Genomic DNA, 72,089 nt, shown 5'->3' with positions numbered 1-72,089 from the left:
TAGTCGACGTGAACGTAACCTACGCCCAGCCCCATTCACGGACGACTTACGCAAACAACGTAAAATACTACGCTGTTCGTATGTTTCCGACGTCCATACCTAACATGACTTGCCCCTGCTTTATGAGGGGTAACTTCATGCCGGTCCGACGCCGCTCGTATCTAGGCAACTGTGAGGCGTATCTGATTCTATGAATCAGGCACCGAGTTGCGACGGCCTGCATTCGGAGTTACGACGGCGTATCTGGGGATACGCCGTCGTAACGTCTTTCTGAATCCGGGCCAAAGTTTTTCCAACTTCATCATTAAAAAAGATGTTGCCCACACACCATCGTTTTTACAAAATGATGAAAAAAGCGCGGTGACGTACAACACGTACGACGTAACTCTGAAGGGGAAGTTCTAATCGCCTTTGGACTTCTTTTAGCTGATTCCTTGTTAGTAAAAGACGATTCACGCTTTTTTGTCTGTTACAGCGTGATGAATGTGCTTACTCCATTATGAATGGTAGTTTTACCAGAACGAGCGCTCCCGTCTCATAAGTCGCTTCTGGGCATGCGCGGGTTTAAAACGTCATTTTAGCCCACACACGATAATTTTTTACATCACGAAAAACGACATTTTAAAGAAGCCGAAAAACGATGTGAAGCTCACACACGATGATTTTAAATGATGTTTTTAAAAATTTTGTTTTTTTTCATGCCGAAAAACGACCGTGTGTGCGCGGCATAAAACTGCCTGAACGCAGTTTTACAAGGGAAAACAATTGACAATGTTTTGAGTGGTGGGTTTAGCTGGAATTCTGCTTTATGACCCTTTATGGGAAGCCAGCATCTAGGTGACTTCCAGGAACGAGTGAATGAGACGTGTCAATATTGTTAGGCTTGTGAGACATTTCAGAACAACCTGCTGGGAGTCTTGGTGCCCAAAGCCGGTGGCACAAATCACTATTTGCAATGCAGTGTTTGCAGAGGACAGACTTATTAGTACAAAGAATTTGTAGTACAACTTATAGTGGTCACCCTCTTGTTGAGAGATCAGCATACTTTGACCTTTCTTCAGATTCTTCAGATTCCTGGATGACCCCAACTGAAGCCAGATCTATTGTGTCACTAATAGGGACAATTCTGGGAGGGTCATTTAAAGTGGATATGCAGTCAGATCAGCTGCTGAAGGCTGGGGAATTATCTTCTCTCCCAAGGGACCTTAGGAAATAACCGATGAAAAGTCTAATACAGTGAAACCTTGGTTTGAGAGTAACTTGGTTTGAGAGCGTTTTGCAAGACAAGTAAAATGTTAATATTAAATTTTGCCTTGATATACAATCGATGTCTTGATATAAGAGTAGCGTCATGTCACAATTGAGTATAAAAGAGAAGAGAGGAGCCTCTAAGTGTAGAAATATGGTTACATTTAATGAAGTGTAGCGCCTGGTTACTTTCCAGAACCGGTGCTAGGTTAAATTTAGAAGAGGTCTGAGAACTAGGTAACTCTGACCATGTTAATTTGTTCAAATTTAGGCCTCTGTCTGAGCTTTGGCTGTGCTGTGGGCTCATTCTGTCGTTTCTGGGGTGCTGATCACACCCCAGGTCGGCAGGTGGCAGCAGTGGAGTCAAGGATCAAGTGCTCTTACCCAGCAGCCTATCAGGGGGAGTTGGCCTCGCTGTGCATGCTGGGGGAGGGTATTCATGAGACAGACGCCATTGCTCTGGGTCTTCTTCGAGCGTGGCGCCCACCTTCAGGGTAGCCATGCCATGACACCCCGGCGAAATGGCCTTCCGGGCCGGGGTGTGCGTGCCACGCGGTGTTCCTGATTTCGGGACCACGTTGGACCGGAGCATCTGAGCTGTGGCTGGGCCCCAGTGATGGACTGGGTCCCCAAATCTAAAGAGGTCCCAAGCATTAGTCCTGATTGGAGAAGCTGTTTGGTGGAAAGTCTGCCTGAGGAGCGCCAAGAGAGGCTGGTGATCCAAAAGAGTTTCGACCATCCACCGGGGATCGAGGTAACCGGGTGCTGAGAGGTTGGACGTTGGTCACCTATCAGTCGGTAATCTGACTACTAATATCTGAAGGCGATACAGGTGTCGTGCCTGCTAAGGAGGATCATCTCCGCTGTTTCAACTATAGGGAGGGTCTGTGGCAGAGACTTTTTCCCCAAGTTCCGAGTGACATTCTGGATGCCAGGCTGGTGAGAGAGGTCTGTCCGGGTAAGCTAAACCCCTTCCGGCTGGAGTGGTGATAAAGAAAGTGTTGTTGGAAGCAGGACTGTTTCCCTATTACTCACACCTGAATCTGCTATTTCTATTCCTACTAAATCTCTACTGTGACAGGAAGTCAGGTAAATCTGTGGGTGTTGTCACAGACGGGACATACATTTCTGTCTTGTTTAAACAATACACCAATTGTTATTAGGTGTCGGCTGCAAAAGTAGCCAGAAAAGGTCTAAGGCCGTTGGAAAACTTCAGCTGTTCAGAATGAGGCAATTAAGACCTCTATAAGTAATCCAGAGGATTACCACTGAAATGCTGCATCCTGAGGCTTTGTGAGTAAGGAGAGCAGTGTACTGAAAGTCTTCTGAGGAGGTGAGAAGGTGATTGATTTTTCTGTGTGATAAAAATCAAAAGACTATTGTTTTTCTGCTGTATGACCAGCAGCGTCTGCCCAGCACTAGGCTGTGCCAGACTCCATAGATAGGTTCCTATGTGGTGAAGATAGACGCCCCAGGTGGCCAGGGTTTATTTTATGTTTGATTTTGTTTATGCTGTTTGGATGCTTGCACTTGTTTCCAGCAAGATGGAAGAATAAACCAAAATCTTTGTTTTCAACCGTCTTCGACTCCCTGTCTGTATAAATTCAGTGTGTGGTGAACCCATCCAGGGGGTCACACACCCCGCTACCGAGCTAACCCCTTACACTACTCTTCACCAAGTTTTATTGTTTTTACCCGGCTGGGTAATAAAGAGCACAGAAAAAGACATGTGGACATTCCGTTACTACACCTTTCACCAAATACCTCAAGACGGCGGAGGAACACGAGGTAACATGCCACCCAAAACAAACCAGCAGCTCCTCCGGGGGTAGTGCCACAGAAGGTACAACATTTAGCAACTTATTGCTACACTTTTGTCGTGTACACATGATCGGATTTCTAGTGGAATAGAATCCGATGGATTTTTTTGGCAGAAATCCGATGAAGCTGACTTTCATACACACTATCAGACTAAATTCCCGACCGTGCCAAAATGCGGTGACGTAAAATACTATGAGGAGCCAAAAAAATGAAGTTCAATGCTTCTGAGCATGCCTTGACTTCATTCTGAGCATGCATGGATTTTACTCCGATGGAGTTCCACACAGACGATCGGAATTTACAATCGTTTTTTTATCCATCGGAAAAATTTAAAACATGTTCTATTTTTTTACACCGATGGAAAAAAGACCGATAGGGCCCACACACGATCGGTTTGTCCGATGAAAAAAGTCCATCCGACTGTTTTCATTGGATAAACCGATCTTGTGTACACGGCATTACACGGCTCTTCTCTCTTTTATACCCTGTAAAAAAAATGCTTTGGATTACAAGCATGTTTCTGGAACAAATTATGCTTGCAAACCAAGGTTTTACTGTATTGTAATACTAGCAAACATCTGACAACGTTACTACAGGTTCACTTTACAGAATAACTTCATCCAAGTGTTTAAATAAATCAGTTCAGGCTGCAATACTCACCTGTAAGCCAGAGCCATTCCCTACAGCACCTCTTCTTCACCAAGAGATGTCCTCAGTCATCCAGTGCCCCTTCCTCCACAGAGCACTAGTGATGTCATCAAGTCGCCAGCGCTGCTCTCTGAATCAGTAAGGACCACTGATTCAGGTGAACAGGCAAAGAGAAAGAAGTCTGATGAGATAAGGGTATGAATATACCATAGTTTGCCAACGCTATAACGTTCACGTAAACAGATCAATATATGGTTATTGGGATTTCTTTTTTACCAAAAAATATGTAGCAGAATACTTATTGGCCTAAATTTATGAAGAAATTCGATTTTTTTTTTTCAATTGTTTTATTGAATATGTTTTATAGCAACATCTCCAAAATACCAACCTAATCATTCTTCTCAAGACCCCCTGCTCTCTAGCTCCCTTGTCACCTTTTCCCATGCTCGCCTCCAGGACTTTTCCAGAGCCTCCCCAATCCTATGGAACTCCCTACCCCAATCTGTCCGATTATCTCCTACTCAACCCTATTGAGCGTGGCAATGCCAAGGTGGCTACCTTGGGAAACGAGAAAAAAATCAACCCACTCCAAAAAAACAAAAGCCCACAGCACCTGGTATTCCCAGGCAGTCTCCCATCCGGGTACTAACCAGGCCCGACCCTGCTTAGCCTCCGAGATCAAGTGCTTTCTTGGTGATGTGGCCGTAGGTGGTCGCTGTTGGTGCCCTCAGTCCACTTGAGCTTGGCAATGCCAAGCTCCCTGATCCCTGAAAAAAATTCTCTTTAGTCTAACAACTGTATTTTAATTTTCTGCATCTGATCACCCCCCGCACCTTTTTTTTCCACTTGACCCTCCCTTCTAGATTGTAAGCTCTAAAGAGCAGGGCCCTCTGATCCCTCCTGTATTGAATTGTATTGTCTGCCCTCGTGTTGTAAAGAGCTGCGCAAACTGTTGGCGCTAAATAAATTCTGTATAATAATAAAAAGGTTCAGGAGGGCAGTATTTTCAATATGAAGCTAAGCTCAAGAACACAGGGACATGACCTCAATTAACCACTTGCTTACAGGGCACTTAAACCCCCATCCTGCCCAGACCAATTTTCAGCTTTCGGCGCTCTCACTCTTTGAATGACAATTGCGTGGTCATACAACACTGTACCCAATGACATTTTTATCATTTTTTTGTAAAAAAAAAAGTGAAAAAGACAGATTAAAAAAATAAAAAATAAATACAAAACCATTTTATATTTTGTTATAACATTTTGCAAACGGGTAATTTTTCTCCTTCATTGATATACGCTGATGAGGCTGCACTGATGGGCACCGATAGGCTGCACTGTTGGAGCACCGATGGGCGGCACATGTGGGCACCGATAAGGCAGCACTGGTGGGCACTAAGAGGCGGCATTGGTGGGCACTGAGAGGTGACTGAGAGGTGGCACTGAAGGGCATTCAGAATTGGCACTAATAGGTGGCACTGATAGGTGACAGTGATGGGCACTGATAGGTAGCAGTGATTGGCACTGATGGGTGGCAGTGATGGGCACTGATCAGCACAGGAAGGTGAGACTGATATGTGGCACTGATGAGGCACTGACTGGCAGCATTGGTGGGCATTGATAGGTGGCAGTGATGGGCACTGATAGGTGGTACTGATTGGCACAGACAGGTGGCACTGGTGGTCACTGTGGGCACTGGCAGGGGGCATTGGTGTGCACTAATGAGGCTGATGTGCCTCTTCCACTGGGGACCGATGTCCCCTATGCAGGAGCTGGTCATCGGCTTTTTTTCTCCTCACGCTGTCAGCGCGAGGAGAAAAAAAAACGATTACCAAGCATTGTTTACATCACGTGATCAGCTGTCATTGGCTGACAGCTGATCACGTGGTAAGAGGCCGGGACCGGCCCCTTACTAGGATCTGTGATCACCCGAGTCTCAGTGACTCGGTGATCACAGCGTGCGCCTGGCAATTGGGGTCCATGCTTTAGCCGTCATTTGGTATTTGGTATTCGATCACCTCTGCGGTTTTTAGTTTTTGCGCTATAAACAAAAATAGAGTGACAATTTTGAAAAAAATATATATTTTTTACATTTTACCATAATAAATATCCCCAAAAACATATATAAAAAAAAAATTATTTTTCAAAAAAAAAATCGCAGTAAGCGTTTATTGATTGGTTTGCGCAAAAGTTATAGCGTTTACAAAATAGGGGGTAGTTTTATGGCATTTTTATTAATATATTTTTTTACTAGTAATGGCGGCGACCAGCGTTTTTTTTTTTCGGTACTGCGACATTATGGCGGACACTTCGGACACTTTTGACACATTTTTGGGACCATTGGCATTTTTATAGCGATCAGTGCTATAAAAATGCATTGATTACTATAAAAATGCCACTGGCAGTGAAGGGGTTAACACTAGGGGGCAGGGAAGGGGTTGAGTATGTTCCCTGGGTGTGTTCTAACTGTAGGGGGGGTGGACTCACTAGGAGAAATGACCGATCTTCTGTTCATACATTGTATGAACAGAAGATCAGCATTTCCCTCCCTGACAGGACCGGGAGCTGTGTGTTTACACACACAGCTCCCGGGTTCTGGCTCTGTAACGAGTGATCGCGGGTGCCCGGCGGTGATCGCGACCGCCGGCACGCGCGCGGGAGTCAGGAGTGAGTGGGGGGCGCCCTCGCCCCTAGTGGCCGCTTTGCGAGGCGACGTAGAGCTACGGGCTCTCGCGCAGAAGAGAGACGACCTGCTGCCGTAGAACTGCGGCGGCTGGTCGGCATGTAGTTAAGGCAGGTGTCCCATATTTATATATTCGTTTGCCTTTGATGACTTGGTTTCATTTTCAGTTTTTTTTCTAGGTAACTTAATTAGCATGTTTTGTAGTCATCACTTTTGTGAATTGCCTGTAAATGTTCTACAGTTTCCTGAGTTGGCTTACACCAGTGTCTCAGCACATAAGTGTCTGTCACGAAACTCACTTTAGTTAAAAAATAAATGGCAGAAGGGTTATATATCTCTGACTAAGTGTCTGAATTTTCATAACACGCTTCCTGTCTATTCACAGCAATTTCCTGCATATTGTGCATTACATGAGTCTTAAAAAATGTCTTCTAAAACAGGAAGTGATGTCATGGCTCACCACAATGGGGTCTGCTTTGAGACAGGTCCTCCTCACATATTCTGCATTTTTTTCTTAGCTGTTATTTGTGTGTTTGAATGTACAGTATCCGTTTGAAAATATTTCAGTTTTTACTTACTTTACTCTTCGATAGGAATGATAAAATAATTCTTAAAATTTAAAAGCTGAATTTTAAGTACAGTAAAACCTTGGTTTGAGAGTAACTTGGTTTGAGAGCATTTTGCAAGACAAGCTAATTTTTTTAAATACATTTTGACTTGAAATACAAGCGATGTCTTGATAAGAGTAGCGTCATGTCACAACTGAGTATAAAAGAGAAGAGAGGCGCCTCTATGTGTAGCAATATGGTTACATTTTTAATGAAGGTACAACATTTAGAAACTCACATGGTTGATGATTAAAAGAGTCACATCTAAGTATGCAGACATCCGGGGTAAAGCTTATCACATTGCTATAATCTTTTTATATGGACTATGAACTTAACGACTTATGAATAAATGGTTGTGGAACGAATCATTTGAGTTTCCATTATTTCTTATGGGAAAATTTGCTTTGATATACAAGTGCTTTGGATTACAAGCATGCTTCCAGAACGAATTATGCTTGCAATCCAAGGTTTTACTTGTATAGCTTTTTTTTGCATTGGTCCAGTTTTGGTTACATTAGTCCAGCATTTTTCTCATGTAATGCAAAATGTTCTCTGATTGGATGAAGTGAAGATTGTGACATTACCTCCCAGGCCAGCCTTATCACCTTGTTCAGTCAGAGGATGCTTTGCATTCATTGAGAAAAATCCAAAGCATTCTGTGAATGGCGTGGAACCATGACTACTACGGAGGTTATCCGCTTTCACAGGCACCCCAAAGGTATGGCATATGTATACTTACATTGGTCCAAGCAGGACCAGTACGAAACTCTGCACTTCGCCCACAAGAAAATAAAAAATAAAAATTGTTGAGCTGTAAATATAGCTGTAGTGAGGATTCATTAGGCCAGTGATAGTATAGAATAGTGAATAGATTTATGGTATTTTTATTATTATTATTATTTTTACTAGTAATGGCGGTGATCAGCGATTTTTAGCCGGACTGCGACATTGCGGCGGACAGATCGAACACTTTTGACACTTTTTTGGGACCATTGACATTTATACAGCGATCAGTGCTAAAAATAGCCACTGATTACTGTATAAATGTCACTGGCAGGGAAGGGGGTTAACACTAGGGGGCCATCAAGGGGTTAAATGTGTTCCCTATGAGTGTTTCTAACCGTGGGAGGGATGGTCTTACTGGGACATGACAGAGGTCACTGTTCCCGACCACTGGGAACAGTGGATCCCTGTCGTGTCACCTGTCAGAACGAAGAAATTACCTGTTTACATAGGCATCTCCCCGTTCTGCCTGTGTACAAGGCAATCGCGTGCCGCCGGGGGACATAGAGTCCTCCCAACCCGCGGGCACGCGCATGCAGCCGAAGTGAGCGCCCACCCGCAACTGAGTCTGCGCAAGCCGCCGTACACCTACGGCGATTCGCGCAGAAGAGCCATTGTTTGACGGCGGCGTTCCTAAAGCGGTTAGTCATCAACAGTATACACACGGCCGGTTTTCCCGACCAAAGCTGTCATGACAGTTTTCCTATCAGGAAAAAAGGCTGTGTGTACGCGGGAAAACCAAGCGTGTGTACGAGGCATCAGAGGCACCTCTCTTCTCTTTTAGAGACAGTTGTGACATGATGCTACTTGTTTATCAAGTCAAAATTTTCTTTTAAAAGGTTTTACAGTATTTCTGTATGCAATTTGTATAAGAGTATTGTAAAAACTGTTGCTCTGAAAAGTCTGTACACTACCCCTGTGCGATTGCAGTTGTGCCTCCTGTGGACTTTTTTTGCATAGATTGCATTAAGGTGACATTTTTTTTTACTTTACAACTCCTTTAAGGCAGTTTATATTTTTATGACTTGGAGGAAGATCAGGTAACATTTTGGTGCCACTCATATCGAAATCCAGGTATTTCCAAAGTCTTTACAACTGTTTACTTTCAACTGTAATTAGCAACTACCAGTATTTCTCTTGTCTGAAGAATTTATGCCCACACATCCCTAGTTGCCTAACTAGATTTACCTGTAAGCTGCCAACTGCTACATGAAAAAAATCTAACATTGTTTCCGAAACACGTCCCCTCATGATTGCCGAGAAATCACACTATATAGTTTTTTTTCCCTGAAGGGGTTATCAAGCCTTAAAGTGGTTGTAAACCCTTATGCCGCGTACACACGATTATTTTTCGGCATGAAAAAAACATCCTTTTTGAAAAACGTCATTTTAAATGATCGTGTGTGGGCTTCACATCACTTTTCAGGTCCTGAAAAACGACAATTTTTTTTTCCGAACATGCTGCATTTTTTAACGTCGTTTTAATCTATGACATTTTTCGGGGGGGAAAAAATTATCGTGTGTGGGCTAAAATGATGTTTTAAACCTGCGCATGCTCAGAAGCAAGTTATGAGATGGGAGCGCTCGTTCTGGTAAAACTACCGTTCATAATGGAGTAAGCACATTCATCACGCTGTAACAGACAGAAAAGCGAAAATCGTCTTTTACTAACAAGGAATCAGCTAAAAGCAGCCCAAAGGCAATAGAACTTCCCCTTTAGAGTGCCGTCGTATGTGTTGTACGTCACCACGCTTTGTTCATAATTTTTTTAAAACGATGGTGTGTGGGCAACATCGTTTTTAATGATGCAGTTGGAAAAACGTTTTTTTTTTCATGCCGAAAAATGATCGTGTGTACACAGCATCACAGACCACTTTAACCTACAGGTTATGCCTACAGGTATGCCTAGATTAAGGCATACCTGTAGGTCCAAGAAATACCTCCTTAACCTACGGTTAAGGAGATATTTCCAAGAAAGGCAGCACCGAAAACGGCGTGCAGGCCCACTGAGCGTGCCGCTACTAACAGCATCATGCTGTTAGTGGCGGCTACCACGCGCTTCCGCGGAAGTGACGTCATCGCTGCTTCGGCCAGTCACAGCGACAGAGCAGCGATACCCGGAAGTCACTCCGGGTATCATGGTGGAGACGGAGGTGGTGTCCGAGGACCACTGCGGGGGCTTCGTTTTCAGGTAAGTAATTCATAATGAGCTAGTATGCTATGCATACTAGCTCATTGTGCCTTTGTCTTGCAGGTTTTTTTTTAAGAGAGGGTTTACTTCCTCTTTAATGCCGCGTACACGCGATCAGTTCGTCTGATGAAAATGGTCTGGTGGACCGTATTTATCAGACAAACCGATCGTGTGTGGGCCCCATTGTTTTTTTTCCCATCGGTGAAAAAACTTAGAACCTGTTTTAAAATTATCTGAGGTTAAAAAAACGATAGAAAAAAACGATTGTCTGTGGGGAAATCCATCGGTTAAAAATCAACGCATGCTCAGAATCAAGTCGACGCATGCTTGGAAGCATTGAACTTCATTTTTCTCAGCACGTCGTTGTGTTTTACGTCACCGCGTTCTGACACGATCGTTTTTTTAACTGATGGTGTGTAGGCAAGACTGATGAAAGTCAGCTTCATCGGATATCTGATGAAAAAATCCATAAGAGCGTTTTCATCGGATGAACCGATCGTGTGTACAGGGCATAAGGCTCAGATTACACGGCAGCGTCTTGAAAGTCGCATGGGTTACGGTGCGACTTTGCTAGGCGACTTCCTGGTCACTTGAGTTCTACCTTGGTAGAAGTATAGAAGTGAAGTCGGAAAGGAGTCGGCTTGAAGTAGTACAGGAACCTTTTCTAAAGTCGGAGCGACATCAGTAGTGCTAATTAGGACAGCTCTCATTGAATAACAGGCGATTTCCAATGTCCCGCAACTTGGGGTCTTACACGTCGGATCCTAATTTGTGGCAGTGTAAACCGAACTTAACCACTTGCCCACCAGCCGCCGCAGTTATACGCTATGCGGTGGTCCGTGCATGTGAAACTGTGGGCATGCGTGCCCGCTGCATGCCGCGGAAGCACACCCGTGGGTCATGTGGACTCGATGTCTGCCGGCGACCGGTAATTGCAGTACATCGAGGCAGAACGGGATCTGCCTATGTAAACAAGGAGATCCCTGTTCTGACTGGAGACATCTTAGATAGCTGCTGTTCCCAGTGATTGGGAACAGCGATCTCTGTCATGTCCCTGGCAGCCCACCCCCCCTACAGCTAGAACACACACAGGGAACACAGTTAACCCTGTGTGTTAACCCTTTCCCTGCCAGTGTAATTTATACATTGATCAGTGCATTTTTATAGCACTTATCAATGTAATAATGTCACTGGGACAGATTCAGGTACCTGCAGGCCTAGTTACGGCGGCACAGCGTATTGTATTTACGCTACGCCAACGCAACTTACAGGAGCAAGTGCAGTATTCACAAAGCAATTGCTCCGCAAGTTGCGGCGGCGTAGCGTAAATGGGGCCGGAGTAAGCCCGCGTAATTCAAATGTGGAAGGGGGGGCGTGTTTTATGCTAATGTGTGATGACCTGACGTGATTGACGTGTTTTACAAACGTCGCATGCGCCGTCCGTGTACATATCCCAGTGTGCATTGCTCTCAAGTACGCCGCAACGACGTGTTGGTTTCGACGTGAACGTCAATTTCGTCCAGCCCTATTCGCGAACGACTTACGCAAACGACGTAAAAAAATTCAAATTTCGAAGCGGGAACGACGTCCATACTTAACATTGGCTGCGCCTCCTAATAGCAGGAGCAACGTTACACCGAAAAAGCATTACACAAACGACGTAAAAAACTACCGCCGGGCGCACGTACGTTCGTGAATCGACGTAACTAGGTAATTTGCATATTCTACGCCGAAAACAATGGAAGCGCCCCTAGCGGTCAACGTAATATTGTACACAATTATACGCCGCGCATTCAAGTTACGTCGGCGGAGGAAGCCTATTTTTTAAGCGTATCTGCCTTTGAGAATCGGCGTAACGATACGCCGGCGCAGATTTCAAATTAAATTAAAAGCTACCTGAATCTGCCCCACTGGTTCCCAAAATATGTCACATATAGGTAGATTCAGTAAGAGTTAGGCCGGCTTATCAGTAGATAAGCCGACCTAACTCAGAATCTAAGCCGACTTATGTTTAAGTGTATGCTCAAACAGAGATACGCTTAAACATATCTAAGATATCTTAGGTTGCAATATTTCGGATGGCCGCTAGGTGGCGCTTCCATTGCGGTCGGCGTAGAATATGTAAATGAGTAGATACGCCGATTCACGAACGTACGCCCGGCCGCCGCAGTACATTTACGCCGTTTCTGTAAGCCATTATCAAGCCTAAAGTTATTCCATCTATTAGATGGAATAGCAATGTTAAAGTATGGCCGCCGTTCCCGCTTCGAGATTCAAAATTTTTACGTCGTTTGCGTAAGTCGTCCGCGAATAGCGATTTACGTTGTTTACGTCCACGTCGAAATCAATAGGCCCGTACGGCGTACTTAGCCGCAATGCACACTGGGAAATGTAGGCGCCCGGCGCATGCGCAGTGATAAAAAAACGTCAAAAACATAAGGTCAAGCCTTATTAACATAAAACACTCCCCCCTTACACACATTTGAATTCGGCGCCCTTACGCCCGCCCGCTTTAGGCTACGCCGCCGTAACATAGCAGGCAAGTACATTGTGAATCATGTATTTGCCTAGCTAACTTACGGTGGCATAGCCTAAACACGCTAAGCTACGCCGCCGCAAGTTTAGGGCAATGTACGTGAATCTACCTATAAGATTTTCAGAAAGCAATGGCAGCCTCCATAGGACTGCATTTTATATAGGCTATTGTAGATCGTCAAGAGAAATCTCCCAAATGAGGCACAGATAAGATGGTTAAAAAAATAATAACAAGATTTGTAACTCTTTCCACTCTATCCAAAACTGAACAAAAGATTTCGTTATTTTACACTTAAAAGGTTTTAGATACACATGAAATCAAGCCTTCACTGACAACTGTAGCTACATATATTGTGGAGAAATTCAACTTAAAAGTTTACAGCCGTCTCTTTCAGCAGCTCAGCTTCCCCTGCTCTCTATTCCAGAGCATTTGCTGTGTGTTTATATTAGGCCCCGTACACACGACCGGATCTGTCCGCTGAGATTTGTCCGCGGACCAGTTCCAGCAGACAAATCCGGTCGTGTGTACGGCCTATCGGACAGTTTTCCGGCGGACATTTGTCCAGCCAACCGTTTTCCAGCGGACAAAAATTTCTTAGCATGCTAAGAAATCTGACCGCTGGAAACCTGTCCGTCGGACAAATCCGGTCGTCTGTACAGACTCACCGGACTTGTCCGACCGACCGCCATCCCTCGCATGCGTCGAAGTGATTCGACGCATGCGTGGAAGTATTTACCTTCCAGGGTCGCGCACGTCGCCGCATCATCGTCGCGGCGACGGCGCGACACGTCACCGCGTATGTTTTCCGCGGGGATTTTGGTCTGATGGTGTGTACAACCATCAGACCAAAATCCGGCAGCGGATATGTCCGATGGAAAGAGTGAGCTAAACTGCTGAGACAACACCTTAATAAATATTTTACCACTTGCCCCCCCCCCCCAAACACCTTCCTGAGTCCTCTATTGATCCAGCACTGTGCCCAGCAGCACCTCTTCTTTCTTTACTCCCTGCTCTCACAGGATACTCTTGCTGCTTTCAGTAAAATATTGTATGGGGAGGGGGGAACGTGGCACAAACAGCCCAGCAAGGGCACGTGCCTGCATGTGTGCCCCACAGCACATACCTTGCTATGGGGGTACACGCAGGAAAGGAGGAGCAGACATCGCTGGCAAAAACTCCAGGAGGAGGTAAGGGACCACTCCATGCAATACCACTGCATAAAACAGGTGAGTATGCCCTCTATTTTATTCCAGAAAAAAAATTGGCTTTACAACCACTCTAGGTGACTTTAGTGCTGTCGCTGGGAACTTTGAGGATTAAAGGGGTTGTAAAGGTAAAAAAAAAAATCCCTAAATAGCTTCCTTTACCTTAGTGCAGTCCTCCTTCACTTACCTCATCCTTCCATTTTGCTTTTAAATGTCTTTATTTCTTCTGAGAAATCCTCACTTCCTGTTCTTCTGTCTGTAACTACACACTGTAATGCAAGGCTTTCTCCCTGGTGTGGAGTGTCGTGCTCGCCCCCTCCCTTGGACTACAGGAGAGTCAGGACACCCACTAACACACAGCTCCTTTATCTGAAACGTAGCGAGCGTCCTGACTCTCCTGTAGTCCGAGGGAGGGGGCGAGCACGACACTCCACACCAGGGAGAAAGTTTTGATTTACGGTGTGTAGTTACAGACAGAAGAACAGGAAGTGAGGATTTCTCAGAAGAAATAAGGACATTTAAAAGCAAAATGGAAGGATGAGGTAAGTAAAGGAGGATTGCACTAAGGTGAAGGAAGCTATTTGGGATTTATTTGTTTACCTTTATTTGATCCACAGTACCTGCAGCTACAGATGTTTGTGAGGACTTGTTTTTAAACTCGTTTATTGTTTGTTAAGAATGTGTGTATACTTGAATGTCTATAATCAGGCAACAATTTCACTTTAAGGCCTCACTGGATGTTCTTTTTGCTGCTCCTAGAGTTGTCTGCCATTTTTTTTCCATACCTCTAAAAGCCCCTGCATGTTATGCCTCATACACACGACCGGTTTTGCCATGGGGAAAACTGCCATGACAGCTTTTGGCCGGGAAAACCGACTGTGTGTATGCTCCATCGCAGTTTTACCATCAGGAAAAATTTGAATGTTTTCTTTTTTCCCGTTGGGATTCCTGATGGTTTTTAAGCTGGCAGTTTACCTATGGGGAAAACCTGCGTTGGAGCATACACATGGCCGGGTTTCCCGACCAAAGCTGTCATGGCAGTTTTCCTGCCGAGAAACCCGGGCCGTGTGTAGGGGGAAAAATCTACCGAGCAGGTTCTCGGTTTTCCCCTCGCTTTTCCCGGCTGAATTTTTACCGCCGGGAAAACCGATTGTGTGTACAATGCATGAGTCTATGGGCCAGATTCTCAAAGGACTTATGACGGTGCAGCGCCATGTACGCCGTCGTAAGTCCTAATCTGACCCGTCGTATTTATGCGACTGATTCTTAGAACCAGTTGCGCATAGATATCCATTAGATCCGACAGGCGTAAGTCTCTTACGCCGTCGGATCTAAACTGCAAATTTTTTTTGCCCGCTAGGTGGTGCTTCCGTCGATTTCTGCGTCGAGTATGCAAATTAGCTAGATACGCGAATTCCCGAACGTACGCGCGGCCGACGCAGTAAAGTTAAGACGTTTACGTTAGGCTTTTCCTGGCGTAAGGTTGCCCCTGCTATATGGTGGCATAAGTGCGGCGCAACAATGTTAAGTATGGCCATCGTTCCCGCGTCAAAATTTTTTAATGGGGCTGGACGTCATTGGTTTTGACGTGAACGTAAATGACGTCCAGCCCCATTCAAAAATTTTGTATGTCCTTGCGACGTCATTTGGAGCAATGCACACTGGGATATTTTCCGGACGGCGCATGTGCAGTTCGTTCGGCGCGGGGACGCGCTTGATTTAAATGATACACGCCCCCTACCCGCCAAATTTGAATTGCGCCGGGTGATTTACGCTACGCTGCCGCAACTTACGGAGCAAGTGCTTTGAGAATAGAGCACTTGCCCGTGTAAGTTGCGGCGGCGTAATGTAAATCGGATACGTTACGCCGCCGCATAGATATGCCAATATACAAGAATCTGGGCCTATGTGTCAATGCACACATCCCAGATAGCGAGCAATTGTGCTGCAAGTTTGAAAATGACTTGCTCATCTATTGCTAGACTTGCCAAGCTTCACACGTTTGTTGCACAATTGGAGCCGCATTGTATGACTCTAGATCAATTTTCTTTCCCACCACAGGGGTCACTGTGGCTGGATTTTAATGCTGTAGACTTGCAGAGCTTTTGCTGTAGTGTAGACTCACCACTGCAACTTTGCTCATATTAGAGACTTGCCATGCACATTTACTACAAATTGAAAAAGTGTCAACTAGAACTTGTGCTTCAAGTGCTCTGCAAGTGTACAACTTGCCAGTGAAAATGTGCAGCAACTTAACAGACTTGCAATTCAACACTGCCACAAATGTGTGGTAAGTTATCCTTGCTATCTGGGATAGGCTTTTAAATTAGTTTCAAGGCAGAGATGTTTAGAGGCAGGAAAAAAAAAACACTGCCTTTGTGTTCAGGAGCAGCAGAGTTTTGGCAGAGAAAATGCTGGACGCTTCAAAACGCGTATAAACGTGTGTTAATGCTAGACGCGTTTAGTGCTTTAGCGTTAATTCACATCAATAGCCAGAATAACTTAATATTCTGGCCAATGAAATGAAGTAACACCCAAGTGCTTGATGCAGCAAAAAGTGCTTAAACGCATACACACACTTTACAAATGTCAAGCGTTTTTTTCTGCCAAAAGGCCCCCGCTAGGAGGAGGAAAGACTTCTAGGACCCAGATAGCAAGCAATTGTGCTGCCGGATTGAAAATGACTTGCTAAGCTATTGCTAGACTTGCCAGCCATCACAAGTCTGCATTGCATGACTCCAGATCAACGTTCTTTGCAAACATTCTGCCAGTCTGCAGCAAGTTCTGGTTCAGTTATGTTGTACAATAGTCATCCCACCACAGGGGTCACTGTGGCTGAATATTCATGCTGTAGACTTGCAGAGCTTTTGCTGTAGACTCACCACTTTGCTCTTGCTAGAGACTTGCCACACAAATTTGCTACAAATTGGAAACATGTCAACTAGAACTCTGCAAGTGTACAACTTGCCAGTTAAAATGTGCAGCAAGTTAACAGACTTACAATTCAACACTGCCAATAAATTAGTGGAAAGTTATCCTTGCTATCTGGGGAGAGATAGAAAACCATCCAGTGTGCATGAGGCCATACTTGAAGAATAAAGTACCTCTGATTCCCCCTCCTGTCAATTCACAACAATGGGAGCCTATTGGCATAAACACATAGGAGCTACCATGGCTTGTTCTTGATGGTGTATGCCTATGATTCTCAACCCTGTCCTCAAGTACCCCCGACAGGCCATGTTTGCAGGTTTTCCTTTTTCTTGAACAGGTGATTTAAATTAGGCTTGGTATTTTGGACAGCTATTTTATCTAAGAGAAATTCCCCAAACTTGGCCTGTTGGGGGTAATTGAGGATAGGGTTGAGAACCACTGGTGTATGCTATGGGTTAGGTATTCATCCACTTACCAACTTTTCTGCCCCGTGAATCCCTGGACTGCAGTAAGTATGCATGTTGGAAATTCTCACTTTACCAGTGCTAATAATGAGGCAAGGATGAGGATGACAGGAAAAACAAGCTGACAATGGCAGCTACTATATTTCTAATGCCTCCTACACACGATCGGTTTTCCAATGAAAAAAGTCTGACCGACTTTTTCCATCGGAAATTCTGACCGTGTGTATGCCCATAAGAGTTTTTCCATCTGAAATTCAGAGGAATTCCATTGGAGTTTACATAGAGAATATGGGCCAGATTCACAGAAGAGATACGACGCCGTATCTCCTGATACGCCATCGTATCTCTGTGATCCGCCCATCCTAACTATGCGGCTGATTCATAGAATCAGTTACGCATAGATAGCCATAAGATCCGACAGGTGTAATTGACTTACACCGTCGGATCTTAGGATGCAATTCTAGGCCAGCCGCTAGGTGGGGATTCCATAGTGGTCGGCGTAGAATATGCAAATGACTAGTTACGGCGATCCACGAAGATCCGCGCGTTCGTCGCAATCCCGTACGTCGTCGCTAGTCGTTTTTACCCCTTGCAAAGTTACACCTGCTTTAACATGGCTTATCTTTAGATCAGCCATGTTAAAGTATGGCAGCCGTTCCCGCGTCGAATTTCGATTTTTTTTGCGTAAGACGTCCGGGAATACGAAACGCCATAACGCACGTCGCATTTAAAAAAAAAACCTCGGGGCGCCGTAATTTCGCGCAATGCACGTCGGGAAATTTCCTAAGGGAGCATGCGCAGAACGTTCCGCGCGGGAACGCGCCTAATTTAAATGGTGCCCGCCCCATTTGAATTAGGCGGGCTTGCGCCGAGCGCATTTACGTTACACCGCCGCAAGTTTACAGGTAAGAGCTTTGTGAATCAGGCACTTACGCTGTAAACCTGCGGCGGTGTAACATAAATGGGATACGTTACGCCGCCGCGGAGTAACGTAAGTGTCTGTGAAACTGGCCCTATGTTCTCTTTTCCTCCGATGGAATTCCGTCAGAATTCCGATGTGAGTTTGATCGGGCAAAAGCCTGATCGTGTGTACGAGGCATAACAGTTTGTCCCTAAGCCTTTGTCCCTAAGTTTGTCCTATAGGCTCACTATGCAAGTCGCTTAGGGCCCCGCAAAGCTGCGGAGGGCCCCCCAAATTACTAGAGGCCCCGCCTGGTGAGAATTAATTGTCGGCCCCTCAGCCCGTGCTTCTCAACTCGCTGGCTGCATGGGAGAAGAGGTAAGAAGTCAGCAGCCCCCGCTTCTCACTTTAATGTAAGATGTAATTTCCGACAGCAGAACACCTCCTCCCCCCCACTTCTCAACGTTAATCTTTAATGTGACATGTCACTGTTGGCAGCGCCCCCCCCCCCTCCCCGCTTCTCAACTTTAATGTGACATGACATTTTCGGGAGCAACTTTAATGTGACATTTCATTTTCGGGAGCAACTTTAATGTGACATGTCATTTTGCTTAGGGCCCCAGGGAGTTCAGGATCGGCATTGCAGGTAACCATAATGATTTCAACACTTCCCTTTTTTTATATCCTTTTACATTTGACTGGAGATCACCAGAAGGCAAAAAAAAGACACAACACAAAAGAACTGAGTGTGTTTGTAGCCATTTATACAGTTGATGGATATTTCAGACTAGCTACAATAACAGTTGTCTCTTGTCAGCAAAGCTATTAAATAGCAGGGCTCCTTTCAAAAAAGAGAAACATGACATACCCTTAAACGGAAACAAGAGATTGACTCCTCCCACCCTGATTCTCCCATCAGAACACGTTGGTCACAAACCGACCTTTCCTTTTAATTTCCACTGCAAAGATCACCAATATATTGCGCTGCAATCTACTGTAGATCTCTCCAGTGGTGAAAAGGTTAAACTGATGCAAGAAGGACCTGCAAAGTGGTTAATGCGGAGCAGTGATTTTTTTTTTTTATTTTTTTTTTTATCTTTTTCAAATACATACAATAATTTAAAATATATCATTTCTTATTATTTCATATTTGTTTTTGTCTTGGTCAGCAAATGAAACAAAAGCTTTGGCAAAACAATTTTGACAGAGATAGAGATAGAGAGAGAGAGAGAGAGAGAGAGAGAGAGAGAGAGAGAGAGAGAGAGAGAGAGAGAGAGAGGTGACAGCAGTGTTTCCTACTGGTGTAGAGGGAATTCCAGGACAACCTCAGCCGATAACACCAGACATTTTACGCCACCAAATGTTGTGCTTGGTACTGGGCTTAGGTGACACAGCTGGTTACAGAAAAAGAGACTTTTTACTGATATGGTCAAGTCACAGTCTATACCCGTCCATCCATGCCTATGTACATTGCCACTTAGAAAAGGTTGTTAGGAAAAAAGACAGATAAAAGAAGGGAAAAAAGTCAAGGCTTGGGAAGACGAGAGAGAGAGAGAAAGAACGAGAGAGGGTGAGTTGGGACAGACAAAACTACAAAGAGAAGCAAGTTCACCAAGATGAATTGAAAGATGTAAACTAAATTGGTTTAGATATCACTGTCAACCACAAAGTCTATTTGACCGATATGTAACAAAGTTTTGGAGAGAAAGTTGGTTGCCTGTATCCAGTAGCTTTGGATTCCACTTTCGGCACTATCCAAGATAATACTGCTTGCCAAATAGCTACATAATTGAACAGGAAGAGAGTGGATTACGAATCTGACAGCTGCATGCTGCACCACAGTACTGGCGGAAGGTTTGATAACAGCTGCGGTCAGCTTCGCTGCTCCATTGCACCGGGTTGGCCGCGAGGGCTTCGGATGGTAGCCGGTTGAGAATGCTGGTGTTGACAGCAAGGGCAGCTAGGCCATAGTCTGTAAAGAGCACCGTTTCCCTTTTACAGGTGGGGCAGGAAATAAACTTGTACTTCGGACAAGATTCGTAGAGGATCTGAAGGCATTCCTCACAGACAGAGTGGAGACAGGACAAGATACGGGGCCTCTTGTTGGTGAAATTGTACATGTGACCACAAGTCGGACACTCTAAAGGCTCACAAGGAGTGGACGGATGCAGCACATACTGGTTTACAATGACCTCATCAGACGGAGTTTTGCGATGGTAACAAATCTCTGTGCTCGCCTTCCGTTGGCCAGGGTAGATCTTCTCACGCCGTGGTGGAGGAGGTGTCCTGGGAAGCCCCAAAGTGCCTGGAGTGCCATCTAGACTGGACATCTCCCCGCAGGCCTGGTTGACGATAATTTCCGATTCTGAAGGCCAGGCCCGTTTGGCAACTAGAGTAGGCTCCCTCCGTAATGGAGGACCGTACCGCGGCTGAGAGTTCTGGCATTCAGAGAACTTCTCTGCCTGTATGATCTTCATGGCCTCCATTTTGATGATGACCTGTTGCCCTTTCAGACAGGACATAAGAATTTTTTTCACATTACTGTCCGCAACTTTGTTTTCTCCTAGAGCCCCCTGCATGTGGCTAGTGGAATGTGGAATCGTTCTAACACTTAAAAATTTCTATTTGGCAAAACGTTGCTTCTGGAGAAGCCTCTGTTAGTAGGTTGACCTAAAGGGATGTCCATGCTCTCCAGCACCTTGGCGTAATCTAACAGTCAATTATACAAACACAGGCGATACGTCTCCAAGCAACTCTGTAGGTGTTGTGCAAGGTCCGGAATCTGTTAGATGTCAATGTATCACAGTATTATGAATTTGTAATCCAAGATCTATTTTTAAATATCTCCACTTCTTGAACTTGCGGAGGAGATGTGGATCCTGAAAGTTCCCGGGCAACAGTGTTCCTTGAAGACAAGCTTATCTGTACAACAACATCGCATCAAGGGCAGCATGTACCTTGCAAGCAGGTGCTCCACCTCTTTGTGCTTTATTGCTGTTTGTGTGCAGGGCTGGAGCAAGGCTAAAGAATGTTTTAGCAAATTCCTTTCTTCTGACAGCCTCCTTTGCTCCCACTAACAGGTCAGTTACATTCCAGGAGGCTGAAGATCTCTGTGCAAGGTTGGCATGGGTTAGATGCATATATCCTGTTTGAGTCTCAGGGCAAGAGGTGGAGTCATAAAACCTTGCTTGGCTTTAGATGGAGTCTTCAATAAAGAAGGAGCTGAGTCTACCTCTGTCAATGATTACCTCCTCTACTGCTGAATTGTCACGTAGGGGACCCTCTGTTTCTGCAAGCACCTGTGCAAAAATAATAAAGACAATGTTAAGCCGAAGGCCAGCGGGTACAGTTTACAGATGTTGAACTTTTGAATATTTTATGCCTAGTACACACGATCGGTTTTCCCGACGGTCAAAAGACCGCCGGGAAAACCGAGGGGAAAACCGGGAACCGGATCGGTCCCTTTTCCCCTCTACACATGGCCGGTTTTCCCGACAGGGAAACTGCCAGGAGAACTTTGGTCGGGAAAACCGGCCGTGTGTGGTGTTTCCCATAGGAAAACTGCGGGAAAAAAACGCAGCGATTTGCGGCGAGAAAAAAGGGAACATGTTCTCATTTTTTAACCCGCAGTTTTCCTGTCGGGAAGGAGCATACACAAGGACGGTTTTCCCAGCCAAAGGAAAAAAAACAGTTTTCTCGACGGGAAAAACGATCGTGTGTACTAGGCATACGTTTTAATAACATTGCTGGATAAATATATAAACGCTTTAGAAATTAAAATACCCAATAACGGAGCAAAATACCAAGCAATACAGATCCTTCAGCAGATCATCAATGTGTGTTCCAGCTGTGTATTTAGCCGCTTGCCTGGAGTTCAGCGCTCACATAAAGTCGGTATAAAACCACAGGGCAGCGTGTACAAGAGGCTGGTGGCTTTTGCTTTATGTAAATAAAGTGTCAAAATATTCAACGGAAAAAAGAGAGATAAAAACAGAGATAAAAACAGTTTCACTTCCTATTTTTTTTTTTTACTTCGCTCCTTTTACTAGTTTACCTGCCAGCTCAGTCTCCTCTTTGTTGCAGCGTACAATATGCATCTCTATGAAAGTTGGCAATAGATGGATCATTTTTTTTTCGTTGAGCCACAGGGTTGAACAAAAAATAAAAACTACGACTTCCTCCACCCACACAAGCGAGATAGATGAAGGAATCTCCTCCTCTAAAAACACTATATTTTGACAGCAGGACTCTCCGCTGTCAGTGCACTGATCAATGGCAGCCAATTGGCTGCAGCTGCTGATTGACAAAAGTTTCCCAACATTCCCGTTTCACAAAAGTTGATCTAATGGTCTGTTGAACAAAAAAGCCTACACATGGATCGAAATTCAGTTGGTCCCTGCAGAACTGTGTCCCAAGCATTGGCCAGGCTCTTCTCACGCGTGAACGATAAGTGCTGATCGTAGCGGTAATTGTAACCCCCGTGTGATATGGTGACCCCACCTGCTACAGGAAAGGTCCTGACGGGATGACTAGCAGCTAAACTGGTTTACCCAATGCCAAGAGGAGGAGGGGGTACCACTAGGAAAACAAAACATTTTGTATCAGATTTGATTTTTATCCCTGTTTTGTATTATGTTGTTGTGCCCTTTCCCTTTGTTAATGTTATCAGAACACAAACAAGCCCACATAGTCCAATCAGTAATGCAAAAATAAAGCAATCTGCGGTTACAAGGACCACAGCCTATCTGCAAACAGCATCATTTGATGTGTATCATATTCTTTGGTTATACATTCTTTGGATGAGGGAATCTCCCCTTCTGATGTCTCGTACACACGACCCGTCGGAAAAACTGCGATGAGAGCCTTTGTATGCTTTATCGCAGTTTTTCAGATGGGAAAACTGCCGGAAAAAGACAGAACAGGATTTTTTTTCCCGTCAGGAAAAATCCTAGCGGGAAAACTGTTCGTCTTTAGCGAAATCCTAGCAGGAAAAAAAAATGTGCATGGAATTCGAAGCATGCTCGGAAGCATAGAACTTCATTTTGTTGGCTCGTCGTAGTCTTTTACGTCACTGCGTTCTTGGCAGTCAAACGTTCACTGGACTTTTGTGTGACAGTGTGTATGCAAGACAAGCTTGAGAGGAATTCCATCGGGAAAACCATTGTTTTTTTATCTGACGGAAAAACCGGTTGTGTGTACGAGGCATTAGACACTGTGGGCCAGATTCAGAAAGAATCGCGGCGGCGTAACGTATCGTCTTTACGTTACACCGCCGCAAGTTTTCAGCGCAAGTGCCTGATTCACCAAGCACTTGCGTGTAAACTTACGGCGGTGTAACGTAAAGCCATCCGGTTCAAGCCCGCCTACTTCAAATGGAGCGTGTACCATTTAAATTAGGCGCGCTGCCGCGCCGAACATTCTGCGCATGCTCCGTTAGTAAATTTCCTGACGTGCTTTGCGCGAAATTACGGTGCCCCGACGTGTTTGTGAATGGCGACGTGCGTAACGTTCTTACGCCAAAAAAAATAATATTTAAATTCGACGCGGGAACGACGGACATACTTTAACATGGCTGGTGTAAAGTTAAGCCTTGAAAAAGCAGGCTTAACTTTGCGACGGGAAAAAACTACTTGCGACGACGTAACGCACGCGAGTAGCTTCGTGGATCGCCGTAAAAGCTAATTTGTATACCCGACGCTGGAAAACGACGCAAACTCCACCCAGTGGCGGCCGAAGTATTGCAGCCTAAGATCTGAAGGCGTACAAAGCCGTAAGCCTGTCAGGTCTTAGCCAAATGCCGTCGTATCTTGTTTGTGAATCACAAATTAAGATACGACGCGGCAAATTTAAAAATACGCCGGAGTATCAGTAGATACTCCGGCGTATTTCTTCTATGAATCTGGCCCTGTATTTTGACAGCAGGACTCTCTACTGTCAGTACACTGATCAGTGGCTACAGCCGCTGATCGACAAAAAAATCTCCAACATTCATATTTGACAAAAGCTGATCCAATGGTCAACTTCTGTTGAACAAGTATGCCTACACATGGAGCGAAATTTAGCTGGTCCCTGCTTAACTCGCCGAATTTCAATCCATCTGTCGCCAGCTTTAGAGAAATGTATTCAACTACTCTGCAATGATTTCTAATTGTCTGGAAAAGAGGTCTCCAAACTTTCTAAACAAAGGGACAGACTATTGTCCTTCGGACATTAGGGGGGGCTGGATTGTGGTCCCCCGAGATTAGCAAATGCCCAGAGTCAGTGGGAGTATACAATGCTTCTGACTTTGTGCCCAGTGGGATTAAAAAAGAATAAAGACATAGCACCTGTGGTCATTAGGAGTAGGAATAGTGCCCTGTTACTGGTATTCACATGCATAGAACACCGAACATTGGCGGTGATTTATTCTTCCAAAGCAGGTTGTAAAGGTGCACAATGAAAACCTGTGGCTTTATGTAACCAATAGGCAGGCTTGATTAATCCGCTGACTTGTATGCAGTTTTTGGGCAATTACTATATATCTTGCCAAGGCACCCTGAGGACTCTTGAAGGCATCCCTGGTGCCTGGGCACCCTGGTTGAAAAAGACTGGTCTAGAGCAGGGGTCTCCAAACATTCTAAACAAAGGGCCGGTTTATTGTCCTTCAGACTCTTGGAGGGCCGGACTTTGACCAGCGGGAGCAGAAATTTTCCTGGCATCATTGTTAGTGAACATCTGGTATTAGGGGGAGGAATAGTGCCCCATTGCTGGTATCATAGGGAGTAATAGTGCTCTATTAGTTGTGTCAGTGGGAGAAATGATGCTCCATTGTCGGTCTCAAACGGCAGAATAGTGTCTCGTATCAGTGGGAGGGATAGTGCCCCAAGGGCCGGATAAAGGCAAGCAAAGGGCCGCATCCGGCCCTAGGGCCGGAGTTTGGAGACCACTGGTCTAGAGCATAGGTCTCTAAAGAAAGGGACAGTTAACTGTCCTTCAGACTTTGGGGAAGCTGGACTGTGCCCAGTGGGAGTAAACAATGCCCGATCTTTGGTATTAGGGTGAGAAATAGTTGGTGCCGGTGGGAGGAATAGTGCCCAATTTTTATTGTCAATGGAAGGATTTATGCCCCATCGTTGGTGTCAGTGGAAGGAATCTTCATGGCAATGAGAGGGTGAATCTACATAGCTAGGACAGCAATAAAAACCTGACAGGGGTTCTAATATTCTACCCAAAACTATAGAAAATGACCTGGCTCTTAGGTTATCTCTGTTGGCACCAACATGGTCACCAGAAGAGGAGTTGAGAGGAGTATCTTTTTTTTTTTTTTTTTTCAAATTCTTCCCATTGCTGTCAATGGGCGAACGCCAATGTCGCCTGAAAAAAAGGGTCTGGGACTTTTTTTCAGGCGACAGGCGTACGGCGTCTATGAGATGTGAACCATCTCCATAGACAGCAATGAGAATTTCCCCCTCTAGCGGCACAAGCGTCCGGCGTCGGGCGTTTTGACGCCTAGATGTGAATGGAGACTTAAAAGCTGAGTTCTTTCCTTCCCCAGCTCTACTGTCCAAACAAAATGATTTATTGATTTTAAGCCTCAAATCAGACGGGCACTCAGGGGAAGGTGGTAAAAACAGGATTGTGGAAAATAGTGTTGAGAGTTTAGTTGTTTGATCCAGTGTGTCATGGGGCTTTGTGTGCTTCTGTCACATAACAATTGCTCGACAAAGCTGGAACGTCCTGAGTCTTCGGGAACACTGCAGGAAATTTCGCCCACCGGTTCCAAGTTCTGCTATATAAGTTCCATGACACAGGAAAAGCATTGGCCAGGCTCTTCTCGCCCGTGAACAATAAGTGCTGATCGTAGTGGTAATTGTAACCCCCGTGTGGTATTGTGACCCCACCTGCTACAGGAAATGCCTGGACTAGATGACTAGCAGCTAAACTAAAATGTACCCAATGCCAGGGGGAGGAGGAGGGTACCACTAGGAAACCGAAATGGGAACATTTTGTATTAGATTTGATTTGTATCCCTGTATTATGTTGTTGTGCCCTTTCCTTTTGTTAATGTTATCAGAACGCAAACAAGCTCACATAGTCAAATCAGTGATGCAAAAATTAAGCCATTTGCAGTTGCAAGGACCACAGCCTATCTGCAAACAGTATCATTTTCTGTTTACCTGTTTAGCAATCTTTCCACTGACCACCAATGTAAGGAACATTCTTTCCACTGACCACCAATGTAAGGAGCATTCTTTCCACTGACCACCAATGTAAGGAGCATTCTTTCCACTGACCACCAATGTAAGAAGCATTCTTTCCACTGACCACCAATGTAAGGAGCATTCTTTCCACTGACCACCAATGTAAGGAGCATTCTTTCCACTGACCACCAATGTAAGAAGCATTCTTTCCACTGACCACCAATGTAAGAAGCATTCTTCTCATCGAACCTTAGGGTTCATCCAGAGGTTTCTATGAGTTCTTTGAGCAAAGAGAAAATGTTGCCTCTCAGATGAATAACAACTGACACCAATGATCTTTGTAGCTAAGGGGGGAATTCTTCCCACTGACCATCAATGTAAGAAGCATTTTTCCAGCTGACCACCAATGTAAAGAACATTCTTTTCGCTGACCACAAATGTAAGGAATATACTTCTCACTGACAACCAATGTAAGGATCATTCTCTTCACTGACCACCAATGTAAGAAGCATTCTTCCCACTGATCACCAATGTAAGGAGCATTAATCCCACTGATCCCCAATGTAAGGAGCATTATTCCCACTGACCACTAATGTAAGGAGCATTCTTCCCATTGATCTTCAATGTAAGAAGCATTTTTCCCACTGACAACCAATGTAACAAACATTCTTCCCACTGATCACCAATATAAGAAACATTCTTCCCACCAACAACCAGTGTAAAGAGCATTCTTACCACTGACAACCAATGTAAGAAGCATTGTTCCCACTGACCACCAATATAACAAACTTTCTTCCCACTGACCACCAATATGAGGAACTTTCTTCCCTCTGACCTCCATTATAAGGAACTTTCTTCCCACTGACCACCAATGTAAGAAACTTTCTTACCACTGACCACCAATGCAAGGAACATTCTTCCCACTGACCTCCATTATAAGGAACATTCTTCCCACTGACCTCCATTATAAGGAACTTTCTTCCCACTGACCACCAATGTGAGGAACTTTCTTCCCACTGTCCACCAATGCAAGGGACATTCTTCCCACTGACCTCCATTATAAGTAACATTCTTCCCACTGACCTCCATTATAAGGCATTTTCATCACACTGACCACCAATTTAAGAAACTTTCTTCCAGATAACGTACAGGATATATCTGTTGTGGAGTCTTTAGACCACAGTTTCCTGAATTACTATGACACTGTATTGAAACCTTGACTGTTATGTTATAATTTGTATTAAATTTTTCTAATTAAGGGTTACTGTTAAAGCCTATCATTTGCCGTGATGGGTTGAAGTTTGTGATACTATGCCACTTTGTATAAGCCTCATACCTTAAATAAAGTAAAAAAAAAAAAAAACTTTCTTCCCACTGACAACCAATATAAGTAACTTTCTTCCCACTGACCACCAATGTAAGAAACATTCTTCACACTGACCACCAATAGAAGCAACCTTATTCCCACTGACCACCAATGTAAGAATTGTAAAATAAATGATAAGATGCACTACAAAAAGCAGCAAAAATAAGGAAAACAGCCGACGCGTTTTTACACTGGATTAGTGCTTAGCCATGACTAAGCACTGATCCAGTGTCAAACGCGTCGGCTGTTTTCCTTATTTTTGCTGCTTTTTGTAGTGCATTTTATCATTTATTTTACAAAAAAGACAACTCAAGAGTTTTTTGGAGTGCGGCTGTCCATCTTTTTGAAGTTTCCACTATGTTGCCTTGTGCATTGCCGGCACCCTTGGTTTCCTGAGAGGTTCTTGATTGCTCAGTATATCCACCTGGAGCGGTGACTCCCTTTCCCTGACTATCACAATGTACTGTGAGAAGTATATAGTAATTATTGGCAGAGGTTCTCTGAGCCTGAAAAGGTAATTCAAGGGTTTCCCGAGTTGAAAAGGCTGAGCAGGGCTGCTCTATAGGAACTGCAGATATGAATTTGTACTCGGGCATCCGTTTCTCAGGGAAAAATGGGTGATGAGATATCTTCTCATCCCCGAGATATCTGGACGCCTCTTGGACTGATGGCATTCTATCTAAAGATCACTTTTGTTACATTGCATCAAATACTTTGAATAATTGTTACGCTTTCTTTTGATCCATCCGCTTTATTCCTCCGTTTTCAATCCACCAACCCACTGTGGGCACATACACTCACAGGGGCCTCACGGCCGCCTAACTTGCCCAATGCATTACCCCAGTTTTGAGGGACAGGGGACCTTAACGCTGCTGTGCTCAGGCAGTGTTAAGAGCCCTGACTCAGGAGCGGAGCCACCAGAATCCCTAACAACCAGTGAATATCAGTGACCCCACCCCTTGTGATGTCAATGACCCAGCATGCCCTCATTCAATGATGTCACAAGGGGGGCGGGTTCACCAGGTGACATCACCGGGTGCACCCCGCCCCTTAGTTATTAAAGAGTGGGATCTGGAGGCCACCTTGTTAAAGGGGGCTTTTAGATTCCGATAAGCCCTCTGCCCGCAGACCCCCACATCCACCAGCCAGGGTTGTGGGGAAGAGGCTCTTGTCCTTTGAATTATTTTTCCCATCATGGGTGTGAGTGGGGCCCCATGTCAAGTTTTGCCTAAGGCCTCACAAAGCCTAGAGCCGCCTCTGAGTATGTGCAATCTGATTTGTCAGTGGGTGTGCAGAGGATGATGGCTATTCTATATAGTTCAATTGGAAAAACATGTTTCTAAATTTTGTGTAAATGTGTATTATATGTATGGGGAAGGGCGATCCTTTTTTTTTTTTTGCAGACCAGTAAGATGGTTTAGCAGGAAACATTGAGCAATGAGTACCGCTTCAAAAATGCATCCATAGTGAGGCAACACAAATCTCTACAGTGGGCACTAATACATGCAAGGCCTGGCAGCACAGAATGACATTTTCTAGTAGGGTCATGCTTTTTTATAGATTTTTTTTTTCTTCTTGTGCCCCTTTAGCAGTGCAATATACTGACCCACAAGAATTGTGCAATGTATTTTGCAGAAAAGAAAAGGGAAATTGTGTAAACAATTTCTCATGTCGCTACAGATGATGCAACAAAAGTGGGTGAGAATGGTTTTTAACAATTATATATATATATATATATATATATATATATATATATATATATAAATGCACACATACACAATAAATAAATAAATTATATATACACATAGGGCCAGATTCAGGTAGATCGTCGCATCTTTGTGCCGGCGTAGCGCATCTCATATGCGCTACGCCGACGTAACTCTGAGAGGCAAGAGCAGTATTCACAAAGCACTCTCTCCCTACATTGCGCCAGCGTAACGTAAATTGGCCCGGCGTAAGCCCGCCTAATTCAAAGTAGGAAGGTAGTGGGCGTGATACATTTAAATTAACCGTGACCCCATGCAAATGAAGGGCCAAACGAACGGCGCATGCGCCCTCCCGAGGACGCTTCCCAGTGCGCATGCTCAGAATCACGTCGGATCGAACGCCTAAGATACGTCGAATCACTGAACGTAACCTACGCCCAGCCCTATTCACGTAGTACTACGTAAACAACGTAAAATACGACGGCTGTTCTGTCGTCCATACCTTTGCATGGGATGCGCCTCCTATAGGTGGAATAACTTTACGCCGGACGTACGCCTTACGTAAATGGCGTATACTACTGCGACGGGCGCAAGTACGTTCGTGAATCGGCGTATGTCGGTCATTTGCATATTCGACGTGTAAATCAATGGAAGCGCCCCTTGCGGCCAGCGTAAATATGCGCCCAGGCTCCGACGGCGTAGGAGACTTACGTCGGTCGGATGAAGCCACATTTCAGGCGTATCTTGTGTTAAGAGTCAGGCGCATAGATACGACTGCGCATCTGTGCACTTACGCTGCGTATCTCAAGATACGTCAGCGTAAGTGTTTCCTGAATCCGGGCCATACTATATATATATATATATATATATATATATATATACACATATATATACTGCATATGCATATTTGCAAGCTGTTCTATCTTATAGCCAATTTTTGGGTGGATTGCAGTAAGAGGACAGTGGGGGAGATATACTAAAAATGGTGCACACAGAATCTGGTGCAGCTGTGCACAGTAACCAATCAGCTTCTAACTTCTAACAGCGTGTTAAATTAAAGTGATACTATAGGTTCACGTTTAAAAACTTTACCTCCACTGTGCAGTTCGTTTTGCACAAAGTGGCCCCAATCGTCCTCTTCTGGGGTCCCACGATGGCTCTCGTGGCTCCTCCCCGCAATACATAACCCCCTCTGGGAAGCTCTCTCATGAGGGTGTTAACTTGTGGGTGCGCTCCCGTGCCATACAATCAGCGTACATATATAGCCGCTGAGTGTACGACTTGGCCCTGCCCCCCCAGCGGGCATGTCATTGGATCTGATTGACAGCAGCGGGAGCCAATGGCTGCGCTGCTATCAATCTATCAAATTAAGAGCTGAGAAACCGTGGGGAGAACGACGCGGGATCACGCCCACGGAAGTTTGGGGATCAGGTAAGTAAAACGGGGGCTCGGGGGTGTCGGACCTTGCAAGGTGTTTTTTCACCTTAATGCATAGGATGCATTAGGTCCCTTTCACACTGAGGCGATTTGCAGGCGCTATTGCACTAAAAATAGCACCTGCAAACCGACCCTAAACAGCGGCTGCTCTTCCCACTGACCTCCATTATGGGCCCTTTAATAAAAACAAAAAAAAAATATATATAAAAAAAATGTAGGGGGGTTGCCATCCGGGGACCTCCGGGCCCCTGGGGACATCTGGGCCCTTTATTAAAAAGAAATAAAAAAAAAATGATATAAAAAAAAATAGAAAAAATGTTATACAAAAAAAGGGAAGGGGTTGCCATATGAGCCCTGGGGACCTCTGGGCCCTTTAATAAAAAAAAAATAAAAAAAAGTATATAAAAAATAAAATAAAAAATGTTTTTTAAAAAAAACGGGGGGGTTGCCATCCGGGGGCCCTGGGAACCTCTGGGCCAATTTAAAAAAAAAAAAAATGAAAAAAAAAAAGGGAGTTGCCATCCGGGCCCCTGGGGACCTCAGGGCCCCTTACAGGTGTACTGCCTCTCTTAACACATGAGTAGAAAATTGTACGAAAAATATCGCTTTCAAAATGATCATGCGATAATCTGATCGTTAGTACACAGCATTTCGAGAGCCGATCACGACAATTCATGCAAAATTATCCGATGGGACAAGCGTGATTTTTGTTTGATGAGTACAGTTGTCGTCTGAAAATACAATACAAATACACTACAACACACTTCCGAATTTTTTTTCTGTCACATGAGAATTTTCGTAACTTTGGTAACCTCTTTATTTTCAATATAAGACTAGTATGCAAAAAAAAAAAAAAAAATTGACATGCATTTTGTTGACCAATGGGAACATGTGACACCACAGTCCGGTGATGCAACGATTGGGCAGTCTGGGAATTCTGCTATATCTAACCACTGGAATCCCGGAAAGCTATTAAAGTCACCTGATTCACCCCGCCAGTGATGATCCTGAGAAATCAGTTTTGGTGGAGCTGGCTTTTCCCCCAATTTATAAAAATGGTGGGAACGAGTGTTTTTCCCGTAACAAGATGACAAAGGAAGTGGGACTGTCTAAGGCGAACACGTTGCCTGATTGGTTATACACATGCACTAGTATTGTTCAATATTCAGCGTGGGTTTCCGTCATGCCGCACTGGGCAGCTCGGCTGGTCTGTTAGTGGCAGAGTGTTCAAGTTCATCGAATGATAGAATCGAAAAAGGAGTATAAAAAGTAACTTGCATTAAACGTCCAGATGTTTACCAACACTCTATAAGAACGTATAAAGTTTTCAAAAAAAGAAGTCTGTGAAAGGATATTTTTTCTGCATTTATTTACTAGTCAACTAGTAATGACTAAGGGCCAGATTCTCAAAAGAGTTACGCCGGTGTATTTGACTATGCAAATGAGCCTGATACGCCGATTCCCGAACAAATTTGCGACGCGTCGTCGTCGTTTACGTCGTTTCCGTAAGCGTAAGGTTACCCCTGCTATATAAGGGGTAACCTTACGCCAGTCCGCCGTATGCCATGTTAAGTATGGCGTCGGGTCCGCGTCGTCTTTTTCCGTCGGTTACATCGTTTTACTAAGTCGTTCTTGAATACGACTTTATGTCAATGACGCTCACGTCGGCGTCATTGACGTTTTCCGCCGTGAGCTGGTGCATGCGCACTGGGCTATTTTTCAGCCCGGCGCATGCGCAGTTCAATCGGCGTGGGGGCGCGCTTAATTTGAATACAAGCCGCCCCCTTTGAATTACGCGGCCATACACACTACGCCGCCGCAAATTACGGAGCAAGTGCTTGGAGAATATGGCACTTGCTCCAGTAAGTTGCGGTGGCGTGGTGTAAATGGCTTACACTACGCCAACGCGGGAACTATGTGAATCTGGCCCTAAGCCTATTTCTGACATTTGGTGTTTACAAGTTAAAATCCGTAAAACCCCCAAACATTTATATATATTTTTTTAGCAGAGAATCTAGAGAATAAAATGGCGATTGTTGCAAAATTTTATGTCACACAGTATCTGTGCAGTGGTGTTTTAAACGCAACTTTTTGGGAAAAATGTACTTTCATGAATTAAAAAAAAAATTAAAAGGTAAAGTTAGCCCAATTTCTTTGTATAATGTGAAAGATGATGTTCCGCTGAGTAAATAGATATCAAACATGTCACGCTTTATAATAATATAATTTCACGCACTCGTGGAATGGCGACAAACTACGGTACCTAAAAATCTCCATAGGCGACGCTTTAAACTTTTTTTTACGGTTACCAGGTTAGAGTTACAGAGGAGGTCCAGTGCTAGAATTATTGCTCTCGCTCTGACGATCGCGGCGATACCTCAAATGTGTGATTTGAACACCGTTTTCATATGCGGGCGCGACTTCCGTATGCGTTTTCTTTGTTGCGCGAGCTCGCAGGGAGGGGGGCACTTTAAAAAAAAATCTGAATATTGTGTACTTTTTTAAATCCGGCGCCATTGGCAGCCGAGTAACCCGGAAGTGACGTCATGATGCCGCTTCCGTGTCTACATTGTGGAGACTGAATCAAAGCTGTTTACGGTGACGTTTCAGTCTGCGCCTGAATCACGCCGGATCACGGATCGGGTCTCCCGGTGGGACGGGAGGCCAAGTCAGAGCAGCGAGAGGCAGCAGGAGGAGGGGGATGTCCCCTCCCGCTCCTCCGGTATAACAACCGAGCGACTTTTTGCTGCATCGGTTGTTATGCCTGGATAGCCAATCGCCGGCTCTAAACAACGGTACCGGGATGATCATCCCGGTATAACCCCTGAAAGCCGAGGACGCATATATGCGTACGCTCGGTAGGAAAGGGTTAAAGTGTTACTAAACCCAGGAGCCTGCAGTCGCTATATCTGGTCTCCCCAAGTACACAGAACATGGAAATGCAATTATTTTAGTAAATATAAACTGCTAAATACATTTTCTCACCAGCAGTTACAGCAGTCAGGTGACTCCTATCAGTGTCTGGTTAAAGCTTGTAGGAGTTTTCATTCTCCTCTGACTGTCCTATGAGGTACTGCAGGCCAATGTTTGGCTTTTCTCCGCTCCTGCGCCCCCGTACCTCAGGCCAAATGAGGTACTGCAGGCCAATGTTCGGCTTTTCTCGGCTCCTGCGCCCCCGTACCTCAGGCCAAATGAGGTACTGCAGGCCTATTTAGCTTGAATTCTGCTCTTCTTGTGAGTCAACACTCGCAAACCGAGTCAGAATGAAAAAAAAAAAAGTTGCTTGCAAATCAAAACGCTTTCAAACCAAGTTACTCTTAAACCGAGGTTCCACTGTATTTGGATGAGTTGGACACAATGGAAGAAGGTAAAGATCAGAGAAGGCAGGATCCAGTGCCAGGACAAGGTCATCTAGACCCTGGGGCAAACTTGCCAAACTGCGCCCCCGAAGATGTATGAGCATTATTTGTCGGCAATAATCCCACCCAAAAAACACTGAACACTAATCCACATGCTTACCCCCTAAGCATAAACTGGCCCTCCTCCCAGTACAACTTTGCCCCTCCCTCTGAAATCCCACCACAAATTTTTGCCCCTCCCCATCCCCCAGTTCAAATGCCCCCTCCAACTTAAAATGTTCCCTCCTAGTACACCCCCCCCCACACTTCAAATCCCCCCTCCCAGCACAATCCCCCCTCAATCCCCCCTCCTAGAACAAATCTTCCTCCCCCATCCCCCTTCTCAACACACATCCCCCAAACCAAATAATACTTACCCCTGCTCCCCTTCCAAAACAAATAGCCTCCCCCATCTCCTTGTGGTGCCCCACCCCCACCTCACATGATACCACAGTGCCCAGGGAAGCCGCTCTTCCTGCCCACCCCTTGTCCCGGCCGTGGCAGGGTCAAACACCCTTTTTACACAACGTAGAGGATTACCCCCTTAGTTTCCACAGTGAGTATAACAAGCATGTTTTACTAAATATACAGTATGAGTTAAATATGAGTTTACTGTTGTGTGTTTAGTAACACTTTAAGGGTGATTTACATTGGTCTAGCTTAGTTACATCTAATTATCCATATTTCACATCCAGAAGGCTGCTGGGGATGCATACATTTGCTGTAGTGGTCTGTGCTACACACAGTTAACGCCGATCTCTTCTAGGTGCTGCTGGGGCAACTTGTCATCAGTATACTGAACACAGGTGGTCACTTTCTCAGCACCTCCACCATTCAGAAGACGTCTTGTGTTTTTTCAATGAATACAAAGTGTTCTCTGATTGGATGAAGCAGGGATTGTGACAATATCTGACCCTCTTCTCCACCTCATCCAATGAGAGAATGCCTTTCATTCACTGAAATAATGTTGTACAAGAATACTGTCTGTGAAAGTTGGAGGTGCCAAGTGAGTGACCCCCTATGTTCATTATACAGATGGTAAGTTGCTCGAGCTGCACCACGAGACCAGTGCTGACTGTATGTAGCACAAGCTACTGCAGTGACATTTTGCATCCCCAGCAGCCCTCCAAATGTGAAGTTTGAAGAATTTGATGTAACCAAGCTGGAACGATGTAAGTTTGAAAAAAAAAGTCAAAGCTGAACGCTGGGCAACTAAAAAAATATCCCCCGCAGTGGGGCTCTGGCTGCACTGGAAAGGGTTAAATGTTTGTTTTGGTCTAAGGCATATATGTCAAACACAAGGCCCAGGGGCCAAATTCGGACCACCGGGTAATTTCATGTGGCCCTCTCCTGCAGCTGCAGCACCCCCCTTGTCTCCACCCCCACTTGTGTCTCAGCAGTCGGCAGCAGAGAGGAGGACAGAACTCCTCCCCCAGAATCTGTGTTTCTCCATGCAGCCGCAAAGATATTAGTCTCTGACCCCCCATTTGGCAGAAGAGAGGAGGATAGAACTTCTCCTTCAGATCTTGTGCTTCCCCATGCATCCAGAAAGATATTAGTCTCTGCCCCCCCATTTGGCAGAAGAGAGGAGGACAGAACTCCTTCGATCCTACGCCTCTCTGTGCAGCGGCAGAGATATTCGTCTCTGCCCCCCCCCCCCCAGTTGGCAGAAGAGAGGAGGACAGAACTCCTCCTTCAGATCCGGTGCTTCTACATGCAGCAGCAGAGATATTAGTCTCTGCCCTCCCCAGTTGGCAGAAGAGAGGAGGAAAGAACTCCTCCTACAGATCCAGCGCCTCTCTGTGCAGCTGCCTCCCCTGCTCCCAGCATTTTAGGGTCCCCCTCTGGACCTCCTCCAGACCTTGCACTTTCTGCTTCCCAGCTTTTTCCTAAGAAGGTAAGGTAAGGGGGGTGCACTGTGATGTAAGGGAGGGTGGGCTCTTGATATTTGATGAAAGGTGGTGTGGTGTTCTGGATATCTAGTCTTACAGATACAATCGTCCCTTTGGGGGAAACCATAATGCTAATGCTTCACGCAGTGACACCCCTGCTCTAGGGGAGCGAAAAAACAGGATTTACTTACCGGATCTTCCTCTCTTGCCCACAGCTAGCTAGGTGCCCACAGCTCCCTGCCCCCCCCCCCCCCCCTCACACACACACACCAGCTGTCTATGGTCCTGATATCATCAAGACCAAAACAGAGTCCACAGCCCTGCATTGGACTTGATGACATTGAAGGACAGTCCATTGATGGGGAAGCGGAGGATCAGGTAAGCAGAGGTGGCTCTCTAATTAGGCAAATTAGGGGGTCGCCTAAGGCCTCGCACTCACAGGGGCCTCGCGGCCGCCTAATTTGCCTGTGATTAATACTAATGTTGGCGTCATCGGATCACTCTATTTAGCCTCTCCCCTAGACAAAACAAGCTATTAACCCTTGTGGTACAGGAGCAGCCTCACTGCAAGAGATCATTTCCCATTTTCCTGGAGTTGGGCTTTCATTCCAGGCGTTCAACTTTAAACCTGATGTACCCGCTACAGTACAGTGTGCCTTCCACTGGCACCCGCCACACACAATGATTACATGTTATTACACCATATTATTCATAAACGGCTACTTCTAAAAGACAGCTGCCAGCAATTACCCAATATAATCATTATAGGCAAATAGTTATTATTATGGGAGGAGTATGTAAAGCATTTCAATATTTTAGGTTGCTGCCCATAGCTCCCAACTGTCCCTGATTTTGTGGGACTGTCACTGATTTGGAGCAATGTCCCTCTGTCCTCCTCATTTGTCCCTCATTTTGGTCTGATCTATATATATATATATATATAATGCACTTTTTATCTATCAAAAAGTGTTTTGAACCTTTCATCTGATTTCCAAATGGCTGCATTTGTAAATTCCAAAAGCCAATATAAAGAATAATAGTAGTGGTAAAAAAAAATGCACTTGTGGCAGTGGCGGCTGGTGCTCAAAGTTTTTGGGGGGGCGCAAACAAAAACGAAAAAATAAAACAATTGCAGCCACACTGTGCCCATCAAATGCAGCCACTGTGCCCATCAAATGCAGCCACTGTGCCATGCCATCAATTGTCGCCACTGTGCCATGCCATCAATTGTCGCCACTGTGCCATCAATTGTCGCCACTGTGCCATGCCTTCAAACGCAGCCACTGTGCCATGCAACGCAGCCACTGTGCCATCATTTATCACCACTGTGCCCATCAATTGTCACCACTGTGCCATGCCATCAAACGCAGCCACTGTGCCATCAATTGTCGCCACTGTGCCATCAATTGTCGCCACTGTGCCATGCCAAACGCAGCCACTGTGCCATCAATTGTCGCCACTGTGCCATCAATTGTCGCCACTGTGCCATCAAACGCAGCCACTGTGCCATCAATTGTCGCCACTGTGCCATCAAACGCAGCCACTGTGCCATCAATTGTCGCCACTGTGCCATCAAACGCAGCCACTGTGCCATCAATTGTCGCCACTGTGCCATGCCAAACGCAGCCACTGTGCCATCAATTGTCGCCACTGTGCCATCAATTGTCGCCACTGTGCCATCAAACGCAGCCACTGTGCCATCAATTGTCACCACTGTGCCCATCAATTGTCACCACTGTGCCATCAAACGCAGCCACTGTGCCATGCCATCAATTGTTACCACTGTGCCCACATCAATTGTCACCACTGTGCCCTTTAATTGTTGCCACTTTGCCCTTTAATTGTTGCCACTGTGCCCTTTTATTGTCGCCACTGTTCCCTTTAATTGTCGCCATTGTGCCCTGTAAAATGCATTTATATCTCAATAAAGAGAACCTGTCACCTAAAAATCATTACATAGGGGACTGTTTGTCCCCTATGTGATGAAAAAAAAAAGTTAGGTAAAAAAAAAAAAAACTTGAGTTAAAGCTGTTATAGCAGCAAAGGATGGGACAACTCAATATTGAATCCTACGGACTAAGACTGGGATGCCGTTATGTGTGTGTAAAAACAGGCGTCCCAATACTTTTGGCAATATAGGCCCATATTCTCATAGGACTTACGACGGCGCAGCGCCATGTACGCCGTCGTAAGTCCTAATCTGAGCCGTCGTATCTATGCCACTGATTCTTAGAATCAGTTACGCATAGATATCCAGAAGATCCGACAGGCGTAAGTCTCTTACGCCGTCGGATCTAAACTGCAATTTTTTTTTTGACCGCTAGGTGGCCCTTTTCCGTCGGATTCCCTGTCGAGTATGCAAATTAGCTAGATACGCAAATTCCCGAACGTATGCGCGGCCGACGCAGTAAAGTTACGACGTTTACGTTAGGCTTTTCCCGGCGTAAAGTTGCCCCTGCCATATGAGGCGCAGCCAATGTTAAGTATGGCCGTCGTTCCCGCGTCGAAATTTTAAAAAGTTACGTCGTTTGCGTAAGTCGTCCGTGAATGGGGCTGGATGTCATTTACGTTCACGTCGAAACCAATGACGTCCTTGCAACGTCATTTGGAGCAATGCACACTGGGATATTTTACGGACGGCGCATGCGCAGTTCGTTCGGCGTGGGGACGCGCTTCATTTAAATGATACACGCCCCCTACCCGCCGAATTTGAATTCCGCCGGGTGATTTATGCTACGCCGCCGCAACTTTACAGGCAAGTGCTTTGTGAATAAAGAACCCCTGTAACAAAATACCCCCAACAAAAACAGATCACCAGCAACAATACAGTAGATCTCCAGCATCAATAGACCCTTCAGCTGCCAGCAACAATAGACCCCTCTCTCAATAGTAGATCCCTACCAGCAACAATGGACCCCCCTAGCCACCTAAGACCCCTCCAGCAACAATAAACTTCCCCAGCAACAATAGACCCTCTGCAACAATGGACCCCCCCCCAGCAACAATAGACCCCCAAGTAGTCAGCACCAGTAGACCCTCCAGAACACCCCAGCACCCCACTCGGTGTTGGAGGGGATGTAAACCATGTTCCTCCGCGTTCCCGCTGAAAAAAAGCCCTGCATACAAACCCATATATGAGGTGTGTCTAAAACGTTCGGTGAATGGTATCAAAAAACAAACAAAACAGGAGATACATACAAATTACCTTTATTGTCCTTCAAAATAATCGCCATCCTTCACAACACACGTTTGGCAACGTTCATAAAGCTTCTGGAAACTGTCAGGAATCGATGACACACAACCTTGGATTGCCGCCACGTCCACAAAACGTGCGCCTTTCATGGCGCTCTTCAGGCGGAGAAACGGAAAGAAGTCAGCAGGGTCGCAGGGAAAACAGTGAAAGCCATTCCATTGATTGCCGCTTGGTCTCCGGATCGAACTAGTAGCACCATTTCTCACCCCCTGTGACGATGGTTTCCAGTAAGGATGGATCCTGGTCACACGTGGTAATGAGATCTCCAAAGGTTTCCATCCGTTTTGCATTCTGTTGGTCTGTCAGCTTGTGTGGCACAAACCGGGAACAGATCTTCCGCTTACCCATATCTTCACGGATGATGGTGCACACGGTGCCCTTGCTAATGCCCAATTCCTCCACCATCAATCGTAGATCTCGTGCCAGCATTTGTCGCAATCGCTCGATCATGTCTGGGGTTCCGTTTGCCCGGCTGCTGACCAGAACGTGGCTCATCCTCAGTCATTTCCTTCTCATTTGAACCCGTTATAAACACATTTTCTGCTCATCGCGTAAATTTCCACCAACATTCCATGCGTCTCCATCGCCGTTTTCCCCAAAACGTGTTGCTCCATTGCACTGTGACCCTACCTCTCACATTGACTACGTTCCACTGCCTGTAGCAGGTTTACCCTGACGGTCACGTATATTCCACGCTAGGTAGCGCTTCTCGAAAGCCATGTGCAAGCGCACGCACCTGGCCCATGTTGCCGTTGGGAAATCGCGCCATTCACCGAACTTTTTTTTTTAGACACACCTCTTATATCTCTAAATCGTGCCCAGCCTGGCAAAACAGTACGCTATGTGGATCAACGTGCGTTTAGCTACCTGTGTTTTAAAAAAAAAAAAAAGGAAAAAAAAAAAGTAAATTGATTAAAAAGAGTTAAAAAATGTCAGTTCTAGTCTTTTAAAATGTTGCGAGATCCTACAATATCGCACGGTCATTGGAATCGTACCGCGCGGATTGAAAACATATTCCTGACAGCCTACACATCCAGCAGCCTATACCGAGACAATAGCACAATGGAGGAACAATAGGCAATGATGATCTGCCGGGAACAGGAGGAGGGGGGAGAGGAGAAAGAGGCTGATTTAATGCTTCCCAAAAATAAAATATATATCATTCCCTGTGATAGTGACTGGTCATTTATAACACGTTTAGTCATGATAACACGTAATTACAGGAAGTTATGACTACATGAGCCTGGGAAATACCCTTTTGGAATGCCTTTTAAGGAGATTATTTAATAGTAGGACATAAGGAACAAGGATGTTCACTAACATTGCAGTGTTGCCCTGGCAAAAATCCTGCAGGTGCTTTAACCACTTAAGACCCGGACCAAAATGCAGGTAAAAGACCCTTTTTGCGATTCGGCACTGCATCGCTTTAACTGACAATTGCGCGGTCGTGTGACGTGGCTCCCAAACAAAATTGGCGTCCTTTTTTTCCCACAAATAGAGCTTTCTTTTGGTGGTATTTGATCACCTCTGCGGTTTTAATTTTTTGCGCTATAAACAAAAATAGATCGACAATTTTGAAAAAAATTCAATATTTTTTACATTTTGCTATAATAAATATCCCCCAAAAACATATAAAAAAAAATGTTTTCCTCAGTTTAGGCTGATACGTATTCTTCTACCTATTTTTGGTAAAAAAAAATCGCAATAAGCGTTTATCGATTGGTTTGAGCAAAATTTATAGTGTTTACAAAATAGGGGATAGTTTTATTGCATTTTTATTAATTTTTTTTTTTTTTTTACTACTAATGGCGGTGATCAGCGATTTTTTTCGTGACTGCAACATTATGGCGGACACTTCGGACAATTTTGACACATTTTTGCAGTTTTTCAGGTCTCATAACAGACAGAGGGGAGACATTTGACAGGTAAGAATACATGCAGGAGGCATCTTTATCCTTATAGATCAGCACTGATGGCAGTAGTTTAGAAAGGATGAGAGTGGGTTTACATCCACTTTAATGCTCTTCAACATAGTGGACCAGTGGGAAAGGGGCCAAAGAGTTGTTGCGCTCAAAAGTCATATTTAACGTAGTGTACTATGCATGCACCATCAAATGTGAGGTCACCAGTTTAAGGAACCCCTTGTGAGGTCAGCCACAGTTTAAGGAACCCCTTGCAACCTCAGAAGGAAACAAAAAGAAAACAAGGGCGCACCAGCCTAGTGTATTACCGTTTAGATACATTTTAATGAAATACAATATAAAACCCTACTCACAATCATAGTAGAAAGGTTCGCAGTAAAAAAGTAATTCCATAAATGGCTGCAGCATGTAGAACCCAAACCGCACTCCGAATGGTCATGGAGGATGTGATGAGGGTCACTGCCGGCTGACGCGTTTCAAAGCACAAAGCTTCTTCTTCAGAGCCCAGCCTCAGAAGGAACCCTGGTTGGCAATAGCCAGTAAAGACTATCCTGCTGAACAAGCTAGTCTGTTAAAATCTGAGAGCAAAGTAAGACCCCTTTCACAATGAGGCGGTTTACAGGTGTTTTAGCGCTAAAAAAAGCGTGTGAAAACCGCCTCCCATTCATTTCAGTGTAACTTTTCACACTGGGGGCGGTGCTCTTGCTGGGACGTTAGGAAAAGTCCTGCAAGCAGCATCTTTGGGGTGGTTTGGGAGCGCTGTATTTAGCGCTCCCAAAACGCCCTGCCTATTGAAATGAATGGGCAGTGGTTCTAAAGCGCCTGAAAAGCACTTCGGAAATGCCAAAACACGGGCGCTTTCAACCCCTTCTCTGGGTTTAAGGCGCCCTGCTAGCGGCCGGAAAAAACAACGCTTAAACATCGCTAAAGCACCGCTGAGACGAGCAGCGCTTTAGCGTTAACGTGCCGCTGTCCCAGTGTGAAAGGGATCTAAATGCCATTTGTAAAAGGAGAGCTCAGCAAATAAACTAAACCTACCTACCTGACAAGTTCTGTCAGAGAAATAACAGGTGTGTTTCTGTTCACTGGTTCAGGTATGACTCAGGTGTGAATTTTGCCTAAATTTGCACCTGTACTGGACCCTTTTTAAAATCGCAACGCGGCCAACCAAGACATGTGTGAACCAGCTCCATTCAGAGCCAGTCACATTAACATGTTATGTGAATTGGATGCGCAATTCGCATATATGTGAACCCAGCCCGAGTATACTTCCTGAAAAAGTATATTTATGCTGCCAGTCTACTCATCCCTTTCCCTGACATAAAGTAACACTCTTTCCCCATCCTTTTATACTTACCTGAATCTTCCAGTCATGGTTCACTATGCTGTTTACATCCTGCAGGCTAAATCTCTTTCCCGCTCGCTGCACCTGCGACCTAATACCTCATAGACATCCATATTGCCATCCCTCAAGTGTCCCCTGCCTCGGGAGACGGCCACACAGAAGTAAACCGCAAAGAGACTTTTATCAGCAGGATGTAAACATTGCAGGATAATGGTAAGGATGAACAGTATCTGGGGCAGGGGTGGGTAGGTACTTCAGGTTTTAGGGGAGGGAGACAATGTACATATCCTTTAAAGTTGAAGTAAACCCTCCTATCGTTTTCAACCAAGGAAGCTGCCATCTTGGCCTATGTTTAATTTGCAACTGCCATGATGCTATACATGTGGTCAGTTATGACACCAGCCATTGGATGGTTTGACAGTTTGGATGAGAGCACAAGCAAATGTGACAGCTAGCATTTCCGGCATGTCGGGAATGTTAACTGTTTTTTGAAACTATCAAATCGATGGGTTTACTTCCGCTTTAAGGCTGCATTCACACCTAGGCGTACAAAATCGCGGCGTTTTGTCCCGCGAATTGCGGCGACAAATTGCGGCATTTTGTACCGCGATTTGCGGCGACAAAACGCCGCGATTGTGAATGCAGCCTCACCCCCTCTATGGAGATGGTTCACATCTCCTATGCCGAACGCCGAAAGCCGCCTGAAAAAAAGGTCCGGGACTTTTTTTTCAGGCGGCAGGCGTACGGCGTTCGGCGTGGAGATGTGAACCATCTCCATAGAGGGCAATGTGTTTTCATCCCTCCAGCGTCTCGGGGCTGCTGCGGCGTCACACTACAGGCGACAAAACGCCTAGGTGTGAATGGGGGCTAAGTGTTATTATTCTTTACAACTTAATGTGGTCACATACGGTTTGAATGTCCAGCTCAAGCTGTGGGTGGCACCCTGCCACTCAACAAAATTAGATTTTACGACTGACTTTTATCAAAGGAGGCGGTAGGAACATTTTCATCCAAACAGTACCTGCATCCAATCAGATGCAGGCGCTGTCTGGGTGTTCAGCAGCTGCTGGAGCAGTGGCTGCTGCATACAATATCTGGCAGCAGGGATTTCCTCTATCAATGCTGTGAAAGGGGTTGTAAAGGTTCTTTATTTTCTAAATAGGTTCCTTTAATATAGTGCATTGTTGGTTCACTAACCTTTTCCTTTAATTTCCCTTCTAAATGTTTTTTTTTTTCTTTGTTTTTATTGTCTGAATTTCTCACTTCCTGTTCCTCCTCAGTAAGCTGTTCTGGCCGACTAACCCCCAGCCAGATGATGGGGGCAAGCCATAGGTGTGCGCAGACTTTGGCATTAGGGTGTGCACCCCAAAGCTCAAACACACTCTACCGATCACTCATGGGGTTCATTCAGAAAGGGAAGGGGCCAGTAAATGGCATATTTACTGGCCCCTTCCCCCACTCATCCTAAAACATCCAAAGTAACAACCGGTAGGAGAAGAGGGAAGTCGGCAGTGCTGTGGGGGGAAGGATGGAGCCAGGTCAGTAGGGGGAATCTGTTCTGCACAGGGTGATTAGGGTGTGCCTGGGCACACCTGGCACACCCTGTGCGCACGCCTATGGGGCAAGCTTACCGAGGAGAAACAGGAAGTGAGAAATTCAGACAAAAAAAAAAAGGGAAATTGAAGGAAAATGTAAGTGAACCAACAATGCACTAGCTTAAATGAATCTATTTAGAAAATAAAAAGCGAAACTTTACAACCCCTTTAAAGCCTCGTACACATGATGAGAATATTGAATTAATGATCGTCCGTTTTTTTCCACATGCTAGTCTCCAGATCTCCATATCGAAAATGAAGAGGTTACTCAACTTGCGAAAATTCTCGTACGACAGAATACAACTTTGAAAGTGATGTCATGTATTGTATTATTGTATTGTATTTTCAGAAGAAAACTTTACCGATTAACCACTTGGCCTCTGGGAGGTTTACCCCCCTTCATGACCAGGCCATTTTTTGCCATACGTTACTTTAACTGACAATTGCGCAGTAGTGCGACGCTGTAACCAGATAAAATGTATGTATTTTTTTCCCACAAATAGAGATTTCTGTTGGTGGCATTTGATCACCTTTATTTTTTTTGCGTTATAAACAAATCAAATTTCCTCATCAATTTACTCCAATATGTATTCTGCAACATATTTTTGGTAAAAAAAAATGCCAATAAGCGTATATTGTTTGGTTTACGCAAAAGTCATAGCATCTACAAACTATGGGATATATTTATGTCATTTTTTTTTCACTAGTAATGGCGGCAATCGGCTTATAGCAGGACTGTGATATTGCGGCAGACAAATCTGACGCTCCTTTATGGGGACCAGAGACACGAATATAGTGATCAGTATTAAAAATATGCTTGAATCAAAAAGGGCTGGCAACTCGGATTCTCTTGAAAAAAAGTCCTTTATTGGTTACTAGGGGACATGGGTACGTTGACGCGTTTCGGCTAAGAAGCCTTCATCAAAGCAGTGATCAGTTTGCACTGTCACTGTACTAATGACACTGGCTGGGAAGAGGTTACCATCAGGAGCAATCAAATGGTTAACTGTGTGCCTAGCCACTAGTACTGTGGGAGGTGCTTTTACTATGGCAAGGCATGTCCCTGCTTTGCAGGAACACAGGATCAATGCCTTTCCTACTGACAGAACAGCGATCTGCCTTGTTTACATAGGCAGATCGCCGTTCTGACTCTCTGCCTAATGATCAGCGGGTGTTGTCGCACATCGAGTACGCGGTACCCGCAGATCAGCTCCTGTTGTGTATAATCACAGCGGGAGTGGGTTTCTGGCGGTGCGCATGCACGTCCCAGGACCTGGAAATGGAGGATCATGTACTAGGTAAGTGATCCTGCGCAGCAGAGCCACCTTGCCATTGTATATGTAAGTTATACGATCAGCAAGCGGTTAAATGAAAATGGTCATACGAGAATTTTCTGGGTGTTTTTCCCATCAGATAATGTCAGATGAACTGTTGTAATTGGCTCTAGAACGCTCTGTACTAGCGATCAGATTATCGTAGGATTGATACGAAAGCAGTATTTTTCATGCAATTTTCTGATCACGTGTACTAGGCTTGCCCGAAGGGACAAACACAAAAAAAGTTTGTGTACGATACCTGTTTAATCACTAGAGGCCCGCGCTATAGTCGAATGACGGCTACAGGGCGGACCTGAAAATCCGGAAGGACGTCAATAGACGTTCTCCCCTTTGCATGTGCAATGTGCGCCCCCTGCAGAGCTCGTGCAACATGCGCTATGATTACCAAGTCACTGAGACTCGGGTGATTTACAGATCCGTGTAAGGGGCCGGCCCCTTACCATGTGATCAGCTGTCAGCCAATGACAGCTGCTCACATGATGTAAACAAAGGATTGGTAATCTTTTTTTTTCTCCTCACGCCGACAGCGTGTGTACAAGGGACATCGGTCCCGAGGAGGAAGAGGCAAATCTGCCTCATCTGTGCCCACCTGCCAGTGCCTCCTGCCACCTGTGCCAGTGCCACCTGTCAGTGCCCACAGTGCCACCTATCAATGCCCATAGTACCACCTATCAATGCCCACAAGTGCCACCTATCAATGCCCACCAGTGGTGCCAATCAGTGCTTCATCAGTAGCACCTAGTAATGCTTTCTATCAGTGTAACCTACCAGTGCTGATCAGTGCCCAATTTTTGCCACCCAGTGCCCATCGCTGCCATCTATCAGTGCCACCTATCAATGCCACCTATTAGTGCCACTTCTCAGTGCCCACCAGTACCACCTATCAATGCCCTTCATTGCCACCCATCAGTGCCACATCTCAGTGTCACCTCTCAGTGCCCACCAGTGCCGCCTATCAGTGCCCACCAGTGCCGCCTTATTGGTGCCCATCAATGCAGCCCATCGGTGCCCACCGGTGCCCATGAGTGCAGCCCATCAGTGCCCATCAGTGCAGCCTAATTAGCGTACATCAATGAAGGAGAAACATTTTATAACAAAATCGGTCTTTTAAATTTTTTTAAACAAAAAATAAAAACCGCAGAGGTGATCAAATACCACCAAAAGAAAGCTCTATTTGTGGGTAAAAATTTAATTTGGGTACAGTGTTGTATGACCGCGCAATTGTCATTCAAAGTGCGACAGGGCTGAAAGCTGAAAATTGGTCTGGGCAGGAGGGGGGTTTAAGTGCCCAATAAGCAAGTGGTTAATCAGTACAAATTTCATCCAAAAATACAATACATGACATCACTTCCGAAGTTGTATTTCGTCGTATGAGAATTTTCGTAAGTTGAGTAACCTCTTCATTTTTGATATGGAGACTAGAATGTGGAAAAAAACGGACGATCATCCGTCTGATATTCTCATTGGGGGTTATTTACGAAAGGCAAATCCACTTTGCGCTACAAGTGCACTTGGAAGTGCAGTCACTGTAGATCTAAAGGGGACATGCAAGGAAAAAAAAAAACAAAAACATCTTTGCTTGCACATGACTGGATGATAAAATCAGCAGAGCTTCCCCTCATTTCAGAGCTTCCCCTCAGATCTACAGTGGCTGCACTTGCAGTGCACTTGTAGTGCAAAGTGGATTTGCCTTTCGTAAATAACCCCCATTGTATGTACCAGGCCTTAGTGTGGATGGAGGAATCAATCAATTTCGCTCGTTCAGCCTGGGGGGGCTAAACAAGGAAATCTACATGTGTATGGCCGGCTTTACTTTTCCACTTTGCCCAGTTTACCTGAATACACATTAATGGTTTGCAACTAAGTAACTGAGATCAAGGCTATAGTCAATGAGAGCTCCCAATTAGCAAGCAGCTAGTGAAAACAAGAACCTCATTGGCTGCTGCAGCTTAGTACTTTCTATCATACTACTATCCCATTGGACTAATAGGGACACGAAGGCACCAATACATAACATGAAGTGTATGGTATGGGTCCAGTATTAGGAGAGGATGCCGTTCACATGACTAATAAATTCATATCTTGACGTGCATCACCTGCGTTATACGTGGAATCAAATACATCCATAAAGTCGGCTTGCAAACTGATACAAATAGATATATAATAATTATTAGGAATGTAAAAGAAAACAGCAAAAAACAGAGGTGGAAAACCACCTTTTTGCCTATGTGGTGAGAAAAAACATTTGTCTACAAATAGATATATAATAATTATAAAGAATGTAAAAGCAAAAAGCAAAATACAAACAAAACAAAAAACAAAACAGAGGTGGAAAACCACCTTTTGACTAGGTGGTGAGATAAAGGATTTGTCTACAAATAGATATATAATAATTATAAAGAATGTAAAAGCAAAAAGCAAAAAACAAACAAAACAAAAAACAAAACAGAGGTGGAAAACCACCTTTTTGACTAGGTGGTGAGATAAAGGATTTGTCTACAAATAGATATATAATATTTATAAAGAATGTAAGAGAAAACAGCAAAAAACAAACAAAAACAAAACAGAGGTGGAAAACCACCTTTTTGACTAGGTGGTGAGATAAAACATTTGTCTACAAATAGATATATAATAATTATAAAGAATGTAAAAGCAAAAAGCAAAAAACAAACAAAACAAAAAACAAAACAGAGGTGGAAAACCACCTTTTTGCCTAGGTGGTGAGATGAAGGATTTGTCTACAAATAGATATATAATAATTATAAAGAATGTAAAAGCAAAAAACAAACAAAACAAAAAAACATAACAGAGGTGGAAAACCACCTTTTTGACTAGGCGGTGGGATAAAGGATTTGTCAAATAGATGCAGAAATGTTATCTGTACCACTAGGGCCATCAGACCATCACAGCATCCTTGACCCTTCCAACCACCTACATCAGTCAATAAACATTCCTCGATAAATTCACCAACATTCTACCTTCGGTCTGGGCTTCCAAACACGCAGGGGGAAACAAGAGGTCGTAAACAAAATGAACTGCGAATAATTACGACAATTAAATATTTAAAATGTCTCGTTGAGTTATGAAGCAACATTTGTTGGCGTGAGCCAAAAGCACCAATATTTACCATCTGCTCAGCGAACGTGGGGGGGGGATTTCAATCACAACCGCACGCGTGCCCGCACCCACACAACGCGCACACCTCCTTCTTGTATGTGCCAGCATCTCTGCAAGGTAGCGCAAAGGGCTATCAAGTGCAGAATCCTCACCCAACTTGATTTAGGTCTTAGCGGTTTTAGAGGAAAGGATGGAGAGATGAGCGCCGATCGGTTTCTATGGGCAACTGCGCTTTGCACGTCGCCTTTTACCTTATTTAATAGCCGAAAGACAAAAAAGAAGACACCTTATGTGCTGGTGGATCCCAGCGAATTGCCCACACCCCCTTGCCTTCTGTCTAGGGCTGTTGGTGGATTTTGGAAGGCCACATTCTCCAAAGGTTATCTGAAAGGCAGAGTAGATGCAGCCAGCATACACCCCCTCTTCCTCCTCCTCTTTCTTCTCTCTTTCTCTGTGTGCTGTACTCTCTATATAGCTCCAGCACACACAATACATCCCCCCCCACCACCACCAAAGCTCCAGATTTACATTCAAATGAGCGTGCAATCCATAGCGATCACCTCCGCCAGGGGGGCTCGGCCAGATACAAAAAGCATTAATCGCCCTGTTCGGATTAGAACGTAGACCCCTGTCATCTTGCAATAATCCAATCCAAAATCTGGAAGGAAAAAAAAAATGGGAAAGAAAATAGATTGCGGTGTTGTAATGCTTCTTTGGAAAGGGTCCAGGCTTATTAGCTGGGCTGATTGTCTTCCCTGGTGGGCACGGTGGGTGAGCAGGATGATGGAAGGTCCTGGATCTCATGGATGGGGGACCTCATACCTGATGCAACCCAGGAGCAATGGTTGTTAGGTGACCCCCCCTCCCCCTCATACACACACCTCCCAAAGAATGGATTCAGGCTGTAAAGGAAGATGAAAATCCTACCAGCTGGAAGATCTGTAGCACAAGCTGCTGCTTCATTCCCCCTCCTTGCAATGAAATGGCTCTTTCTTTGCTCCTGATCCTCCCTGAGCCTGGCTGTCTGCAGTGGGCTCTGCTGCAGTGATGCAGACTGTTTCTCTCAATCAGTTAGCACAAGCCCAGTGGGATGCAGGGGAGCTGGGTCCACCCTCTGCAAGGCGCAACTGTCAGTGCTCAGTCTCCTCCCCTGTCACTGCCTCTTCCATTCATCTACCACCTATATGTTCTATGCATCCTTCCAGCTGCTGATTAATGACTGGAGGTGGTGGGGGAAGCAGACACTAGCTCTTTATACTGACCCCCCCCCCCTCCCATCCTGAAAAAACACACTGCTGTATTTATGTGTAGACAGGAGATTGACGTAGCCTGCATGCAGAATAATGGCATGCTTATATACAGGTATTCAGGTATTAAATATAATTCTAGATTGTAACGAGGATTCCTCCTGTATTGATTTCTATTGTAACTGTACTGTCTTGCCCCCACGTTGTAAAGCGATGCGTAAACTGTTGGCGCTATATAAATCCTGAATAATAATAATATAATAATAATCTTTTTTCCACAGGAATGCGGGTCCACTTTAGGGTTGCGCGCTATACGCCGGAGCACGCAATACCCCGATAAATACGGTACTGTATGGTAAGGTGACCAGATTTTTCAAATGAAATCGGGGACATATTTTTTTTTTCTACTAGTAATGGCGGCAATCAGCGACTTATATCGGGACTGCGATATTGCGGTGGGAAAATCAAACATTAAGGCCGCGCACACACGACCGGTTTTCCCGGCAGGAAAACTGCCAGGAGAGCTTTTGGCCGTGTGTACGCTCCCTAGCAGGGAATCCCGACAGGAAAATAGAGAACCCTGCTCTCTATTTTCTCGTCGGGTTTCCCGGCAGAGTGTTTCCTGCCGAGAAAACCGGGCGTCTGTATGGGTGAAAAAAACGCGCATGCTCGATAACACTTCGACGCATGCGCGGGAGCATACAAGGTTAGTGTGGGGTGTAGCAAGATGGCGGCGACGGCATCGAATGTGACGAGACACCGGCTCGTCGTAGTCGATGACGTCACCGCGTTCTTGCCCTTCAAAAGAACAGCGGTTCTTTTGAATGGCCGTCTGTATGCACGGCTTGGCAAGTCAAGCTTGCCAGGAATCCCGTCAGGAAAATCCAAATTGTGAAGTTAACCACTTCCATACCAGGCACTTACGCACCTTCCTGCCCAAGCCAATTTTCAGCTTTCAGCGCTGTCGCAATTTGAATGACAATTGCGCGGTCATGCTACACTGTACCCAAACAATTTTTTTATCATTTTGTTCCCACAAATAGAGCTTTCTTTTGGTGGTATTTGATCACCTCTGTGATTTTTATTTTTTGAGCAACAAATAAAAAAAGAGCAAACATTTTGAAAAAAAAAATGTTTTTCTTTGTTTCTGTTAATTTATTTTGTAAATATGTACCTTTTCTTCTTCAATGACGGGCACCGATAAGGTGTCACTGACGGGCACCGATAAGGCGTCACTGACAGGCAACGATAAGGCATCACTGATGGGCACTGATAGGTGGCACTGATAGGTGGCACTGGAATGCGGCACTGATGGGCACTCATAGCTGGCACTGATGGGCAATTAATAGCTGGCACTGATGGGCACTCATAGCTGGCACTGATGGGTACTCATGGGTGGCACTGATAGGTGGCATGGACGGGCACTGATAGGTGGGCACGGATGAGCATTGATAGGTGGCACTGATGCACACTGGTGGGTGGCACTGCTGACACTGGTGGGTGGCATTGCTGGGCATCACACATTTTGTTGTGCCATGATGGTGCCAGTCAGTGCCCATTTGTGGGCACTGATTGGCATATGTTATTTATACATTTGTACATGTGGATGGCCATGGGTACTTAACTGGCCATCCACATGTTCAGTTGCTTCCCTGGTGGTCCTGGGCGGCATCCTGGTGGTCCAGTGTGGGCATCCGAGGGGGGGCTGCACTGATAAACAATCAGCGCGAACCCCCCCTGTCAGGAGAGCCGCCGATCGTCTCTCCTCTACTCGCGTCTGTCAGACGTGAGCGAGGAAAAGCTGATCAATGGCTCTTCCTGTTTACATCGTGATCAGCCATGATTGGACACGGCTGATCACGTGGTAAAGAGCCTCCGCCGGAGGCTCTTTATTGATATCGGTGTTGCGGTGTGTCAGACTGACACACCACCGATCGCCGCGATGCATGCCGGCTGTTATCCTGCAGGACGTCAATAGACGTCCAGTCAGGATAACAAAACCACTTCCCGGACGTCAATATGCTATTGACCGGGCGGGAAGTGGTTAAAGGAAACCTGTCATGAGAATAATATGTAAATATAAGATAACCCCTCTTCTGCTCGCTCCAACAAATAAAATAAAAAATACTAGGGACAACATGCCAAGCCATCCTTAACACTGCACCAAGCTACATCCCCAACCTCAACTCACAATATAACCCAAACTGTCCTCTTCACACCTCCCAAGATCTCCAGCTCTCTAGTCCCCTCATTTCCTCCTCCCATTCTCACCTCCAGGACTTCTCCAGTGCCTTTCCCAACCTCTGGAACTCCCTACCCCAATCTGTATGACTATCTCCCATTCTGTCTGCCTTCATGGAATTTTTGACAAGATTGTATGCTCTCATGGTCAGGGCCCTCTGATCCTTCTTGTGTTGACTTGTATTGTAACTGAACTGTACTGTCTCCCTTTAGTTTGTAAAGAGCTGTGCAAACTGTTGGCACTTTATAAATCCTGTATTATAATAAAGTATGATAATGTTATTTGCCTGGCTGTCATTTTGACCCTCTGGCTTCAAAGTTTTGAGTCACAGGCTCGAAAAACACATCTACAGATCAGAAGTTTCGATTTCACTCTTACTTTGCCGACTGCATTCTCATTTCAAGTCAGTGACTGAGAAGGTATTGAAGACAGAGGATCGTATAACAAGCAGGCGGCTAGCAATGAGCAATGGTAGGCTATGTATCCTTCTTTTTCCTCAGGCCCCATCATCCCTATGCGCTCCCACATGTATTCTTGCTGGGATGTGTTGCCATTCATTTTCAATGGCAGCCCAAATGTGAAAAGAATAAAGAATAAACACCTGCCTCTCAGTGTACTTCAACACATAAAGAATACATGCATTGCCAGGGGGCAGACATGTTCTTTGGCCCATGGATGAATTCTGAGGACTCATTGTAAATGAATGGGCAATGCGGCTTGAAAAAAGCATGTAGGGGTGTGAAGGGGTCCTAAAAGGGAACCTGTCATGAGAAATAAAACCTGTGCCTCTATTGCCCACCTTCTTCAGAACTTGTTAGTTTTCCATTCATCACACCAACCGCCTTTCAAAGTTTCTAGTTTCCCAGTTCCCATACTGGTCTTCTGGGTTCAGTGAATAGAATAAAGAATAAACAAGCAGATCGTAAAGTCGCAAACCTTTAAGCGGCATACTGTTCTGGGTCAGTGCCTTATTAACGTGCAAAGTAGGAGGATCAGCATGATAGACACCAACTTGGAAGAAGCCATTGAAATCAGAACGCATATAGCTGGATTCAGAGAAATGTGCCTATCTATAGGCGGGCGTAGCGTATCTCAGATACACTACGCCGACGTAAGTTAGAGCAGCATGTCCTGTATTCACAAAGAAGTTGCGCTCTAACTTAAGGCGGCGTAGTGTAACTGGGCCGGCGTAAGCAAGCCTAATTCAAATGTGGAAGATGTGGGCGTGTTGTATGTAAATTCATTGTGACCCCACGTAAATGACCTTTATTACTAACGGCGCACGCGCCGTCCATGGACGTATCCCAGTGCGCATGCTCCAAATTACGCCGCAAAGACTCATTGGTTTCGATGTGAACGTAAATGACGCCCAGCCCCATTCACAGACGACTTACGCAAACGATGTAAAATGTGAAAAATTCGACGCGGTTCCGACGTCCATACTTAACATTGGCTGCGCCCAGAGGCGTTGCTAGGGGGTGCGGGGGGGGGGGCGGTCCGCACCGGGTGACACCCACTAGAGGGGTGACACCATCCCGTGTTTTTTTTTTTTTTTTTAGCTGACATGCCCAGCCTGCCCTGTGCAATCCCAGCCTGCCCTGTACCACCCCAGCCTGCTCTGTGCCACCCCAGCCTGCCCTGTACCACCCCAGCCTGCTCTGTGCCACCCCAGCCTGCCCTGTACCACCCCAAACAGCCCTATACCACCCCAGCCTGCCCTGTACCCCCCCCAAACAGCCCTGTACCACCCCAGCCTGCCCTGTACACCCCGAAAGAGCCCTATACCACCCCAGCCTGCCCTGTACCACCCAAAACAGCCCTATACCACCCCAGCCTGCCCTGTACCCCCCAAACAGCCCTGTACCACCCCAGCCTGCCCTGTACCACCCCAGCCTGCCCTGTGCCACCACAGCCTGCCCTGTACCACCCCAGCCTGCCCTGTACCACCCCAAACTTTCCCATGTTCCATCCTAACTTGCCCTGTACCACCCCAATCTGCCCTATGCCACCATAACTTGCCCTATACCACCCCAACCTGCCAAATGCCACCCTAACTTGCCCTGTACCACTCCAACCTTTCCCATGCCATTCCAACTTGCCCTATGCCACCCTAACTTGCACTATACCACCCCAACCTGCCCTGTACCACCCTAACTTGCCCTATACCACCCCAACCTGCCCTATGCAACCCTAACTTGCCCTATACCACCCCAAACTACCCTATATCACCCCAACATGCCCTATACCACCTTAACCTATCCTATACCACCCCACTACACCAACCTGCCACTATACCACTCTATACTACCCTAACCTGCCACTATACTGCCCTATACTATCATTTACAGGGGCTGGTTTGGGGTGCGCCCCGTGCCCGTGCGCTGCCTGCTTGGTGCTGGGCAGCCTAGACAGAGGGGGGGTGACACCATGTTTTACCGCACCGGGTGACACCAACCCTAGTGACGCCACTGGCTGCGCCATCTTTTTGGTGGTTTATCTTTACGCCTGAAAACACCTTACGTAAACGGCGTATCTTTACTGCGACGGCCGGGCGTACGTTCGTGAATAGGCGTATCTCGCTGATTTACACATTCTAGGCGTAAATCAGCGTACACGGCCCTAGCGGCCAGCGTAAATAGGCAGCTAAGATACGACGGCGTAGGAGGTTGTATCCTAGCAACATTTAAGCGTATCTCTGTTTGAGCATACGCTTAAATGTACAACGGCGCGGATTCTGAGTTACGACGGCGTATCTACTGATACGCCGTCGTAACTGTACCTGAATCCGGCTAATAATCTGCAAACTTACTCTGAGCCTGCTACAGACAGCCAGGCTGCTAGCATTTTCAGAAGGAGGTCCTTTAACACCATGTCATTTGCATTGTGTGTGTATATGCATTGGACACTAATATCTCATAGGTGATTTTTATAATTTTTTTGCAGTAGTTGATCAGCAATGATGCTGGATGCACTGGAGGGCATATAAATAACCACTAGAGGGCTCACTAAGAAATACTGTAGAATATCATCATGAAGTGATGGCACAATAACCAGGAAAAATGTGAAAATTCTCTAAAGGACAACTTTTGGGTTATATTGGTTATAAAGGCTTAGACCCCTTTCACACTGGGGCATTTTTCAGGTGCTTTAGCGCTAAAAAAAACACCTGTAAAGCGCCTGAAAGAAGCCTCATCTGCAATCCCAATGTGCAATGCCAATGTGAAAGCACTGCCAGCGCCTGAAAAATGCTGGTAAATTGCCACTAGTTTAGCGGCGCTTTACCAGCATTTTTCGAGGGCTAGGGGGGCGCTTTTAACCTCCTGTAATGGGCGAATAAAGGGTTAAATGCGCCCACAAAGCGTGGCTGCCAAGGCATTTTGCCATCATTTTGCAGGTGCTTCTCATTGATTTCAATGGGAAGGGGCGCTTTAGGAGCGGTGTATTCACCGCTCCTAAAGTGCTTGAAAGAAGCTGCTTGCAGGACTTTTTTTGATGCCCTGCCAGCGCAGCGCCTCAGTGTGAAAGCACCCGGGCTTTCACATTGGGATTGCAGATGCAGCTTCTTTCAGGTGCTTTTTTTAACGCTAAACCGCCTAAAAAACACCCCAGTGTGAAAGGGGTCTCAGTGTAAAAGCACTCCGGCTTTTACATTGGGATTGCAGATGCGGCTTCTTTCAGGAGCTTTTTTTAACGCTAAAGCGCCTGAAAAACGCCCCAGTGTGAAAGGGGTCTTAAAGTGGTTCTAAAGTCAGAATGTTTTTTTATCTTAATGTATTCTATGCATTGAGATACAAATCCTTCTGTGTGCAGCAGTCCCCCCTTAGCCCCCCAATACTCTGAGGAAGAAGGCGTCCCTTCGAAACGTGTCCCCTGAGATCTTCCCTGTTACCATCCGGAGTCTGTTGTCAGTAGACCAATCGCTGTCGTCTGGAGATCATTTGTATCACAAGTCTTTTTCCACGTGTTTGTGAGTTGTTTTTTTACTTAATTTTTTATAAAAATATGTCCAAGGATTATGCACAAGTCTGGTGCGCCCTTTTTTCTCTTTTGACTGTAAGGATACCCCTATCCTTGAGGGCAGCAAGGCCTGAGGCACTATCCACCACAAACTCTAGTCCACTTGATAGCTCACTTGTGCGCAAAAGTGTTTGTTTTTCTGCACCCCAATACTTACCTGAGCTCCATCTCGATCCTGCGATGTTGCATGGGATTATCAGCTGTCTCTCCCTCCTCATTGGCTGAGACCGTGGTAGCTGTCAATCAAATCAGTGCGCCAATGAGGAGAGAGAGGGGGCAGGGCCAAGCCATGGCTCCGTGTCTGAATGCAAACTCAATATTCCCCACGCACACATTTAAGAAACAGGCTGTTCAGTAGTGGGTGTTGTAATGACCATAGGCTAGAAACCATGAATGATCAAAGTGAAGAAAATGTAATTAGGACACCAAGGATTCCTCTAAAGGGTTCATAGCTTTCTTTCCATGGCCACATGATAAACATACATCAATGTTTCAGAGCCACGCAGGGCTCCTTCGTCAGGCTAGTGTCGGAATGGACACACGGAGCTGTGTACGGCACGGGTGCCCCCCATTGCAAACTGCTTGCTGTGGGGGCACTCGGCAGAAGGGAGTGGCAAGGGACCCAAGAAGAGGAGGATCTGGGCTGCTCTGTGCAAAACCACTACACAGATCAGGTAAATACAACATGTTTATTATTTTTAAATGAAAAAGAAAAAATTGATTTTAATATCACTTTAATGTTTTTTTTTACCTTTTATGCATGAAAGTAAAAAAAACTTCAGTGTGCAGCTCCCCCTCAGCCCCCCTAATACTCACCTGAGCCTGATCCAGCCTTCCTGATTGGCTGAGACACAGCAGCAGGAGCCATTAGCCACACAGAGGCAGCTCGGGTGGCACACAGCAAGGGGGAGGGGAGTGGCAAACTGGCGGCATTTTACAGGGCAAACTGGTGGAATTTTACGGGACAAACTGGCGGTATTTGAGGGGGAAAACTGGCGGCAATTGATGGGCACACTGGCGACAATTGATGGCACAGTGGCGACAATTGATGGCACAGTGGCTGCGTTTGATGGCACAGTGGTAACAATTGATGGCACACTGGTGACAATTGATGGCACAGTGGCGTTAATTGATGGCACAGTGGCTGCGTTTGATGGCATAGTGGCAACAATTAATGGCACGGTGGATGCGTTTGATGGCACAGTGGCGTTAATTGATGGCACAGTGGCTGCGTTTGATGGCACAGTGGCTGCGTTTGATGGCACAGTGGCGACAATTGATGGCACAGTGGCGACAATTGATGGCACAGTGGCGACAATTGATGGCACAGTGGCGAAAATTGATGGCACAGTTGCTGCGTTTGATGGCACAGTGGCGACAATTAATGGCACAGTGGCTGCGTTTGATGGCACAGGGGCGACAATTAATGGCACAGTGGCTGCGTTTGATGGCACAGTGGCGACAATTGATGGCACAGTGGCGACAATTGATGGCACAGTGGCAACAATTGATGGCACAGTGGATGCGTTTGATGGCACAGTGGCTGCGTTTGATGACACAGTAGTGACAATTGATAGCACAGTGAGGCTGCAATTGATGTTTTTTTTTTTTTTTCGTTTGTTTGCGCTCCCCCAAAAAATTTTGAGCACCAGCCGCCACTGCATATGTATATGGTATTATTGAGTTCAGGCAGCCTACGCATGTCGGTTAGTGTCACACAGATCAATAAAGTTTCCATCCCGGTGTGTCGCGCTGTCACATTCACACACACAGACATGTGGTAAGTGATCATAATGGAACAAGCGTAAGCAGGCGGTTTTTGTCATGTGTGGTTAATAAGTGTGCTCTGACATTTTCCTGCAAACATAAATGTTGTCGAATTGTCACCACTGACACTTCCTGATACAATGTCTTTCTCAAATTGTACCAAGTATATCTTGTATTATACGTCATTTCCAGTATATAAAGAAAACCAGAAACATTTACCTATTTGTTTAAAAAAACGCAATTGCAATTTACATTGCAATAATTTTTTTTTAAAAGATACAGCTTTTTATACCTAGCACTAATGATAGGTTCTCTTTACATGCTTGCATGACCTAAGGGTGAGTTTCAGGTTTGCCACTACTATGGGTTTGAGGCAAATACTGCAGGTTCGAGATTCAGTGTCCTATTGATTTTTTTGCATGGGAAGAGATTAGGGTCAGGTAGGAAACAGTACTTTAATCTCTATTTATTGAGGGACACAGTCTAGGATTATAGCGCCACCTTCAGGAGTAGGACACTAGGTAAAAAATAAAGACAGCACCACTTATGGCTAGTCCTAATTGGTAGTCAAACCCCCCATCTGTAATAGGCAGCTCAATTTTTTCTGCCTAATGTAGGAGTGAGGTCCTAGTTTCCCTACTGGGACTCTAAGTTCCATGGTATTTAATTTTTTTTTTCCTTTTTTGCCCTTTTTGGGGGATTTTTCCAGTGAAGATGGTCAAAGCCAAGCTATACTCTAGATCTAGTCAGGGCTGTCTTAATGAGAGGGCACACCTGGGCATTGCCCAGGGGCCCCAGTTGCATGGGGGGCCCTGCACTTTCCCCAAAGCAGCTGGTCCTTGAGCCCACGCTGCCCCGAAATTGGGGACCCCATGATGGCACTGAAAGTGATAGATACACATGGCAAGGCAGTCTGCCGCCTACCTACTTGATGTCTGTTTACCTGCAGTGTCATCATTGTAGGGGCCCCAGAGCATTACTTTGCCCAGGGGCCCATGATGCCAGTAAGACGGCCCTGGATCTAGTAGTCACCCCAGCTTGGACAGGGAGCTTGTGCAGACCTAATCCTAACTACGAGCAGGATTGGTTGCGGCAGCCCCAACCGGGAGCAGAGCGGGCAAAGTTAAATGTCTCCTGGGGATACAACCGGGCACTTGACGTTCATGTCACAGCTTTCCCCTTGTCGACAGACCCACACCTCGGTGGGAGGCAGTCTGTCTCAGGAGTAATACCCCCTACCCAGTGACAAGTATTCCCCCACCCTTTCTGCCAGATGCAGGTACTCCTTGGGGTGGGCAGCTCTATGGGGTCTCCTCCATCCCTCCGAGCCCAAATAGTTTGTCTTGGCTGTGGTAGTGTGTGTGTGTGTGTGTGGGGGGGGGGGGGGGTGACTTGTGAGTGTTTGTAATAATCTGCGTCAGCCATGTGTAAGTTGGCCAGCCGGCAGCCATCTTTGTGCAGTCTGCAGGGCTATTTTCTTTCTGGGGTCCCCTGCATCTGTGGTGGCCTGTTGGGGGTTTGACATTTGCTCCCTCTGTACTGATACCTGGGTGCCCTTATTTGGCAGGGCATGGTTGTGGGTTGTGCGTGCATATAGAATCTCAGGGGCACCCTGCTTCTTTGCTCCCCCCATGAAAGCGGTGGGGACCTTTGACCCTTTTATAATAATAAGCACATTGTCGTGGTCCTTAAGTCCTTTGTTTCCAGGGTAGAGGAGGCATTTGGACACAATGCCTCTGCCCAGCCCTTTCTCCTTAGATGATTCTGTGGAGGAAATTGCCTCTGCAGCTAATGGTCCAGCTTTACCTACAGATCCAGAGGACACCGCCCCCAAACCATCCGATAGTGAGGATAATTTCTCTAACATTGTTGCTGTGAAGGAAAAGGCGCTGGTGGCCACGCTTATTACCTCTGTGCAGGAAACCCTAAGAACTGAGGTTACCTCTGGGATTGCAAAGGAGGTGGCTGTCTCCTTTGGAATACACAAACTGTTAGGCCCCGTACACACGAGAGGATCGATCCGCTGGAATTGATCCACGGACCGGCTCCAGCGGATAGATCCCCTGGTGTGTACGATCCAGCGGATCTGTTTCCGTGGATTTTTGTCCCGGGGATGGATTTCCAGCGGATCAAAATTTCTTGACATGCTAAGAAATCGATCCGCTGGAATCCAGTCCAACGGATTGATCCGCTGGTCTGTACAGACTCACCGGATCAATCCGTCTGAATCCATCCCCCGCATGCGTCGTAATGATTCGACGCATGCGTGGAATTCCTTATATGACAGCGTCGTGCACGTCGCCGCGTCATCATCGCGGCGACACGTCACCGCGGACGGAATTCCGCGGGGATTTTGATCTCATGGTTAGTACAACCATGAGATCAAAATCCGCCAGAGGATTTATCCGCGGAAACGGTCCCCCGGACCGTTTCCCGCGGATAAATCCTCTCGTGTGTACCCGGCCTTACATTCCGCTAAGGTTGATCCTTATCCTACCTACTTTAACAAGCTTATTTATAAAGAATAGGAATGTCCAAAAAAGCCACATTTTTTGGTGCGTTATCCCTTTTGAAGACGTGGGCCTCTCCCTCTGTCATGTGTCCTTCAATGTCTAGGTTGAACAAAGCAACTTTGATTCCGATGGAGGACTCTCCTTCTTTCAAGGATCATGACAACATGAAGGCAAAATTGGTCACATGCTCTATGTTTTCAATTGCAGGGACCGCTTGTGACGGTATCGGTATGATATCCCCGTCAACGTTCCCTTCTTCCCATAACGAAAATCACCCCAATATTCCACGAGGAGGGATATCCCTGGAGTCGCCCAGAAAGCCACACATGAGACCAGCTTACTGCTTGAACAAGACAGACTTTAATGTTATAACACACACAGCTTATATGTCATTTCCAAAACTGTTACAATGACAAATCTCCGCCCCCCTCACACTGGGGCTTCCATACAGATGACTAGGTAGACACGACGGGGCCGATGCTGAAAACACATTTTCTTTAGACAATGACATCAATGACGCTGAGCACTAGCTGTACTGAATACATCAACCAGACCGCTCGACCCCGCATATAGAGAGATAATTACCACAATGAAGCAATCAGAATAATTAACACAAGCCACTTAAACCCAGCTCTCCTTCACACAACACAATAGATCAATTAACCTTTAGAAATAGTGAGGGGACATTAGCACGTCAATAACCTGTCAGAGGAATGAATCACATGAAATTCCTTTCTACCTCTACCCATGGCTAGCAGGGAGCAGTATACTGAGACATATAGGCAAATGTATCACAATGGCCCCCCTTTTGCTCCCTGCTCTGGCAAACCCGGTTGGACCTTCCCTGGTCCAGTAGGGTTGACGGGTTCAGAGCTTTTAGTCCGAGGTTAACTCCGTTTGGCATGACTGACCTCCCTTGGCAACTGCTTCAGACTCAGGTATGTCACCGGGTCGTCAGATCACACACCGGTCAGTCCCCAAGTCTTTGTGCGATCTGCAAAGTCACCAGAAATCCGCCAGAGGATTTATCCGCGGAAACGGTCCCCCGGACCGTTTCCCGCGGATAAATCCTCTCGTGTGTACCCGGCCTTACATTCCGCTAAGGTTGATCCTTATCCTACCTACTTTAACAAGCTTATTTATAAAGAATAGGAATGTCCAAAAAAGCCACATTTTTTGGTGCGTTATCCCTTTTGAAGACGTGGGCCTCTCCCTCTGTCATGTGTCCTTCAATGTCTAGGTTGAACAAAGCAACTTTGATTCCGATGGAGGACTCTCCTTCTTTCAAGGATCATGACAACATGAAGGCAAAATTGGTCACATGCTCTATGTTTTCAATTGCAGGGACCGCTTGTGACGGTATCGGTATGATATCCCCGTCAACGTTCCCTTCTTCCCATAACGAAAATCACCCCAATATTCCACGAGGAGGGATATCCCTGGAGTCGCCCAGAAAGCCACACATGAGACCAGCTTACTGCTTGAACAAGACAGACTTTAATGTTATAACACACACAGCTTATATGTCATTTCCAAAACTGTTACAATGACAAATCTCCGCCCCCCTCACACTGGGGCTTCCATACAGATGACTAGGTAGACACGACGGGGCCGATGCTGAAAACACATTTTCTTTAGACAATGACATCAATGACGCTGAGCACTAGCTGTACTGAATACATCAACCAGACCGCTCGACCCCGCATATAGAGAGATAATTACCACAATGAAGCAATCAGAATAATTAACACAAGCCACTTAAACCCAGCTCTCCTTCACACAACACAATAGATCAATTAACCTTTAGAAATAGTGAGGGGACATTAGCACGTCAATAACCTGTCAGAGGAATGAATCACATGAAATTCCTTTCTACCTCTACCCATGGCTAGCAGGGAGCAGTATACTGAGACATATAGGCAAATGTATCACAATGGCCCCCCTTTTGCTCCCTGCTCCGGCAAACCCGGTTGGACCTTCCCTGGTCCAGTAGGGTTGACGGGTTCAGAGCTTTTAGTCCGAGGTTAACTCCGTTTGGCATGACTGACCTCCCTTGGCAACTGCTTCAGACTCAGGTATGTCACCGGGTCGTCGGATCACACGCCGGTCAGTCCCCAAGTCTTTGTGCGATCTGCAAAGTCACCAGAAGTCAGTGTGAAGACAGCGAATGGGTCTGTGCGCCGCCGTCTAGGTGTCCCGCTATGGGAGGGGGCAGGTTATGGCTCTGAAGTGACAATCCCAGGAGATTCATAAAAAGAAAAAGTTATATTTGTTGAAATGCTGTAGCACTGGTGCTCAGAGTCGGGGGGGGGAGGGGAATCAGAGCCCCATAAGGTCAGCCACCCCCTGCTCCCTCCGCAGCCGCCGGTTCTCCTCTTTGAGCTTCTCCAGCTCCATCTCCAGTTCATGGAGCCTGGGGGGGTCAGCCCGCTGTGACCTCAGGTGGTTGTTCTCCTCCTCCATGCGGCTTATGCACTCCTCCAGCTCTATGTACTCACGGATCAGATCCTGCTTGCTCATGTCCTGCAGGCTCTCCACGTGGTCCTTCATCATCAGGAACTGGGTGGTGGTGTAAGGGGCCACCGGTGGGCCCTTGGCGAACATCTCGGCCCGCATCTGGGGCGCCCGCTGCGATTCCATCTCCTCCAGTCGCTTCTTCTCCTCCCAGGTCCGCTGGTTATATGACTTCCAGGACCTCTTCTTCTTGGAGGGTAGCTGGCGGTGCCTCTTTCTGCCCAGCTCCCTCCAAGGCCCCTCCGGCTCATGGCTGTCGCCCATGACCAGCTGACAATGGTGTTCCCTGTTGTCCGTAATAACAGATTGTACCATGAGGGCTTTGTAAGGGGTGCCCAATGGTTCTTCCTGACCCAGCTCCTGGGGATCCCAAGCTGAGTCTACACAATGGGCTGCTGCTGGTGGGCGGTACCCAGGTTGAGACCAATTTGACCTGGTGTTGTCATTCATGGGGCAATTATGCTTGAAGTGACCCAACTGTTTGCACCGGAAGCAGCGTTGTTCGTTGTCCTCCTGGCGTGGGTAGCGAGGGCTATATGTCATCGGTCTGTTAGGCGGTTGGTATCTAGCGGCTGGTGGGTGTGAGGGCGCCGTTGGTTGTGGGGGTTGTACCCGTGGTGTGACCTGGTTTGTCTTGCGAGTATCCGCATATTCATCCGCCAACTTCGCGGCCTCTGGTAGAGTCATGGGCCTGCGATCTCTCACCCAATCCTTGACGTCCGTCTGGATGTGATTGTAAAATTGCTCCAGGAGCATTAGTTGCAAAATGTCCTCTGCGGTGGTGGCCTGGCTGCTGTTAACCCAGTTAGAGGCCGACAGGGACAGCTGGCATGCCCATTCTGCGTAAGAGTCTTCCGTGGTTTTGCGTGAGTCCCTGAACTTCTGTCGGTGGGACTCTGGGGTTACTGCATAACGACCCAGGAGCGCTTCTTTAACCCTGGCGTAGCTATGGATATCCTGATCTGGCACGGTCCGGAAAGCATCAGAAGCTTTGCCTGATAGTTTGCCTGACAATATTGCGACCCAGTCTCTTCTAGCTATTCGGTGCAGGTTACATTGTCGCTCAAAGTCTGCCAGGTAGTTATCAATCTCACAGTCCTTTTCATCAAAAGCTTTAAAAGCGCTAAACGGAATCTTCCTTGCGTCTGCTGTGCTGTACTCACTGTTCGTAGAAGGTGCGGCTGCTTGTTGGACTGCTGCCAGTTTTAACTGTAGCTCTGCGTCCCTTATTTGTTTATCCTTCTGTAGTTCTGCGTCCCTTATTTGTTTATCCTTCTGTAGCTCCGCGTCTCTTATTTCTTTAGCCTCCTGTAGCTCTGCGTCTCTTATTTCTTTAGCCTTCTGTAGCTCTGCGTCTCTTATTTCTTTAGCCTTCTGTAGCTCTGCGTTTACTAACATGTCCATCACTTTCAGCACCACATCCGGCGTTGGGTTCGGGCCGAACCACGCTAGCTTCTCTCTCATTAGCTTGTTGGTTGGTGACTCCTCCTGAATCACTGGTGTCTCCATCTCTTGTACTGCTGGCGTTGCTGCAATCACGTCCTCCTGGTCTATCTCCATTGATTCTGCTATGATGACCCGCTTGGTTTTGTTGCTAGCAATCCTTCCACGAACTTCCAGTAGTTCTTTCAGTGTATTTCTTTTAAGCAGGGTGTAGCAGCCTTCCATTCACTGTTCCCAGTGTCTGCTTGGAATCCGGGTGTAAAGGAGAGTAGAAGGGAAGATCCCGCTGCTGCCACCAATTTGTGACGGTATCGGTATGATATCCCCGTCAACGTTCCCTTCTTCCCATAACGAAAATCACCCCAATATTCCACGAGGAGGGATATCCCTGGAGTCGCCCAGAAAGCCACACATGAGACCAGCTTACTGCTTGAACAAGACAGACTTTAATGTTATAACACACACAGCTTATATGTCATTTCCAAAACTGTTACAATGACAAATCTCCGCCCCCCTCACACTGGGGCTTCCATACAGATGACTAGGTAGACACGACGGGGCCGATGCTGAAAACACATTTTCTTTAGACAATGACATCAATGACGCTGAGCACTAGCTGTACTGAATACATCAACCAGACCGCTCGACCCCGCATATAGAGAGATAATTACCACAATGAAGCAATCAGAATAATTAACACAAGCCACTTAAACCCAGCTCTCCTTCACACAACACAATAGATCAATTAACCTTTAGAAATAGTGAGGGGACATTAGCACGTCAATAACCTGTCAGAGGAATGAATCACATGAAATTCCTTTCTACCTCTACCCATGGCTAGCAGGGAGCAGTATACTGAGACATATAGGCAAATGTATCACACCGCTCTTCACCCGCTTCGTGCTACAGCCCTCGTTTCTCAGACTCTCACTGAGTAGTCTGGTAATGAGTCTATGTGGAGCTAGCAGACCAACTCGTCCAGGTGATGGACGTGTACGTGTATGATGTAGTTCTGTTATTTTTGAATGGTCCTTTATTGAGTCTCTGACTTAAGTGTTGGTTGGTGTGCCAGACCTCTAAGAAGGCCCTGGTGGAATTGCCTTTCCAGGCTGAGTGGCTCTTTGGTGCTACTCTAGATTATCAAGAACTTTACGGAGAGTAAAAGTACTTTTCTTACACAATCTAGGAAAGGCAACGAACCACAGTGAAAGCATCTTTTTCTGAGCATAAGTGGCTTTTTCACCATCCAGACTCCTCAGGTATAAGCTTCAAGTCCTTCAAGGCTCCCTCTGGTGGCACACTGAAACTCATGAAGGCTGTTTGGTTGTTGCTGTCCTGCAGATGGTCCTCTCTGCGTTTCTGTATGCAAGTCCTGGGTCTCATGGGCTCAACCTTCAAGGTGGTCCCATATGCTCAGTTTAACACATGTATTCGCTCGCTCGTCACTCTGCTGCTCCCCCCGCCATCCTCGGTGAGGGAACCAGGAAGTGAAGCGCTCCGGCTTCACTGCCAGGTTCCCTACGGCGCATGCGCGAGTAGGGGCTGCGCCTGCTGATTGGCTCCCGCTGTGTACTTGGAGCCGAGTGTTCCCAGCACACAAAGGGGGGGGTTTGACGTAATGCCCGCAGTCTGCCCGAGACTGTGTGGCCGGAAGTGGGTGCAAATACCTGTCTTTAGACAGGTATATGCACCCCCACCCCCCTGAAAGGTGTCAAATGTGACACCGGAGGGGGGGAGGGTTCCGATCAGCGGGAGTTCCACTTTAGGGTGGAGCTCCGCTTTAAAAGAGAAGTATGAACTTTTTAATATTTTTTTGCAGATTCATACTAACCTAGCTGAATGCACCATCCGATGCTGCATCTGTCGCCCGTCGGTCCTAATACTGAGACCTGAGCGATCAAACACCGCTGGTTGCTCAGTTCTCAGAGCTCCCTGAACAGTGTCAATTTGGAGCAAACCAAATGCTGAAGAGGACTCCTATTGGCTGATAACCTGGGACTTGGACCTGCTCACTGGATGGAGGAGAGAGAACCTGCACTAAGGGGACAGCTTGAGCTGCCTGAGCTGTGCAGAGGGATGGTCTATGCAGGGCTTCCTCAGACAGTGAGAAGTGCTGATTTACAGAGCTGACTGCAAGGACTGTACTCTGCTGTTCCAGAAATCTACTGTTCCAGAGACCTGCTGTTCCAGAGACCTGCTGTTCCAGGAGTGTTGCAGCAAGGCTGTGCTGTTCGCAACTATGAGTAAAATGCCTCATACACACGATTGGTTTTCCCGACGGGGAAAACTGCCATGTTTGCTTTTGGTCGGGAAAACCGCCAGTGTGTATGCTCCATAGCAGTTTTCCTGACAGGAAAACTGCAAGCAAAAAAATTAGAACTTGTTCTCTTTTTTTTTTTTCTCTGCGTTTTTTTGCCCTGCAGTTTTCCTACGGGAAACACTTCAGTGGAGCAGACGGTTTTCCCGACCAAAGCTCTCATGGCAGATTACCTGACGGGAAAACCGGCCGTGTGTACACAGGGAAAAGCAACCGAGCAGGTTCTCGGTTTTCCCCGTGGACTTTTGACCGCTGGGAAAACCGATCGTGTGTACGAGGCAAAAGAGTTACTGTGCCTCACCTATTTGTTTGGATTTAGTGTTGCAATTAAAATTCTGTTTGCACCGGCTAGGAACTTTATTACTGCATGTGAAATGTTGCATCGTGCCTGCCAGGGACATTTACAGCAGGCGCAGTGTGGTGTGACTGCAGAGGAGACTCTGTTAGGGAAGAACTGTCACTGGATGTCTTTTTGTAGATTTATTACAGTGCATCAAACAGGAGAGAGGGATAAGATTGTAGGATACCCAAAGATACAGAATGACAGATTCATTAGCAAAAATCTTTTAACAGCAACCTTTGTTGGAGGTGGAGGGGATAGCTAGCTAATCTGAGACTCTAACAAGCAGTCCCAGCCCATGTAGTAACTTGTGGCTTTCACTCCACCAAAGCACAAGCACACCTGGGATCCAAGATCAGGTCCTGCTCACAATGTCCAAGAACAGCTGTCTGACACCCAGCCTCCATGCGACAGTCTCCAGTGAGGGGGAAAAGGATCCTTCTTCAGGCTAGCCTCAACAGGTGGTACCCACCAGCAATATCCTTTAGGCTCTATTTACTCTTGTGCGACTTGTCATGCAACTTTGGATATCAAAGTCACATGACTTTGTTCCACATGTTCTCCAATGATAACCATTTTTATTTTATATGCAGTGACTTCAAAGTACAGTAAAACCTTGGATTGCGAGCATACTTCATTCCAGAAACATGCTCGTAGTTCAAAGCACTTGCATATCAAAGCAAATTTCCCCATAAGAAATAATGAAAACTCAAATGATTCGTTCCTCAACCATTTTTTATAGGTCCTTCAGTTTATAGTTCATATAAAAAGATTATAGCAATGTTGTGTAACCATTAAATGTCCATCCACAAATTGAAGCCTCCACAAGGGGATTAGAAGCAAAATCCAGCAGGAACTACAGAGTGTAAAAGAGAAGAGAGGCGCCCCTAAGTGTAGCAATATGTTGCTAAATGTTTTACATTCATTAAATGTAACCATATTGCTACACTTAGATACGTCCAGTTGTGACATGACGCTACTTTTATATCAGGACATCGCTTGTGTATCGGTCACCACCGTTTACGATAATCCCATTCCATCAACCCAAGACAGCTTCCGACACTCCACAATCCAGCAGACACGATCCATAGGAATTCCCTCAGAGAGACGAGACATACGCTCTGTGTTCTGAGTCAAAATGTATGAACGAACTTTAATGGTACACTCTCAGCTTTTTATGCAGTTACAGTTAATTACAGGGACAATGAAACTCTCCACCCACACATCACACAATGGGGGGCTTCAATACACCTTCTCTTAGACAATGACATTCAGTTGAGTTAATTATTCCCCGGGCGTCCGGACTCCGATACTAAGTGATTCACCTGCATAATACACATTTCTATGTCAGACGTTTTGGTACCGATTTAACATGACCTAATTACTACAGCTGAGAAGTCAGACTCTCACCTGCTATTCCTATCACATAGTATCATCAATAGACTTTTCACACAAACACATTCCTTTACTAAACATAATTGACATGCTAATTCCCTACCCCTGAAAGGAGACATCTGACCTTCCAGACTTAATTAGTACAATGGACACAGAATGTAATTACAGCAAGATACTTTAACATCCCATAATAGCAGACTTAGCATCTCAACAGCCTAGGTTAAGCATTGAAGTAGACACTCTTATTGACCGGTTGTGGGTCAGCATGAAATCAAACTGTAATATGTCCAGATCTCCTGCAATACATGAATTAACAGTAATGTCCCATCTCATGTAATTTATAATTAATATTTCTCAGTTACCCTATGCCCAAAAGGGGCACAGGGTGACCCTAGACCCAAGAGTTATTAGTGACGCTGGCACAGGAGTACCCCTCATCCTTCAAAAGTCTCTGGGTGTCATGGGTCATTCCGTTACAGCTTGTATATCAAGTCAAAAGTTATTAAAAATGTTGTCTTGCAAAACGCTCTCAAACCAAGTTACTCTCAAACCAAGGTTTTACTGGAGATCACTACTTTGGTCCGACTTTCATGCAACTTGAGGGCCATAGACTTCAATGTTAACCCTCATAAATTGCATGAAAGTCGTACTTAAATTTTATACAGTGAAAAAGTTGTCCATTATTACTTGTCAAAGGCAAAGTTGTATCCAAGTTGCACCCATCCAAAGTTGCTTCAAAGTTGCATCAAAATTGCACTGACCCAACACCAACTCTTCTCAATGATACACACTGTCTGCCTCCCAGGAGACTGACACTGTTCAGCAGGCCTTCCAAACAGGCTGGCCCTCCTACTCTATCTCTGGAAGCTTCTTCCAGAGACAGACAGGAGAAATCAACCCCCAAGTTTAGGGAAAACTAGCCAGACCCAGAAATTAGATAGGTGCTTCTCTGACTACAGCAGAGCCATAAATTCAATTTAGCCTGATTAGGGCAGGGTGCTACACTAGGTAACCATTGGGATTATAAATAAACACTGATTGGGATTGAGCAAAGATACAAAAAGGGTCCATTGCTGGTTTAGATCTGGATTACTTCATATTAGATTGGTCGCCCTATAACAATTTTTTTAACCAGTTGATCCTGTTGCTATTTTTCAGCTGACAGGGGTGCTTAAATGGTCAGCCTCTATTAATATTTCTCTGACTACCTAAATATTTTGTCCTGGAGTTAGGATTAAATTTGTTAGTCACATCTAAACCTGCTGGTTCATCTAACACTACCCTCTCCAGATAGGGCTGCTGTACAAGAGTGTTTCCGTTGGGCATCGGGTGTTCGCCTGTTCGATGAATAGCGAACATTATGGGGCATTTGTGGCAAATTTGAGTGCTGTGGATCGCCCCATAATGCACTGGGAGATCGCAATGCATTGACGGCTGTTGATTGTCCAAAGCATACACCTGACCTGCATGCTTTGGCCAATCACAGCACAATCTGCTATGAGAACAATGATTGGCCAAAGGCAGAGTGCCACATGGATTTTAAGGGGATTTCCACACCAAAATTTAAAAAAAATTGGCCTGGGACCCCCCAAAATCAATACCAGCCCCTTATCCGAGTAAGCAGCCTGGCAGGCCAGGAAAGGGGGGGGGCGAGCAAACTCCCCCCCTGAACCACACCAGGCCACTTACCCTCAACATGGTTAGGGTGCCTTGGGCCCCCCCCCAAAGCACCTTGTCCCCATGAACATTATGGAAGGATCTCTTCCCTACAACCCTGGCCCAGTGGTTGTGGGGGTCTACGGGTCAGGGGCTTATCGGAATCTGATCCCCATGTGAATCCCATTTACCAGAAAAAAGTGTCAAAAAGTAAACATCACAAAAGACAGTTTTTGACAATTCATTTATTTAAAAAAAAAGTGTCCCATGATGTCCATCCATCTTCAATCACGCCGCCCGCCGGATCTTAAAAATAGAAAAAAAAAGCTACGCCTCAATGGGAGGTGTCCCCCCCCCGACCGCTGTCTCTTGGCTGAGATAGCTGTTATTTAAGCAAGGGCGGGGCCACCTGGTGACATAACTGAGTGACCTTGCCCCTTCTAACATCATGTGATGTCAGAGGGGGCAAAATAATCCGGTTACGTCAGCCTATGGCCGTGCCCTTGCTGTCACAGCCAAAAGACACCATTTTGGCATGGAGTTCCCCTTAAAATCGATGTCAGTTCTAAAGGGCCTGGTATGGATTTTGGGGGGACCCCACACTGTTTTGTACAACTAATTTGGCACATAATTTACAATATATGTACAATGAGTTACCACTTTAACCTGTAAAGGCAGTAAAAGGTTAGCTATCTAGGACAGGCAGTCTCACAATAAAGGGGAACCCCTGGCCGGCCTATTTAACCTTTATATCCTAATGCATGATCAGACAAAATAGGGGATAGTGTAGGGCCCTAATAGTAATAACAGCAGTGTCAAAGCTGCAGGCCTGATAGTGTTCACCGGCAATTGGAGCTCATTAGATTGTATCCAATAAGGTACAGTGGTGTGGTAATAGCTAAAGGGATTAAACAGGCTAGTGAAGTGGCTCCTTAAGTGGATTTAAGTAAAGGTGTCTATGTACAGTATTCTAAACGGTAATGCAATAAAGTGTTCCCAAGGTAAAGGTGTCTGTACATAGTGTTCAGATAAAGTAGCAAGGAAGGGTTGCAAAGGATGGGCAATTACCCTCTTACCAACAACCAGACCAGTTGACACCTTGCAGACAGCGATCCTGGAAGAGACGTCCTTCAGCGAAACGATCAGTGATGACCCATAGCTGATAGATGCAGGCAGCCTTAGTGTCGATCCACTGGGTGGGTGCCACGTGGATGTCCGACAAACAGCAGACAGGCTTAGGCCCTCCGGGGCCGGGTTGGAATCACTCGATCACTGCGTGGTAGGCCGCAGCCTCTCTCCCCGCACAGGGAGATGTGCACACAGCCCAGGAAGAAGAGAGCATGGCGTGGATCTCTGGATCCTTTTATAGTTCCTCCCAGGAGTCTCTTTGGTTCGTAGCAAGGATCACTGGGATGTGTAGTCCAGATGTCATATCACACAAAGGAAACGCCGGTCTGAAAGATTACTGATCCCACAATCCTTTCTGGTCGGGCTCACAGATGTGACTACAGTCACTGGCACCCAGCACTAGATAGATATGTTTATAGGTGAAAAATAATGGGGAATTGCACCATATTATGACTGTAGTCCACATCGCTACACATTACAGGAAGTTTAAATTAAATTTTTTCATTTAGAAATGTAATTTTGCTGCGGCACTGTTGTACACATCACACAGATGCGCCACTTTACAGGCAGGCTAAGGGGACCCCCCAGGCACGATATTTAATGGAATATTTCATTTTTATTGTATCACTTTAAGCATTTTTAAAATCACTGCTCCTGAAAAAACAGTTGTTTTAAAAACTTTTTATTTATTGATACATGTCCCCGGGGTAGTACCCAATACACTTTTTATGGCAATAACTTGCATATATCCTTTAAAATTAGCACTTTTGACTTTTCATGTTTGTTTCTCATAGACTTTAATAGGGTTTGCATGTTCCCACAAATGTTTTGCCTGTTCGCATGTTCTGGTGCAAACCAAACCGAACTGCGGGGGGGAGGGGGGGGGGTTCGGCACATCCCTAGAGGAGACAGTAACTGTGTTACTAGTAGAATCACAAGGTAAA

At 45.8% G+C, this 72,089-nt stretch overlaps 1 protein-coding gene and 1 pseudogene across 2 annotated transcripts; both read right to left on the bottom strand.

Moving 5' to 3' along the window:
* Positions 1–4,318: 4,318 nt before the first annotated feature.
* On the bottom strand, positions 4,319–4,427 carry LOC120914642 (annotated as a pseudogene).
* A 14,334-nt stretch (positions 4,428–18,761) lies between these two features.
* Positions 18,762–49,744, bottom strand: LOC120914100 (RING finger protein 208-like). Of its 2 annotated transcripts, none has more exons than XM_040324581.1 (2): positions 49,494–49,744; positions 18,762–21,317 (listed from the first exon to the last, which is right to left on the bottom strand). In XM_040324581.1, the coding sequence occupies exon 2, from the start codon at positions 20,595–20,597 to the stop codon at positions 19,800–19,802; it is 798 nt and encodes a 265-aa protein (XP_040180515.1). In that variant the 5' UTR covers positions 20,598–21,317; positions 49,494–49,744; the 3' UTR covers positions 18,762–19,799. The 2 variants fall into 2 exon arrangements, with proteins under 2 accessions (XP_040180515.1, XP_040180516.1); XM_040324582.1 differs by lacking the exon at positions 49,494–49,744 and adding an exon at positions 39,203–39,352.
* Between the last annotated feature and the right edge of the window lie 22,345 nt (positions 49,745–72,089).

This window comes from Rana temporaria, chromosome 9 (genome assembly GCF_905171775.1).
Source record: "Rana temporaria chromosome 9, aRanTem1.1, whole genome shotgun sequence".
NCBI classification, from domain to species: Eukaryota; Metazoa; Chordata; class Amphibia; order Anura; family Ranidae; genus Rana; species Rana temporaria.
This window is presented reverse-complemented; position numbering and strand designations above follow the sequence as displayed.

Excerpts from the sequence above, each read along its gene's own strand:
- LOC120914100 (XM_040324581.1), bottom strand. The coding sequence starts at position 20,597 with ATGCAGGGGGCTCTAGGAGAAAACAAAGTTGCGGACAGTAATGTGAAA.